This window comes from Osmia lignaria, chromosome 2 (assembly GCF_051020975.1).
Source record: "Osmia lignaria lignaria isolate PbOS001 chromosome 2, iyOsmLign1, whole genome shotgun sequence".
NCBI lineage: Eukaryota > Metazoa > Arthropoda > Insecta > Hymenoptera > Megachilidae > Osmia > Osmia lignaria.
In genome coordinates this window covers 8,094,285-8,146,096 of record NC_135033.1, presented here as the reverse complement: position 1 = coordinate 8,146,096, position 51,812 = coordinate 8,094,285, and the positions used below count along the sequence as shown (strand labels likewise).

At 50.1% G+C, this 51,812-nt stretch overlaps 1 protein-coding gene across 4 annotated transcripts; it reads right to left on the bottom strand.

The window, feature by feature from the left end:
• Window positions 1–4,303: 4,303 nt before the first annotated feature.
• Window positions 4,304–38,802, bottom strand: LOC117607062 (POU domain protein CF1A). Of its 4 annotated transcripts, none has more exons than XR_013063512.1 (3): window positions 35,035–38,802; window positions 16,141–16,332; window positions 4,304–4,777 (listed from the first exon to the last, which is right to left on the bottom strand). XR_013063512.1 is itself a non-coding variant. In XM_034330417.2 (1 exon), the coding sequence occupies exon 1, from the start codon at window positions 37,656–37,658 to the stop codon at window positions 36,294–36,296; it is 1,365 nt and encodes a 454-aa protein (XP_034186308.1). In that variant the 5' UTR covers window positions 37,659–38,802; the 3' UTR covers window positions 32,422–36,293. The 4 variants fall into 4 exon arrangements, 1 of the variants encoding a protein (XP_034186308.1); XR_013063511.1 differs by lacking the exon at window positions 4,304–4,777 and adding an exon at window positions 13,939–14,112; XR_013063514.1 differs by lacking the exon at window positions 16,141–16,332 and having other exon boundaries at window positions 4,305–4,777.
• Between the last annotated feature and the right edge of the window lie 13,010 nt (window positions 38,803–51,812).

Sequence of the window (51,812 nt, the reverse complement as noted above, 5' to 3'; positions counted from 1 at the left end):
TCGGCGGCTCGCGGAAGGGTGTGTCGAAAGTAGTAACGGTGAAAACGACTTTGGAGAAAGTCCGTTGGAAAGTGTTCGGTGGATCGGATCGCGCGGTAACGGTTTTCCGTGAGAGTCGTCGACCGATCGAACCCTTCGAACGACTTTGGTATCCTTCGGAAAGATGCATACGTCTCGATCCTCGTCGAATCGACCGATTGCACGAAGGTGATACGCAAAACATGCACGGGTGTTTGCAGAAGCGGAAGCGAGAAAGAGGAGACACGTAGCTTGCTCGGCGACGGGAGACACCGTGAGAATCTTTCTCACAGTCTTCGCTGGTGGCAGGCCGCGTTGCTTTTATTATAAATCTCCGATGATCGGGAGGAGGAGGGGGTTTACGAGGTAGCTAGGCTGTTTGAATAGGAAGAGCCCAGGTAATATGCCCATTTGAATATACCTGGTTGAGCCAGCTCGGAAGTCTAGCTTCCTTCTCTCTCGCGCTCACCGTAGACGCTGACAGTGGCAGTGGCCGGGTCGTTGCATAATTTAAAATTCAAGGGTGGCTCGGCCGGGAAAGAGAAACAGCTAGGAAGAAGGCAACAGGCCCGTGGAAAAAAAAGGGGTGTAGGGGCGGAGAGGGTAGACGGGCCAGCGCGCAACCCTTCTTCTGCCCGATCTGGAACAATAAACACGATGGAAAGGGTGACCCCGTGGTATCGGACGGATATATCCTCTGGGCTCAGGTACGCGCGATTTTGCATAGATCTCCATACGTTACGTATCCCTTTTCTTTTCCTCTCTTCCGCTGCCGTTTAAAGGTCCAGGTATACATCCGAACGGTGTCATCCCTATGGGAAAGTGTATGCAAACCATTGTGACCCCCGCGTCCGTCCTCTGCGGCTCTGCTCCGCGTCAACGTGGAGGGGGTAGAAAGATCACACCCCTGAGATAGATGCTCGTCTCCGAGGCCATCGCCGTCGAACCGTGATCATGCAAAAACCCCTTTGCTTCCTTCCTTCCTCCTTTCCTTTTCTTCGCACCCTTTCCCACCCCCTTTCTCGCTCTTCCGCTCATTCTCTTCCCGAGCTCCGCTCTTGCAGGGGAGACGAAATCGTGCATACGTAAGGAGAGGCTTGTCTATCTTCGACCGTTTCGATACCGGCCTCCTCGGATCGGCAGCAATCGGCGCGAAAACGTAACGGGGTAGCTTGCCTATTGTTACGCAAAAATATCTAACCGCCGAGACACGGCTACGAGAGATTTTCCATCCAGGAATACGTTACAGGAAGAAGATTTCTGGTGATCTATGACGATCGAAGAATAGGAAAGGAGAATGAAGCGTGCAACGAAGCAACCCTCTTCTGCATAAACTGTCTTATTTCAGGACGAAAGGGTTGTCCTAGGTGATCCGAAGGCAAACGATCACTGGAAAGACGTTTGATATGAAAAATTTGAATCGTTCGTAAATCTTATTCTAAATTCCTGAATCGAATATTTTCATATTGTTTTTCCTTTTTCGTATAGAATCGAGTTCGCGGTCCATCGGAGTCGAATCGACGAGGCAGGGGGACAGGTGCAAGAACGTAGCCGTACGGCCGACGTCCTTTGCACCTGATGAAATTAAAATAAACGCAGTCATCTCATTTTCATCCTCATTAGTATACGACGAACAAGTGGGTTAACGGCTTCCTACGAGCCTGGAGAGACTCGGGCCCAAGTCCCCCCCTTCCCGTCTCCTCAGGATTTCTCTCTCTTTCTCAATGACGCGATGGTTCTCTTTCACTCTGGTGGTTCATTCACGGGGTAAGGGAATGCCGCATAACATTAAAAAGCTGTAAGGCCGTGATCTGCTCCCGGTTGAACTTTCGGTCGCGGTCCTAGACCGTTCGCTTCGGAGTACGCGACACGCGTCCCGGTTGCCTCGGCTAATAATCGGCCGGGTTTGCTTTTGTTTCCGAAGCCGGCAAAAACGATTGCGTGCTCGTAATCCCTTCTCTCGTTACCTCTCACGGTCGCGTGCCAACTAACCACCTATGAAACAGCAGCAGCCCGTGCCGGAGTAAACCTATGCTAATGTATGCCGCGTATGCATCGTTCCACCATCCTTCCTTCCTTCCTTCTTCCATCTCTTCTCTTTTTCCCTCGCACCCTCGCCTCTCGTTTCGCGCGACCTGTAAACCGCGAGCCACAGTCGATTTGTAGTAAAATGAATTTCTAAGATATCGTAATTTTCCGCAATATTTCTGTTTCGATCCGTTTCAGTTTTCGAATCGATCAGGTTCGGATGTAGGTCACCGGTTGTCAGGATCCCCGCACCGTCCCTCGCGTATTCTATTAAAACGATAGGAAAATGATAAAGCACCGTTGATTAATGGTGCCGTGTGGAAGGTGAAGGATTAATGGGAAAGGGGTAGGGGTAGGGGTAGGGGAGAGAGAGAGGTATGGTCGCGCGCTGCTACCAGATCGCCGGACGTATATAATGCTAATGCGAATTGACCGGTGAATACGAAAGCCCGTTACACGCTGTTGCTCGAACGGAGCTGGTAACTTCATTAACCGTGACAAAACGAGACGCGCGGTTTCATAGAAGAATGCGAGTTGACGTCTTACTGAACCAGCGCGAGTAAGCGAGCGAGGCGAAACCCGAGGCACGCGGCCATCCGTCGCTGCAGCGTAATGTATGCGCGCGTATGTAGTTGGGATCGCTTAATAAATTTTATACCGCCAGCGATGCGATTTATATGTCTTCGAACGAAAATTAATTCGCGCTCCAAACGCGATACCTCATTCCGCGTGATTCGACTCGACACGCGGAGAATTCTCCTTCTCGCCAATTAATCTCGGCCTCCTTCTTTTCTCATTTTCCATTCAATTTACGCTACGTGCAATACTCTCATTGCCGTCGTGTTTGAGTTAAGCCCGTGGAAGTATGAGAAATTCTTCTCGCGGGCCGTTATGTACGCGAAAAGCAGAAAAGTTGAGGAGACGAAGAGCGGTGTCGCGTAGGCGCGGCGAACGCACGTGCGTTTCGTGGAAGATGAAGCGAGTTGGACGTGTGGGTGCGAGGCTGAGCAGAAAGTTGGGTCAGCTAGGTGGAATCGTCGGTGTCGGTGTGGGTCAGAAGGCGATCGGTGTCTGTAGCCCGAGGCCCGAAACTCTTGAAAGCCGCTCGTTCCAGGGCCAGGCGGGCTAAGCTAGCCCTGCCACACCGCTCCTTTCGAAATAACGGCTCCTCCGATTGCCGTGGTCTTTCAAATTTCTGTCCTCCCTATCTCCACCAGCTCTTCGTATACCAAGGAACATTTTCATCGAAACTGGTTACACTGTTACGTAATAATAACAAGTATCGAATGTTTGTTTCACTCGTTCAGTTCCTTCCTTGAACTCATCATGCTCTACTTACCTCGGTTCCTTATAAATTTTAACGACTGCGCGTTATTGTTTCCCAATGTCGGCGCGAAAGTCGCGCGGGCCGGTTTGTTATTAAAATGAAAACAATCACTTTGTACGCGGGAAATTGAATTCATTTCCTGCGAGGACAAATGAAAAAGAGAGGAGGGAAGAGAATCAAGTTCGCAGACCGCAGACCTTTACCGAGTTTAATAAAGTTATTGAAACTCCAACTGGTTTCCGTTCTCTCGCTGTTTACGCCGTTCCCGCGGACATAATCGTTCGCACCGATTGCCGCTTAACCGACGAAATTAATTGAAACGTCCCGATTTTAATGGACGAATCTCGTACCCGCGACAAAACATCCTCGGCTAACGGGCTTTCCGTTTTCGACGGCTAAATTCGTACGTGTAGAAAAAGAAGAGATGAGAAAAAAACGATACGAAAGAATAATCGATGTTATTGACGAAATTTCTGTCAATCGAGAAATTGTTTACGAGCTCGCGCTGCGACATCGTCGGGGTTTTCGACGACCTCGAGGCGATGTCGCGCGGACTTGGCTCTTTGAATCTTGAAGGTGGACTCGATTTTCACGCGGCTGACGGACCAAGGCGTGACGTCGTTCTCATGTTCGACGGGGCATGAAACGCTTTCGGATAACGAGACTGGAAAGGACAGGCTCCGGTAGGCTTTTTCGGATCGCCCGCCAGGGATTTACGATACGAGGTTACCTCTTTCAGCATCGACGATGAATCGATCTTCGATCGAACTGAAGCAACATTGCGTCGCTGGATGTGCGTTGGAACGTTTGAATCGAAACTTGGATGTAACTTTACCTGTATATTTGAAATAATCAATTTTACACAGAGACGCTTTACAATACAAGTGATTTTGGATTTTGTAAAACGATACTTGGTAAATCTTAAGATCTTTGAAATCGATTGGAAAATCGCGCGAGAATTGTAATTAATTCTACGCTTCTAAACGATTGCAAATGAAAATAGCGAATTACTCGTTGGTACACTCGATGCTACGACGATTTAACGCGACTGTTCGAAGTGTCGCTGAGGAGTCCGGTACTTTGCTATTGCGCGAGGTTTGCCGTAAAAATTATATAAAATTAACACTCGACAAACTAAACAAAATTTCACCGGCGCGCGTAAGCTTTTTGCCGTGGCGGACGGGCGAGTAAATATTACGTGGATAAACATTGCCGCTTCTGAAAGGATCCGCTGTGTCTCGTCTGGTCGTCTTACAGCTTCGCTCTTCATCTTCGACCTCTCCTTATCCTTCTTCCTTCTTCTCGTCCCGCGAATTCATGCTGACCGTCACCTATTCGACGCTCGAGCGTGTCCGGATCGTTCCAAAGTTCCCCGACAGACGGTTTTACAGAACCGTGCGAGTCCTGCGAACAGAAGATTACCGGTTTTACAACGTTATCCAGTCTGGTTCGGGGACGCGAGCAAGGACTTTTCGTAACTCGCGAGAAAGATTTAAATGCCTGATCGAGTTTACGAGACCGGGTACCGCTTCGAAACCGCGCGCGTTGCGCAATCTCGCCGAGTGTAACACGGGTGTAACGTGTACCGATAACGCGAGGAAGAACGGGCGAAGCAGCTGGGAAAAGGAGAATCGCGAGAGGACGATGACGATCCTGCGATTGCAGGAAGTGGTCGCGCAACAGAACCGGTGTCTGGGTTAAGTGTTACGAGTCACTTACGAGGTTGCACGCGTGGAACGTCGCGTAGACGTCGAGCGGATCTCCGTGGATACCTGTCGACGCGACGTGAGTCGGTCTCTAAAAATAGCCAGACCGTGGTACTGCGAAAAATCACTGTTTTTATGATAATTACCGTCACTTAGGAGCCCTCCTTCTTTCGTCGCGTCTCGCGAGCTCCGTGCACGCGTGCAACCGCGTCAAACCTTAACCCTACCGCGCTCTTCTCTTTTCTTTAAAAAAAAAAAAAAAAGAACCATGTAACGAGTGATTTTTTACTCGAAGAACTTGAACAGGTAGCTGAACCGAGGACCACAGTAGAGTTAACTCGAACAAAGAGGATTTGCATGATGAACAGTTAGCATCTACTAAGAAGTTGTATCTCGACCCGAGCAGGACTAGGTGTGACGACGCTTATTATGGAACCGAGCGTTCGTTCACGATTCGATTTATCTTTCAATTATCTCCCGGTCCGGTAGTTTTCTTCGTCGACAATAGAGAATCCGAAGCCCGAAGGTCTAAAAACGTTGGAACGTTGGTCGCGACCCACTTCTCCGCCAGCATCCGTCCTATGAACTGGCTCCCGAAACGATTCCGTTCCGCGAAACGTCTGCCACGATTCTTCTAACCAGATAAACGCGATAATGAATAATTTTAGAAATCCCAAGCCTCGAAGGTCTTAGCTGACGATCGTTAAACGTGGAACGTCTTTTTGTCCGAGCAATCGTTGGAAAGACGAGGGAGGGAAAGACACGGTTTTAAACGATCGAAGGATAGTTTCGCGGTCCGGCTGTACGCGAACCGACGTGTGTGGGCACGCGTGCTCGGATCGCAAAGGTCGGGCAATATAGCAGCATTCGGCCACCGCTTCTGCAGCTATCCGAGGCTGTTGGACGCGAGGGCCCTGGCGGCCGGTTAGCCCAGCACCCAACTCGATCCTTTTCCGTCTCTTTCATCGTGTCTCCTTCCTCGTCTCCCTTTATCCTGCCTCTATCCCCTGTCTCCGTTTCTTTCTCCTTCTGTCCTGCTGGTGGTTGAAATAAGTCAAGCCGCTTTTATTCTCTCGGATATTCTTTATAGCATCGCTGGCGTCCGTAGGCCCTGCCGAGGTCCCGTACGTGTGCCGTACGTTATGAAACGCTGCACCAGCGGACGCGAAGTACAAGAAGCAAACGGGTACGAGCCGTGCCCCGTGTTCGCCCCCTTACTTATTGGACAGTTTACACGCGGCGCGGTTTCCTGGACCCAGTCTCGCTCCGGATTACACCTGTGGGAATCTTTTCGATGGACGATACTCGTCGCGATAAGCGAGTTACTTTGGACCAAGTGTTTGTCGATTGATTTTACTTAGCGGCGGGAAGGAAATCGCGACTCGAAAAGGGGTTCGATCGAGCCCCTATGAACGTATCCGATCCGTAGGCTGAACGGGTCTCAGGTAAGATGGGGGGAGACTCTGGCGCATAAGTCTTGCGGAATAGCGGCTAATAATATGCGCGCGAAGTTTATGTCGCCGGTAGATTCATACGTCACGGCTTTATTGTGAGGCCTCGGCGAGGTTCCGGGGGATCCTCGTGAGACGGCGTTTGCATAAAAATACGCTGGGTGATTGAGTACTTTAGAAAATTTAAGGGCTATAGATTACGGAGCCGCGAGAAGAAGCGAGGGAAACAATGCTTTGTCACGAACGCGTCCAAGCGGCTGGTTCCATCGAGATCCAGGTAGGACCGTTGCGAGATATTTTCCACACGATTTCCGGGTCAACCAGACGCGATTTCACAGTCCATTTCCGGTCGGGGATTTAATTTATCGGGATCGAGCGCGAAAACCAGTCTGATATTCTCGTTCGAGCTATCGGGATGCCTTAATCTCGATACTTCCAATTATGTCCGGCTAAGAGATGTCCTCGATACCCTCGGGAGGAAAGCGAGGATAGGCTCCGAGAAACGAAGCTCGAGCAATCGTAAGGAAAGGTAGAAAGAAAGAAAGAAAGAGGAGAGGCGGTTCCATCCCGCGGTGAGAGATCCGGTCGGGCAGATGATTATCGGGCATATAGGAAATTGAAAGGGTGTCTAAGGAGGTGTCTAGCGAGCAGTTCGCGGGGGCGGTTTTCTCGGCAGGGTGGCACTCGACTTATGGGGTCTTAAGGGTATTCGGACACCCACACGGAAAGATGCTGCTGTCCGATAGCCGTTGCCCACCTCGGATAATAGGTTCTACGGGTTTTCGAGGCCCGCAGAAGCCATCTTCTTACCTTTTCCTGCCTCGTCTCTCTTTCGACTGTGTCTTAAGGTACGTTTTCATGTGACGGTAAATCGTCGGTTTTATCGCCACTGCAGCGAGTTTCAAAAGAATAGAAATAAAATACAGCTGCGACAATACGGTAATATTCATCACAAAATGATTTGATCTATTGAAATTAATGTCGCGACACGAAATTTAGTATTCTGACAATTTCAATTTTTATGACGACAAAAGTTGTGACATTTCATACGGTGACACCGCAAGTGGAGCGATTTAACGTCGCGTGAAAACGTACCTTTAGGCCTTTCGCTCCATCCCTTCTCTATTCCGGTTCGAACGAACCGATCCGACCATCCTTCTCTCAGTCGGTCTCGCGCGCGCACCGTCAGGTGCACACCTCTTCGCGTTCTCCGATCGCTATCTGCCAAATCACTATCAATCACTCCGCTGATCCAGACGCCGGACGCTCAATGAACCAACCTTTCGAACCGATCCCCGCTAAGCCTCCTTTCCTCTCGCGATAAATAAATCGGACTAGCGACTTTAACGAGCCGTACCTGCCTCTGCGTCCGTCCTCCTTTCGCTCTCCTTCTCGCGCTCCGCCTCGAGGACGAAGAGCCGATTCGAGAAGCGGAATGCCGCGTGCTCGGCCGAAGAATTCCAGCTTCTTCGCTATCGAACGAATTCGGCGTTGCTCCGTTCACGACAAAAACGATAACGACTTCTTTCCGATAATCGTCGTTCCGTGATAGAGAAAGAAAAGACCACCCGCAATTAGCGCTATTGCTCGGAGACACACGGTCCGATAAATAAAAATAATAGAAACATATATAATAGATATACATCGTTCGAAACATTGTTTGCTCGATGGTTGTTCCGCGAATTCTCGTGAGGATACACCGTGAAATTTTAGCGAGCCCCGTGGTGCCTGCCGGATCATTGATCATGCCCGTTGATGGGCCCTGAAACAACGGATCACTGGCACGGAAGCCTGCGGCTACGGAGCTCGTCAAATCGCAATTAGACGGACGATTTAAAAGATATTTTTCATCTTTCGCCGTGTGAACGCCCGCGTTTGTCTCTCGTTCTCTTTCTTTTTTTTCCTCGACGTTTAGAGCGTGCACAGGAAGTGCGATAGGTAGTGAGAGAAATGCGGGTCGATCAAAGGGTAACGTATGATTTAGAGAAGACTGACGTTTGCGTGAACGGTAATGATGATATTAATGAGAACGATGATTGGAATGATAGGAATAACAGTGATGTTATTGCATGAGGGCAGACGATAGAGTAATGTTACTCAATTGCGAACTTTAGAAACGATCGTTTAGCGGCTGAACGGCGCGCAACGGGCCGAGACTGCACCTTTATTATTGTCACGCCGATACCATCGAACCGCGATTTATAAACGATCTAAATATAATGGCGCGCGACAGAAGCACAAGCTTTGCCGATACAACGTGGTTATCGTTAACAGTCGAACGAACAGCTGCAGCGTCGATACCCTGGACAAATGCGGGCACGCTGCTTGCTTTCTCGATTAAATCGTTCGCTCGTTTGACATCTAGCTGAAAAAGTATGCTCTATTCTTGGGCATTGCATCGAGCCGCGTGTAACGCGGGCATCGAGCTAAACGCACCCGTGCACTTTCCTTGGGCGTGTTGCGGTAGAAAAGTTACCATTCGACGACAGACTATGATTATTTCATCTTAATTAAACGAAATTCAATAACTCGTCTATTCAATCTGTTATTCTACACCGTTGGCCGATAGGTTCGAAGGTTACACCGTGTCCGGGCGAAAAATAATTTTGGGAATAAAAAGAGAAAAGAGAGAGGAAACTCGTTATTCCCTAAAACCGATGTCCCTGATCGAAGACGAGCTTCGATGATACCTGTACGCATCTCGATCGACCTTACTCTTTTCCTCCTGCGTCTTCTCTGCTGACACGGACGGCCGTATCGGCTCTTATGTTCAGTTACCAAACTGAACATAAATTAATCCCGTCAAATGTCCTCGTTCGTTAACCGGCCCAGCCCGGCTCCCAACAGTCGTCCCGTCCTTCTCTCCACGCTCCGCACCGCTAAGCAAGGTTAATCTTAACTTATAGGTATGGGCCTTGCGTAAGTATGTCCTGTCTCTTCGATCTTTCTCGCTTCTTCTTTCGCTGTTAGCCCTCGAGATCGATCGCCGTTCGAAAATTCGAACAAGTGTAGCTTCGATCGTTCCAGCTCGAAAACGATGAACGTGGGAAAGATAGCCGATATTTCGTATAAACAAGTCTGCTCGAGGAAGCAAGGACGTCGCGTGAAAGATTTCTAAAGCCAAGGCGGAGGAAAGCGAACTTTCGGCTCGAATTAAACGAACTTTCTCGTCAAACGGATCGACGTATCGACGCTAAGCCAAGGTTCCAGTAGGCTCAAATCCGATGCGAAAGTGACGCAACCGGGCCGCAGCTGGTCGTTTACGTCGTTTTACCGAAAGTACGTCTAAGGATACCGCGCGTTACCGGTTCCAGAGGACGAGCCTTATCCGGCGCTCAATCGCGATCGATCGGCCCGATCGATCGGTCGTCAATCGCCTCGCTCTACCACTGTCCTCGCTAATGGCCGCGTGGATCGTTTCGGGGGATAAAAAAAAAAAAAAACGTACCTCCCGGTGCGGAGGATTTATGACGGAGAAACGGGAGACGCTGGAACGCGACTCGACCAAAAACGTCGGTCCACCGCTGAACGTTTCTTTTTTCCTTTCGTTCATTTTGGATCCGGCCCATGATCCGACGCTCGAGTCGAACGCGAAAAGGTCGATCTTTCGAGAGAGAAACTTAAGAAACTTAACCGTCGGACGTATTTATATCGATAGAAAATTGATCGGGTGCCTGGAAAATGAGCTCCGGTGCATAGATCAAGACGCGATGGGACGAACCGCGTAACCGGGAACATTAACTACACCCCGAGCTATCGTTTCGTTTCATTTCGGTCGCGCAACGCGATTCATCCCCTCGTCGAGGACATAGGGGGGGCCTCGCATCCCCGGTGCGGCAGTCCTCTGAAACTTACCGCGCCGGCTATAAAACGATACTGCTCGGCAACCGCGAGAGAAAGCATATTGCGGTTATTGTTGAATTAATCCGAGTCGCGAAACGAGGGTGACTCGAAGGATACGTGTCCGGCGGTGGTACGCGGGAGCAGAGTTGAAATTCCACGATCATCGTTCCTGGAAGAGATTCCAGAATACTCGGTCTCGAGTCGTTCGCGGAGCATGAAGGGAGAGAAAATATCGAGACTGCTCTCTCGAAGCGGCATCGACGTTTTCGTCCCTCCGTGTGATCGCAACGCAGCGAGTGTTCGTAGATATTCGAGAATCTCCCCGAGGTTCCGCTACGACGGGGTGTCTCGCGATTTATGCAAAATGGTACGTAGCTCCCTCGGGAGCTTCGCGGCTCGGTTCGACCCTCTATCTAACACGTGCGAGGTTCGTGGTGCGCCAAACCCCTCGGCGAGCACACCCTACCACCCTCCCGCCCCTTTAGCTCTCTTCTTTCCTCGGCGTCGACACTCGAGGAAGGCTCTATCGGCCCCAAAAGGGGCCTCCTACCTTTACTCGCGAACACGTATCCTCGAACAATCTCGATCCAGCTGCTCCGGTACCCTTCTTCTTCCTCCTCGCTCCTCAAGAAAGTGATTTCCTTCTTCGCCCGCACGGACTGCCGGATTTCTCCTTTTCTTTCGTCGCCAGCGAGACGTCCAGCGATTAGATTCGACTGTTTTTTTTTTTTTTCTTTTGTCGATCGAGAGGAAGGGAGAGGATTCGGAATTCGCATCGCGTACACGGCGAACGGAGGATTCGGCGGCGCGTTCGAAGGGTGTCGGAATAAATAGGCACTTACGAGCCGGATGATCGAGGGACCGTGGATCATTTAATTTAATTACTTTCGCGGGGGTTAATAGTAGAGATAAAGGTGGCCGGGCTCGTGCTGGATATTATAGAGCGTGGCCGAGAGCGACGCTCTACAGGCGCCCCCCCCTTAAAAGAATAAATCGTCCGTTTGCCGCGGCAACTCCCGACAAATACGACAAGGACCACCCTACGGCAATCGGCCGCTTGAAAAACTGCCCTTCTACTTAATTTCCAGCGACTCTTCGAGGGCGGTTATGACAACGTCGAAATCGCTTCGTCTCTCTAAAGTAATTCTATCGAGATCCAGCAATTATTGTACCCGCGGTGAGAGTTTTGTTCTCGTAAGAAAGCGATCCACGCGTGCCCCGAACCGTCCGGGGTGGATTTAATTTCATAAACCGCAACTGTTGCCAGTATTCGGTTGGAAAGGGAGGTACGGGCAACGGTTACGAGCTCGACCTCCTGCTCTTAATCGACCACTTCTTCTTTCCCCTTGTTTCGTGATTGAACTTTCCCGATTGCCCGATGTGACCGAGTCTCCGTTCCACGGCACAGCCGTTCGCGGTTTTTGCATCGACCAGGAACGAGTAAAAGGATCGGTGCTACTCGATCGGTTTCCCGTTCCAGACGTTGCTGCGGCAGACAGACGGACAGAGCGGAGCAAAAACTTTGCTCGAAAGAATTCGAGAGGCGAAGTAGAAGGTACGACGCGTGCTGCGCGCGTTCCCCGTCCCTCCACGGCTGGTAATTTCGATGGGCTGGCCGTATTAACGATATTCCGATGATACGTCGTCGTCGACTGGCAAGGATGTCGGAGGCGAGGCAGAGGTAAAGGGGGATAGAGAGAGCGAGGGCAGCAGAGGGATGCGCGGTTCGAGCCGCGGATGTCTCCTGCATTGTATGCAGATGAAGAAGGCAGGGCGACAATGACTCGGAGACGTCGGGGCCGAGGACCCATTCGTTCGTTTTCAACCGAAAGAAACCCATCCGACAGGAAAGGGGGCCCTCCTTTGGCTCGTGCTTGCCACCACCGTGCCCTTCTCGCCTTCCTTTACCATTCCTACCCCTCCTCTTGCCCTCCTTTCGTCCAAACACGCTCTTACGTAGGTACTACGCGTCCATACATTAACATGTCATCATCGCCGCGCGGAAAACGAACCGATCCTCCTCCTCTTCTTCTTCTCCGAGCCTTCTTCGTCCGGGCAAACGCCCCCTGCGAGGAATCGTTCCTCGAAATTCTGATCCATCCTTCCCGCGTGGGTGTCACCTTTCCGATACGCTTGAAAATCCCCGCGAACGAGTCGCGAGGGTGCTCAAAGATATATATTCGTCGGTTTGAAACGAGCCTTCGGAAAATCGTTGACGAGAGAATTTCGTGATCGCGAGGGGAGCACGGTAAAGCCGGTCGATACGAGTTTGGGGGTTGTTTGGCGGATACGCGTACAGAGGCGGTGGATAGCGGGCGAAAGGTAGAGACATGAGAGAGAGAGAGAGAGAGAGAGGCAGGCAGGACAGAGGGGCGTCGGTGTTGGTGTAGGAAGAGCTGGATTGGTAAACCGGTCACGTAGTGCTCGGCGATGAATGGACCCGGCGAGTCGAGGCCAGAGCCGGGAATTGGCTACCGGGCATACCTCGACCACCTACCCCACTGCGTCAGCTTTAGCCACCCCACGGCAACGTAAAATTACAAAGAGGTGCTCAAACTCGGCCTTTCTACCGGGGCGAACCGATCGTCGTCGCGAAATTGCCTTCGTTCGAACGGTTCGAACGAGACCCATCGACTGCCCGTTCTAGATGCTCCTTTAACCGCCCTCCCCGAAACCCACTGAGCTTGCACTTTCCACCTTACCTTCTCTTCCTATCATTCCTTTTCCCAACAACGTTTACACTCCTCGAGGATTCCTCTTTCTTTCTTTTAATTATATCGTGTCTGGTGATCTTGTACCAGATACTGTTGAAAATTCAACGACAAACACCACGTTACGCGCAATCAGGATTCCATTTGCGGAATCCTCGAGGGTCCGGCTGCTCGTTGTCGCAGGATGGAAACGATCCTTGGACGCGTCGCGAACGCGTCGCAGGGACCCCCTTATGCAATCTAAAGCGAGCCTCTGATCCGCCATAAAGTCATTTCGTAACCCATCCCGAGGGTTAAGTACCCCTGGTGTCCCGAATCCCTGGTTAAGCGCGAAACCCGTACAGCTTGAAACTTCTCCTGGACGTTTGTCGCTGACTTCTCTCTCTCTCTCTCTCTGTTTCGTCGGACAGCTAATTTTCAAGCGGCCGCGTTTCGAACGAGCGATAAATTCGCCGTAGGCGAGAAGCTTGCGAGAACGCGGCAAAGGATCGCGGCTTTTAGGGTGGCGATCGCGAGTGGGATTAAAAAAATAAAAGCTTGCTGTAAATCAAACGACTTGTCAACGAGCTAGGCGGCGGCTGCTGCCGGAGCTGTCGCGAGCGAAATGGGGTGGCCGGACCAGGCGAAAACCCTTTCGTTAATTGCGCATCGCAGATGCCGACCGTTGCAGCCGCTCTTTACGAGCCACTCTTTCCCTCCGTGCGCGTCAAACGACCTGAAGAATGAAAAAAATAAGAAAAGAAAAGAGCCGAGCTTCTTTATCCCCGGCCGAAGTTTGCTCCGTAAGCCTCGCGATGGACACCGAAACGACGATTCCGAGGTAGAATACCAGAACAGAAAGACACTTTACATAAAATAATGTATTTATTGTAATACCCCACTTCGCTACAGCGATTAACATTGATATTTAACACAACTTATACCGTAATTCTATGTAATCATGCATTTCCACACTGACACGACGCCTGGCTGCGACAGGACTCTGGAACGATCGCTTGCAGCAGGACGATACGAGACAAATCTGTAAGCTGTAACATTACAAAGAAAATATCCCTCTTAATTGTCAGACACCGGTTAAATCTATAAAATCTGCTCGTTCGAACCGCGGTATTCGAAACTCTTTCTTATTCGCAAGCGATACAAGCGCGATTCGAGTTACTTCGAATTTCATTCGAATCCTAAAAGTCTTTGAAATTCTTGAAACTCTTCGATAGATTATCGATGCTTACGCGTTTATAGTTTATCAGAGCAAGCAAAAAATATGTAAATTATATGATACGTGTAAAAAAAAAGGAGCGAAATAAATTATTCAAAAGTGCAAAATATGCAAACTGTGCGTGGATTAAGACGCATCGAATCATTCGAAGAGTGAAAACATTTTATAAAAACTTAGGTATATTTGCATAAACACCCACAGTTTACCGTCGTTAATTGCGCATAGAGTAATTTTTTAATTCATACCTATCATTTGCATGCTGTTACATGTTCTTGACTTTCAAGAATCAGCGACGTTTCAAGTGTTTCAAGAGTTTCAAGACATTCAAGGCTTTCGACACTAAAGAATCGAATTAAACTCGAAACGATTCGAAACTTTCTCCGTGTTGAATTTATATTCGAAGCCGATCGCTAGCTACGGGTCTGATATCGCCTACCTTCCGGAGCTACCAAACAGTCCGGAGATATCTTTAAGGAGAGATCTCTTGTTGGCGACAAAAGCGAAGAGACAGGAAAAAAGAGTCGGAGGCGAGCAAGGAAACGTTATTAATTGGCTACACGATAAAACGGCGTTAGTCCTCGTTCCCTGTCCTTCGCCGGACCCCCCCTGGCTTCGTCCTAAGATATGGAGCCACGCGACTTGGAAGCGCGCCTGTACCTCTCCATGTTGGAGGTCTCGCGACAAAACCAGCGCGAAAAAGGAAACCCTCGAGCGAAGCTCGTTTCCTAAACTACGCGAATCAAGGTTCGCCGTCGTCTTCGAACGAAATCGCGTCCGGTGAGTAAAAGAATCCCGAGAATTCGAGGAAACGAACTTTAGCAATCGGTTCGCGAGTAGTCGCGGTCAAGCGTTGTTTCGTGGAAGGCGCGTGTGTAGCGCACCCTCTTCTGGCCACGGTGATATTCTAATTTATAGGGCGCTAATTAAGTGGTAGAGGCGGCTGGCGCGAGGTAATTAAATTTCGCGTGGCACAGAGAACGAAAGAAACGGGAAAATACAAAAGGGATCCCCTCGGTTCGCTTGCACCCCCTCGATGTTTCCATCTTCCTCTCTTTGCTTCTGTCTCTCTGTCGGTTGGTCGCTGGCGCGCACGCGTTCGCTTTTTGCTCGTTTCTCGGTTACAACGCAAATGCCTCTTCGAAGTTGCTCCCTCTGCTTCTCCCGCGTTCACGGTCGCTCCTTCTCGATTTCTACCTCTACCTGGGGATCGGCGGCGTCGGGTCCTCTTGCTCGCTCGTTACACAGACTTCGGTGTCGATGGGGTATACGTATATACATATATCGCCGTGTGTTTCGCGTTTCGTACCCCTATCGTATCCTTCTCTCTCTTTCAGCCTCTGCTTCTCTCGGTATCCTCCTTTTTTTGCAATCGCTGTGCGTGCATGTCGGCCGTTGTTGTTGTTGTTGCCGTTGCTGTTGTCCCTCCCATGGACATGGGAGCGATCGTATGAGCGCTATAGGCCATAAGGGCTAACAAGGCGATTACTCATGCCTCCCATAAGAAGAAGTTACAAGCGGGTTCGAAGGTTTATTGCGGCAAATGGCGAAATTTGTACCTTGCTAACGATCCGCTGTCTTTTTTCCTCTTTCGATTCGCGTCCGACCTGTCCTCTCCTCGCCCTCTCCCCCTTCGCTTTCCCCCCCGGTGCCGATCGCGGACACCGATACACGGCCTTCTAGCCGATTCCACCGGTAATAATTAACAAATCGTAACCCGGTTGATCGACGAGCTCGCAGCTGCAGTCGTCTCTTCGTTCGATTAATGCAAAGATTCAACGTTCAACCCTTTCGCGAGACGCAAAGATTTAAGTTTCTTTGCGATGTAGCGAATGATTCTTACCTCGAATCCAAGGACGATTAGGGCCGCCCGAGTGTCCAGAAGGCGCGCAGTCGGGCGCATCGCTGGTCCCGGACGTCCAAAGTGACCCGAAGGGCGTCGGATCCCAATGACGTGGAGGACGTCGATGCGGGTCCAAGTGCACAGCCGGTTGAGTCCGTGGTGGGATCCGCGGGACGATCCGAGGGCAGGAAACTGCAATTTCGTAAAGTACTGGCTTAGCTTTCGTATCCCTGGGTCGTTGGTCCCGAGGTCAAACGCATCGACCATCCCCTTTCTCGACTGGGCCCACGGCAGCCCCGAACCCCGGCCAGCTCTAATTAGATTTTAAGTGAGAAATTGAGCCTGCCGGCAATTTTAAGGAAGCCGAACGCGCCGCCCTGATTAATATCATTATGCGTGTTCGCTCGTTACATCGTCCAGACGAGGGGATGGAATTCGCGATTATACAGCCGGTTACAAAAGCTCAGAGAAATTTTATATAATAGTTAATTTCTTAAATTTAAGACGAACAGATATTCCACGCTAGTTGTTTGCGGTTTCGTTCGACGTTCCCTGGTCGGCAAGCGTTACAGTCGACCGGAAACGAGCCGATTCGCGCGATTAATAACAGATCAACGCGTGTTCCACCGTTTTCTCGTCCGATCTATTCGTATCCGAAGAGAATCAGGGCCGAGCGCGATTGTATTTTTCTCAAGATACGCGTCTCGATAGCCGTTTAATACCTCGCTAATGACGGTTTTTGTCGAGACTAATGATTCGAATCGTGCCGCGTTAACGACAAGCGGCGTTTACGTGGAATGGTAACTGGTAGGAGCGCGCGAGAACCACGCGCCTGTCCACTCGAGCAGATTTATGGAAAAAAAAAAGAAGCAATTCCGCTCTGAATCGTTTTGATTACTGGTTCTCCTCAGCTCGACCTATTCGCAGGGACGCCCCCTTTCCATCGCTGTAATTAACGTAATCTGATCGATTACACGGTACGTCTCGCGTCGCTAGATAATACCTAGAATATTGGAATCATTATGATATTAACGACTCTAATGTAAGTAATATCTGTTTGGTAACGCGACTGCTTCCCTCCGTTAATTCTTTCTCGCTATAATAGCAATGCCTTTCCATCTTTTTTTTTCTCTCCTTTCTTTTATTCGGCGTTAAATTAAACGAATTTAACGCGTTAACTGGCAAAATGAAAACGAGCCTCCGTAGCACGGTACGTTATAGCCTCAATTATTCCGAATACGATCGTTTTATTTTTCATTCAAATTTTCTACTCTCTACCTCGTATCGTCAATTTAATATTAACCCGTCGGCTACTGTGAACGACCACCGCCAGAAATTGAATTAAATAATCGTCCATCCGTAAATCTTGACACGGTCGAGAATAACGCGATTCTTAGGCGAAACATTGGCATCGGTTCGAGCAAGCATCGCCCGTTTTTCCATTACCTCGCTCGGCTGCTATTAATCTCCGCGGGCCGAGGGAAACGCGATGTTATTAATTTAAATAGCCGCGACGAAGAGCCCGTCGTAAATAAAGCAGCCATCCAACGAAGATAAAAAATTCCCCACGAGACGCTCGCAGAGGACGAATCTTCGAAGAAAAATGATTGGAGCTGGGATCGGTAGCCGGCTCGATCGACGAGCAAAATCGTCGCCTAGCTGTTTACGCAACGATCCCCTCGAATACTTTGCAGCAACCCTTGCTCTCGAGCGACACCTTTCTTCGTGCAAGCTGTCGCGAAGACAAAACCGTGGGACGGTTAGGAATAGGCTTCCTCCTCTCCGGCAACGGTCATCCTGGACCGTTTCAGGAGGATGAACTCGATTCGAAAAACTGGATTCCGATGCGGACTGAAAGAGGCCGAGGGTTAAAACCGGAGAATCCGCGCTCCGTCGGTCAGGGACGCATAATAGCTAGGCTCGATGGCTAGAAGGTACAGAAGATTTTCAATGGGCGAGACGATCGTGCGACCAGGACGACGTTTCACGTACGACGAAACGAGCCCGGTGGAGGATACGCCGCGATAAAGCGGGACTGGAGAACTCGGAGTCAGGGACCAGAGAGAAGCGAGTCGGAAATCTCGAATCGATAATAAGACAAATTGCGTGGGCAGTGCTATAATTAAAGTTCCGGTAGGCAGCGAACTGGCAATATCTCGGATCGCGGAGAAACCGAGAGCCGTGTGTACTCGCTACCGTGCTGGCAAGAAAAGCAACAGGAGAAGGCCTCTCTTTCTCGGTTTCCTCGGCAACGAATCAGATAGCGGCCGGTCGTATCGGTGTCGCGAGGCTAGTATCAAGTCATCAGACAGCCAGCCGGAGGGTTGAGAAACAGAGAGGAAAGATCGGGAGGAGGAGAGCGTTCCGATGATAAACGATACGTTGAAACTTGGTTGGTACCTGGAGGAACGGGTCCGCGGATCCGTCGCGTAACTTCCTCAGTTTCTAGATTTATTTTATACAGACTGTAGCCGGGAGAATGAGAACTGACCAAAGAAGAGCGATCGAAAGTTGTGTGCGTCGTAGCAGCGACCGGTGAGAATCCTCCCGTGTCCCGAAGGCTAGAACTCCTAGGGAATTCAGGCAAAACCGGTCCAGTCGGATCCGGAGCACCCGCTGGTCAGTCCAGGCTGCCAACTATCCGCTACCTGGTCTCTTTCCCTCTTCGTTCGTCCTTTCTCCGTCTTCGAACCTTTCCCGTTTTCTTCTACTAGCAGTTTGCTCTAGAGTCTAGACTTTGCCCACTCGAAATCGGCCGCGCGCAACGCGACGATTTTGCGGAAGGAAAATCGAAGACGAACGGTCGGGCAGCACCTGCGCCGATGGAAGGCCTCCACGCGCGAGTATCGAGCGGTATGCGGTAACAACGTCGCGAGATAGTATCAGGAGGAGAGAAAAAGTCGGGCGTCGTGGACGTCGATGACGCGATTAGGAAGGAACGTCGCCGTCGTCGTGGTTGTTGGGTCACGCCTATGACGAATCACCGGGAGAACCACCTAAGGACACCTGCCTTTTTTCTCACTCGTTCCCCGCTCTCTTTCTCTCTCGGTCTTCGTCAAAGCCGCAAGAGAACCGGTGGCTGTCGAAGCGACGCCGATGACAAATGTCGACCGACCACCGGCTTTCACGCTGACCCATGACCCCGAAAGATCGATTTCCCCGATCCTCGATCCGTCACCATTAAATTCCAGATTGAAAACGGTAAACGTAAATCCCAAGCGGTGTACGATCGTCGCACCGGTCAGGTGACGATCGGTGCTCGTTCGCGACGATCGCGAGACGAGAAATTGGAAACCTTACACCGAGGCTGATTGTTTCCCGAGCGTAAACGAGGCGGAAATCGGGTCGTATAGGCTCGGTTTTACGATAACCGCGAGCGTGTAACAACGTTGTAAAAACTTTTGCCGATCACCTGGACTGTTACGCTTGGAACTTTACAACGACGATCTCTCGGTACGTGCCGATCTTGAAACGATCCTTCCGCGACTTTCCCTCGGACCGCACTGACGTTTATCGGAACGTCTTAATAAGTTCGCGGAGTTTACGGCGGCGATCTCGAGCGAATCGATAGCCTGTAACGATACCGAGGAGGTTTCGTAACGTCCAGGTAATTTGCGAACGCCCGATACGGACGATGGAGATACCGATTTCGTTGAAACAACGTTACAAGCTGGAAGGAAGGATCGTTGGAAGGCAGACCGGGTGACACCGGGATCTCTTCGACAGGGGGAGGACGATCCGGGATGGATCGTGACGAACAAACGCGTTCGAAGGATTACCGGACGTAGGTTTCGTCGCGGAGGAACGCGCGTGCCTCGTGAAAGTACACGCTGCGAAAGCTACGTCGAGGTTTTCGACGCGAAACCGATTCCTCCTCGCCTCGAGCCTTTCTTGGGAAACTCGCGGGCAAGGTAAACGGCGAAACGCGTGGGAGGATGGTAGAAGGGCACCAGAACGAGACGGTAAAAGGAAATGGAGAAGGAAAATGAAGGACACCGCGTGCGTGAATGTACATGCTGATCTATAACACGTGGACGTTACTTAAGAAAATTCATACAAATCTTTATCCCCCGATACTTTAACCCTTCTATGAACTTTCTTATTGTTTTTCTGCACTGCATAAACTACCGATGTTAGGCTCGCGTATTTTGCAGCGGCCTGTAGATCGGATTGTTCGATAGGCAGTCGTCGAACGCCGGTTTTCCAGTTTCGTCCGCGAGCCGGATTACATTCCCGAGCTCTTAACGAGACGTAATTACACGGCGAAAGGTACGAAGCGACGGATGCCTTTGGAATATAGCTACTAACACGATAATTGCCGCTATTACGCTCTGAAACGTCGTATTTAACGGTTAAACGCCGTTCGCCTACTAATCGTACGGGGAAGCCCCATTGATCGATCGGAATTGATACCCCGCGTTACGCGTATTCATCGGAGTTTCCTCCTTTCTTCTTTCCATGATTTCCTCTATCACCCTTTGCTCTTTCTCCGGGTCGAACAAACTTTCGACACGGACGTCTGTCAATCAATTTTCAGCGGAAGAAATTAAACACGGTTGGAAATTGCAAATTTCTATATCTCCTGCGAAAATATCGTTTCTCCTTCGTCCGAAATAACGACGGATCCTGTTCCCGTTAAAAAGGTGCTGCCTGAACCGGAACAGGAGGTAAATGCGTTTACCTGGTCGTCGCGTAATCCTGTAAGCGCCCCCTTATTACGCTCCGTGTCATCTATTGTCGTTCGATCTTAACTTCTACGGATTAGAAACTGTTTTTCGTTCGGCATTAACGTTTTTTTTTTTTGATATTTTCTGCTTCAACATCCAGCTTCTGTCGGCTTCTCTCGCGCTAGCAGGACCTCCCGCTGCGTAGCCTCGCTCTCGTTTCGCAGATCGCATCGAAACCCCGCTGTTGCTGAAAACCAGGCTTGTTTGCGCGCCAACGTCCTCTTAGACGAACGATTTCCAGGCTCGGATTAAAAATCGGATACGCGTTAGACTAGCGATTGAAACTGTTAAAAATTTTAAAGGCAGTTTTCTATAATCTAAGTAGTTTTCAAACGGATAAGATTGAAACATCAACGCTGGATTGAAATTGATTTCATCCCCGAATAGGATCCGTCCGTTAAAACCGGCGACAGTGTTTTCTATCGACGTTCCTGTACCTTACGGTGGCAATTTATCCAGAAGGGATTTCAGGAATAATAAATGATGGCGGTTAAGGCTTATCGCGGCGGACACCGCGAGAAAAAGTACCGCGAACGGCCACGTCCTTCGCTTTCGAGTTTAAACCGTGGATGCGGCCGATGCGTGGATAAAGGCGGATCCATAATTTCTCCTTCCCTTTCTCTTTTCCCTGTTGCTCGTAGCGTACGTAATTAATGAACAGCTCGCAGAATGGGGAGAATTATTGCGCGCTTACCGGCTCGCGCGACTTCTTTTATGAAAGGGCTCGAGATTGAAATCGTGCCCACGGATACGTTCCCATGGAATTTATGCTCATTTCATGAAACGGAGAATGAAACGCGTGATTGGAACTCTCGGTATCGCGGGGCTGCTTCTTTCGTTCGATTCACCGATGTCTGGGACAATTAAAAATTCATCCTAAGCTCTGTGTATTCTTTTATTCTCGTGTCTTTCCGCGACAAAAACATAGAATCCCGATCGAAAGGATCATCGTCGGACAGCTGCAACGCGCGTCGTACCCCCGGTAAACGATCCCTGTCGCAAGCGGAACGCGACGCGGCGACGATACACGCTCGAACAAAAACGGAGCACAATGCGCGGACGTATCGCGACGGACGTTCACAAAAGGCGAGACAGAGCACGGAGATCCATCATCGTACACTCGACAGCCGATTTTCCCGGCAACGAGGGTCTTTGCAATCGCCGATTTATCGAAGACACATAGGCTTACACGCGCGATCATCTCGCACGAGAGTCGTGTAACGATGATAAAGTTCAAGGCGGACCAGCGTTAACTGGAACAATCGTGTGTTGAGAAAGAAAAACCGCGTGACGTGGAAAATTGAGCGGAAAAAAAGGGTGGAAAAACGCGATGAACGTTAGACGCGCAACGCCATATCGAATCGAAAGTATCCAAAGATCGAATCTCTCGCTGTTACACAGTTAAACGAATACTCGGTATTTTGTCTGGGAATTTGATCGAATTATTACAGAAATAAAATGCGCAAGATTTATTTGTAACGCTCATGCGACTAAGTGAAACTATTTTCTCTTACTAATGCGGCTAAGTGCAATAATTAGGGTGAGTCACGCAAACAGGCCAGTTTAGATAAAAATAAAGAACCTCACGTGAATGTATGTTCTTTTTTTAAGTAGATCGATTATTCAGAAGGTTCCGTGGAAATAAAGTAACAGCAAGGGTGTAAGGTTGTTTAGCGAAATAGCTGAAGGGTTAACAGCGAGGAGGGAAGGCGAGACGAGCCACGTCAACGAAAGGAAAACGGACAAGAAGGAACGCGAAAAAGTCGAAGATCGCGAGCAGCCCGTCCCCTGTTACGAGCCGCGAACAAAAGCGGAAACTCGAGGGGTGGCTGCTCCCGTTTCTCACCCTCTTCGCGCCTTCCACCAAACACCAGTCTCGTCTCTTTTCACGCCTACCGTTGCCGCCGCTAATACGACCGGACAACAATGCCGACCCGTCCGCATTGCACGCGTCCGACCGCTAATTCCTCACGTTTTTCTTTTTTCTTTCTTTTTTCATCTTCCGCTCGGTCGTGCTGCCCTTACCAGCCTCGAACTACCCTCCGCCTCTTTCGATTCGAGACGCGTCGCTTTTCCTCCCTTCTTCGCAACCCTCGGACCAGATCTCACTCCAGCATGGAATTGGATTTCAGCGAGAAGTTTTTTCCGAGATCCTGGCCATCTGCTTCTGGTTTCCCGCTCGACGCTCATGCAAATCGAGGTAAACGGTGCTTCTAGCCTCGCGGCTGTGCATGAGCGCGCGAAAACAAACAAATTACGGATAGTTGAAGGCGATGACAAAAAGTGCGATACCGGTTTCGAGAATCGAGGGCGACCGCTCGCATCGCGGTTTTTCACCACGAATTCCCTCGGCCGAGGAACGAGGATCGTACGCGATAACGATCTAATCGTTCGCGTTCGCGTACCGAGTCTCGAGTTTTCGATCGCGACAATAGCGATCGCGGAGGGAAAAACGCGGTCCTGCGGAATCGGTCGCAACCAGCTTGGAGTATCGCGGAACGAGGCGAGGTTACCGCGAGGAAACTGTTCCTTAATCGGGCAATTAAAGAGACAAGGACACGGATAGGATCGGTAGAGGGAGGTAGAAGCTCGACAACGTCCTCTGCATACGTAACGCTAGCAAGCGTATCGTCGCGTCGAGCGCGTCGGTGCACTAAATGCAGGCGATCGGGCTCGAGTTTCCCCGCAGGTAAATATTTCGTCGGCCACGCGGACGGTCGTTAAATTTGTCAGCGGGCCCGTGGCCGGAATTCGTGCTCCGCAATCCCGCAAGGACCGGCATCGAGCCAGGTTCCGTTCCCGTTCGCTTTATCTCGCCACCCGTTACATTCGGTAGCCCGATACCGTCCCTCTATATCCCTCGCTCCCTCTCTGCAAATTTGCATCGCATTTACATCCGATTGCGACTCGATCGTACTCGCCCCGAAGGGCACCTGCCCTTCGACCATCAGCTTTCGCCACGCCGGAGGTCAACCACGAAACGTTACTCCATTGATCGAGGAATCGTCGCGTGCATCAAGCTAGAGATTCGAATGGAAAATTTCGATCGATTCAATTCCATTCGCCAAGGGTGATTACACAATTGTTTTGTCTTTTCTGTGAAAGTTTAACCACCGGGGATATCGACGCGCCCGTTGGGCGTCGACCGAAAGCACGCGGACTTTTTTCCGGACGAAAGCGTGCCGGCTTCGTTCGGTACGTGGGCTTCATTGTGTCGAAACCTACGAAGAGGAGAAAGCAAGCGAATTCGAGAGGGTCGAGGAGCTGAAGAGTGCGACGCACCCGCCCACTCGCGCGATCGTTCCTCGGCATTTCCGAACGAGCGCTCAAGGTAAACCGAGAGGAGTCAGGGTCATAGGTGCAGTTACGTCGGAATTGAACGTTATTTTCAGCGAGTGCCGGCCACTTAAGTCGCTCGACCGCGTGTGCGCGTGTACGTGTGCGTACGTGCGTGTCATAGGTCCTATTATCGCGGCCACTCGCTGGCGGACCGACCGAGACCGTACGATTCTGCCCGTCAAACTTCGCGCCTATTCGAGCTATTCCGCGCGTACTTTCCTTCGCGTACGCGATCGCGATTCCCGTTCGATTAAGGTTTCCGATTTCCAGTTAGCAAGCCTGTTAAATTCTCTACTGTCCTTCGACCTTTGATCTCGACGAGCGCCATTCGATTCCCTTCCGCGTTTCCTCTTCGTTTCGGAGCCGTTCTCACTGGCTCCGAGGTAATTCGCTCGAGACCAACGGCAGGGCGATAAAACGTTCTCGAGGAACGTCGTAAACGCGAAGGAACAAGTCGGTTAACTCGCGACCGATCTTTCGATTTCAAAGAAGATCCTACACAGAGTCTGCGTGTCAAACCTGTTAGCTATTCCGAGGATCATCAATCATAGGCGCCATGAATTTCATATTTAAATTATAAAAATGACCGTTAATTACTAAGTAAGGAATGCTTGAAATTTCTATTCCTCGATTTCAGAGTCGAAAAGTTGCAGAGTGTAAGAGCATAGGGCGGGCGCGTGTCTCGTGTTCTGTTGGCATCGCGTTCCGCATGGCCGCGGGAGGCCGATAAAACGTATGCAGATTAAAACATTTTATTTGAATGATAATATAACACTTGTTGATGCAAGCTCGTTGGCCTAGGTTAGCATAATAAACATTATGTAGATCTGTACGGCCACGGCGAGCTATCCGTTCCGGCTACGTCCCGCCGTAACACAAACGCTATTAACTGTCGTATAGGTGTGCGCACCGCGTACCAACAACCGTGCCCCCCCTTATTCACCGGCCCGTTCTTCTCGTCCGCACCCCTCCCAACTTTCACAGCCTGCCTCCTTACCGCATCCACCAGACGTTCATTCATTAAAACCAGGGAGACCGCGTGCATTCTCAATTTTATCGATGCTCTCCGATCGAATACGCGGCCAACTCGACCGTGCGTTCACCGCTTATCCGCGATTCCTATCGCGCGGATCAACCGACCACCCTCCTGCGCTCCATTTCTCTCCGAGTAAATTAGTCGTGACTAAACGACGCGGCGTAAAGAGGCGCGGTCGTATCGCTAAGATATTGTAGAATCTTTTAAGGTGAATCAGACGATATCCCTGTTTCTGTAAAAAATGATTCCTCTGTCGCGGTGAGTCGAATCGCATCGAAGCCGACGATGGAATTCCGCGTAGCGAGCTAGGCCGTAGGTGTCGAGGGAAAATGTCAAGGAGAAGGTGTCGGCTCAGCGATCGGAGGCGAGTCGCGCCGCGTCGACAGACGATTTTCGCGTGCAGACGAAATTCCAGAGATTATTCGAAGAGAATACGATATCGTCTTACGACGGTCTTACCACCTACCGAATGGCCCATAAAATCAACCCTTTTAATATACCTTTCCCGACCGTGTTGCGGTTTACGCCGATCGGCGCAGGGAGGAACGCGATTCACCGCGGGTTTCTAATCTCGAACGAGCGACGATTCAATTAGTCGCGCGGATCCGTTCTCTCTTCGACTCCTTATTTCGAGATTCGGGTGCATCGTAAAAACACCGTGCCATTTTCGGTCGCGCGAATAAGCCAGCTCTCGGTATCATTAACTCGTTATGGGAGGAGGATTTGTAGGTGGACGCGAATTCGCAAAGCCGGAAAGGGAGTCGGTGGCTGTCGGCGCGGGGCTAAAAGGTCGATAAAATTACTCCGGCAACGAACACGCTGCGGATTGGATAGCCTACAAATGCAACGGGCGTGCGGCAACGTTGTCGATAAATATACTTGCCAATCCAATTACGATCGGCCGCCGTTCGTCCATCCTTTTAACCGAAAAATACGCCGCCACGTCGCGTATCGATGAATCTTTGAACGCGTTGCACTGAAAGCGATCGCGATGGAAATATTACTATCTATAGAAGAAAGGAAACGTCCGTTGGCAGTTTCTCTTTTATCTCGAAGCACCCCTTATCGTCACCCCGTGCGTCGAGCGAGAACTCTGGAAAGAAAACGCTTTAATGGGTCTCTCGATAGAGAGCCAAGGGCACGAAATGATGTTTTATCAAAAATCTGAAAAGTTTTCAAAACATCCAAGATTTGCAGATTGCGAATAAAATTTGAATTGGTTGAAAAGTCGCTGGAAGGAGTTTGGAATATCTATCGATGGCTGGAAGTCGACCGGCTGTCGTTCCCTCTCGCTCCGCTCTCTCTTTCTCGCGTTGCTTTCTCTGTCTGTGGGTCACTCGCACGGGGATCCTGGGTGGGATCTTTCCGTGCCACCTGTGTGTCTTCATTATTCAGCAATGCAAATAGATTACCGTCGCATTACCATAATTAGATTCAATATTTGTAACTTGTCACGCCATTAGTATAATTCATCCGGCACCGCTCGTACAGCCTGTTCGACGATCTGCCGACTAGCTGGACAGAATTGCCAAGGGGATTCGTCTCTATTGTATAGCTTTCCTTCGCCACCCTGCCGTGATAAACAACGCATCGAACAGCTTTCTTCGCGTGGAAAAAAACCTGACGCGTCCTTCGAGGAATAATTGATCGATCTCGACGCGTCAGAGATCGTAGCGAACCGTCGACCGGGCTTTTCTTCTCCAACGAATCTCGAAGCGCGTAGGAAAAGAAGAAAAACGACGCTGGATCTTCGAAGAGACGAGATGAAATTGCAAAGAGAAATATGGAAACGCTTCTACCCTACGGCATCGAAGGACGATCGAGCGTAATAACACGTAGTGAACATTTTCCCTCGCGAAGGTCGACCAGAAGACGAAGCGGAGGCGCGCCGGTTTTTCCGAGGTTCGTTAAAATTTCGAGCGTAAAGCACTCGCGTGAAAACTAGGCAGCTCGGTTGCAAATGTTTTCGGGTTAGTCAGTAGATCGGTGGTGGACGTTTGCCCTCAATTAACTTCATAAGCGAGTAAGGAGGCGTGCGGTCGACGAGGCCGTCCGTCGTCAGTTCGTTCCTATCTTGCGCGTACACGCGGCAAACCGTTGCCGATCGCGACTTTTTAACCCTTAAGGTATCGAACGAAAGAGATAGTGTCCCGGTATATCGCGACAGAGCCGAGATTTTCCTCGATCGAGAGCAATCGTGGCCGTAAATGTCGAGCCGAACCGCGGCGAGGCTTTCCGGTCTGATTGCGCGAGCCGCGAACGCAAGCAGGCCGAAGGACGAGGAATCTAATAAGCGAGATATCGTCGAGGAGTATCGAGGAGTCGTAAACCGAAGCGGACGGGTTCTCGGCTACCTAAACCGAGGGACCTAAGCTCGATCTTTCTTCTGGTTACGTCCTCTCGATGCTATCTGCCGCGGTTACACGCGCACACTGTCGCAAGCCCTGAGCGTTCTTTGGACGCATAGAAAAACCGCGTCGTTCGTAAGATCAGCGAGACACTCTCGCGAGTCACGCCTACGCGCGAGTTTGCCGCTTCGTCGTTCGAGCGCGACAAAGATCGAGCCGATTCGAAGGAGGCGAGTTAGAAAAAGAGATGGCTACGATAGACGACGAAGGTGCGCGCAACGAGAAACGAAGCTGTACGCGTGCGACTCGTACAGGTGTACGTTTCACGAATGCGCGCGTAGGCTCGTTTACTTAGCCAATGCCATAGCTGAGTTATTTATCTGTCTTTTGCCCGGCAGCGCGAACCGAGAATGCCTCTATATACGAGCCAACAACGCTCCTAGAGAGTCGTACGTACGCGTGGGTCCGGAGCTGTTCAAGGCCTACCTGCTTTGCGTTCGTTCCTTCTCTTCCAACTCCTCGCCCTACCTGTACCTCTCTCTTTCTTTTTCTACCTCGCGATTGCTACGCAATATCAAGCACTCCTCGCGAGAACGACAGACGAAAAAAAAAAAAAAAAAAAGAAAAAAGAAAAGGGTAGAACCGGGTGTCAGCTGGTCTGATGATTAATTTTCCCGAAGAAAAGCGGGAAAGAAATTCGAGTAGCATTGCACCCTTCGACTGGGACCTGGCGTTTTCTCACGATGGAATGCCGATCGAAGGTGCGCTCGATCGAATCGGGTCGTCCTCGATCGAGGAGACGCTGGGCGTCCGACGGAGGTCGCGAGAGGAAATCGCAGAACGGTTGATGGTGTTGGGTCGACGGAGGTGTGGGTATACCTAAACGATGGACGAGCCTCGGTACGTGGCTCGACGAGCTCTCCGTAGCCGGATTGTCAAGTGACGTCAGCGCACCGGAAATGGAATGTAGGTAGCTGTGCTTATTAAGCTTCGCTGCTGAGCCGTAGAGGAAGAGACAGGCCCCGGTGTCGGCGACGAAAGGGACGGGCAGAGAGGAAGAGAAAGAGAAAGAGAAGGAGAGGAAGAGCCTGGACAGGCGACGAAGAGACAAAGAGACAATGAAGAGGAGAAGAAGAGACCAACGGTGAAAGAAGAGCGAGAGAGATGGACGGTGTTCAATTGTTTCCTCCGCACACGCGTGCCGCGAGTGCCGCGTATCGTCCGTCCACGTCGTTGCGAGCGCGGACGGACGTAGGTATACGTACTTACGTCCGTTCGCGAACAAACTCGGACGAGAGAAACGACGGCGACGGCGACGACGACGACTATCCTCGAGCGTGGGCATCGGTTATTAAATCAATGCGCCGCTGTCAGGATCTGTTCACGCCTCGCTAATGCGTCTGTGGAATGTCAACGAGCCGAGGAAACTGATCGCTTTCTCCCTCTCCAACAACCCTTTATATCAAAAAAATCAAAGTACCATCAAGACTTTCGGAGTTCGAATGAAATTCTAAATGATTCACCAGCCGCTACCAACAGTATCTAATGGTAAATCGTCGAGGCATGAACTTGAAGTCCCCTGAATCACGTCTGCGAGCGCTCGAAAGTCTAAGTAGATGATGCACGCACGCGTCTGACCGATCGGTCAGCCTAATCCACTGCGACGGAAAGCTGCTCGAACATCGGGAAAGCCATCGATCTTGAAAATAGAATCAGTGATTCGGTAAAACAGCAACGAGAAAGGACAATTCCGATCGAATAACCCACGAGACGATACTGCTGTTATCGACAAACTCTTATCGAGGGATTGGGGGGATAAGCCGCGACACGAATTGCGAGCGTGCACGAACTCGATCGCGAAACCGGTGTACGCAGACGTCACGGTACGCCTATAACGATAATTTTGGTAGGTGTGAACGAAACGTCGGCGTCGGTGGCGAGGGTAGCCGAGTAGAAGGTCGCGGAGGGTGGCGGAGAGGAAACGGGGTGGTTATCCGAGAGCGCATGTCTTCGCGATTCGAAGGGGGGTTGCTGGCGCCTGCGCTTCGATCCGTTTCCCTTCAATTTCCTGCCCCTATCTTTCACAGAGACTCCTCTCCCTCCTCATCCTCAGTTTTTCCTACCCCTTCTACCAATCTCTTACACTTTCGCTCGAAACCCCTGAGATATCTACTATAATTTTTATAAAAGCCTTTGAAATTTTATAATTCCCACATTTTAGTAACTAGTATTTTATATAATTTACGTATTAATCAAAAGGGGTAAGTTCTCTATGACCTGTCGCCATTATATATCTCGAGTTCCTCCGCATTTTCCTCTGTTTTTCTTTTCTATTTCTAGCGTCCCCCTCCGCGTCCCTTACCCTCGCGAACCTGCCCCCTCCACCTGACACTTTCTCATCCCCTTTCGAAGCGGCGCTCATTGTTCGCGCGTGTCACGCACCGGCTAGGTGAAACCGGCAAAGATTTTCTCGTTGACACCTGGTTCTTTCGCGCCTTTTTCTATCCCTGCAGCGACTTCCTTTGATATATCCTCAGAATTCGTTCGTTTTCTCGTCACGCGTATTAATTTTGCTCGACAATCACCGCAGAGGCATTTCGATCGGTAGCAGTATAATTTTAGCGTGATCCTTACGTCACCCGGTTAGGTGTGGTAAAAATGAAAATTTCGCTTCGCACCAAGGTTCACAGGATTTCGTAGAATCGATAGGGAAACAAGCACGTCTGACTAAAACCTGTTCCTCAAATTGATTTAACGGTCACCCGTTGGCGAGGCTGGCTCGCGTTGATTTTCCTCGAAACGCGAAGCGGACAAAGAATTCTCTGACGAGAAAAGCAAGAATAATCAACGCCTTGTCCCAGTGCAATTAAAGCCATTGAAACTTCCGGGTGACGAGCGTTTTTCGCGTTTAAACCGTCACGTTTCCATAATATCGCGACGACTTTGAACCCGCCTCGAGAATTCAAGTTTCCACCAAGGATATCGGGATTCAACGAGGAGTCGATAAATCCTTTCTATCATAGTTACGAAGCGTTGAATCCGGTGTAACTCGCGAAGCAAAAGCGGCGGTAAATCAGCGAAACGATGGACTGGTCTGTCCATGAGCGTGAACGTTGGATTACCAGTTGTCAGGGAGTATCGGCGATCAAGCAACCGGCCCGCCTGATTATTAATATTATCGTTCCCTCAAGTAGCTGAAAGATCGTAACGCGACACCTTTCAGCAACACCTTCTTCGAGGGATCGAGCGCGACGATCCGATGAAATTTATTCGATCGTCCTACAACCCTTCCTCGAGGATCTTAACGCGACGTCGATTAACAGACCGTTTGGAATCGATGCCTGACGAAGCTCGTTTCGATTTACGTTTTATTACCTGTTTCTCCATTAAAACACCATTAAATTTACGAGCGAGAAACGTCTAAGAAAATCCTATCCTGTCTAACAGTGTACGAAAGAGCAACCTTGTTTCTAAATCAAACGATTATTATTTTAGAAGCTGAGAACAACATCCCCTAAATAGGAAATATTTTAAAAGCGAAAGAATTTTAGGAAGATAAAATAAAAGTTTCGGTATGGTTGATCGTCAATTGGGTTGAAAAGCAACGAAAGAAAATTGTAAATGAACAGAATTGAAAAAAGATTAAAGATAATTTCATTTAACCCTGAAAACACGACTAGTTCTGCGTTTTAATCAAGTGTATCGGTTCTTATCGATATCTTCTGACGCGTTCGACGTAATTTCCAGTGGATCCAGACACCGAAAATCCCAGCTGTGCAAAGTAGTTCAACGTCTCGGATCTCGATTACGTAACGATAGGAGAATTTTCTGCTTCTTCCAGCAGACAGCTCACCGTCAGAGTAAAAATCACACGATTCCAACCGAACACGATTCGCTTCCGCGAGCAAAAATTGGACCAACCAGAATTCTACCTCCAATTATTTCGCGGCCGATTGGAACCGTGGATATCTACGAGGGGATTGGAAACGATTCGAGCAGATCGTTGAAAACTCGCCGAGACTCGCAATTATGAAATCTCGTTTGGTAGCTACAAGCAATCGAAATCTTTGCGATACAGAGAACGAAGCAGAGGGGAAACGAAAACGTTCACCGAACCGATGGAACGCGCTTCTACGTGAACAGAAGCATCGCATCGCATCGAATCGTATCGCGATGGAAATAATTATCGAGCTGAATTCTACTCGATGAAACGTCGGTTTTGCCATTCGCTGTTGTTTACGCGTTGTTGGATTAAGTAACGAGGGAACTGTTTAAGAAAACGTTGCGATCGCGTGTTGGAAATTCATTTCTTCGTCTGGTTTGGTCTTCTGGAGAATGTTTCGAAAGTGAAAGAATCGAGTAACGCGAATTGTTCGAAAAGGGCTCGAAAAAGTACCGGATAGTTTTCAATCTATGCTTGAAAATATAATTCGTCCGAAAAACACTAATGGATCCTATAAATAAGAATCCACATACCGAAGTTATGAATACGCGACACCGTCCATCAAAGTGTTAATTAAAGCGACGTTTCTCGAAAACGAAAACGAAAACGAAAACGATGAATCAGAGGATCAGCCTGTTTTCGTGTTCTCTTCTTTCCTGTTCCCTAATCTCGTCAGGTGCGATATCTTGGCAAATGAATCAGAAGAAAAAAGAAAAGAAACGGCAAATACGTTGTATTACTTTCATGTCGTTTATTAATTAAAATTCAGTAGTAATTTAGTTTCTGCCATTCTAACAAAACGTGTCACCACCATTCGCCAGATCTTTATTTTACGTTAATAATAATTAATGTTTAATTATAATAATATACAGGGAGAAGGAGGAGATGTTTACAGTTATTTTTTTTTTTTTTCGCGTTTCTTTTCGTTTCGGTCCTGTTCTGCTCGCGTGTAACGCCTGATTTGCGTACGGCTAAAGTAATCTTTACAACACACCTTTTTTTTCTTTCTTCTCTTTCTTTCAACTACACCGGCACACACGCACTCGCACAGATTCACAGTCGCTCATGTTCTCACTGCTTGATCCGCCAATGAAAAATTTCGTGGCTGCGTCGAGCAGAAATCGAAGAGTTCGATCAAGAGGCGACGAGCGGAATTTCGAACGCTACCTTTCTCGTTAAATCGGCATACCGAATCGACCGAACTCTTCCATTTCCGTCCCGTTTCATCCGATCATTTCACGCATCGTTTCTCCGTATATTTACAAAACGCCTGCGCGTATCCTGTCGCGATTTCTCGATAAAAAAAAAAAAAATCATCACGGTGAAAGAGTCGTCTCTCGTCGCGAGAAGCCGCGAGAGGATACGCGTCCCCGAACGGACGATGATCAACAAAACAACGTGGTATACGCAAGATGATTTCGTTTGCTCGACGAATCGCGCTCGCTCGTTCTCCACTCTCCTCGTTCTCATCTTTCGTTAAAACAGAAAACGAAAAAAAGAAACAACAAAAAAAAAAAAAAAAAAAATAAAGAAAAAAAGAAACTGAGCCGATAAGCTGGGGATCGATTAATTGATAAGCCGCGTGTCGAACGCGTCCTCGTTATCGTTCGCCGGGCATCGAACGGCTACCTTCGCAGAAACGGCGCGAAAATTAATTACCCTGCTACGTCGACCTTCTTCCTCGCTGTCAAACTCTCAATCGCGCCTCTTTCCTTTCTCTTCTCGCCTCTCCCTTTCGTTCGCGCGGCGCCAAACGCGAATAATAGACACCTTTGCTAGCAAAGATTCACGCGTTCTCTTCTATTCTTTCCTTCTTCGTTTCTACGTTCCGATCGAGACCACCGGGCTCGAATAGAGCACCGACGGTCGGACCAGTTGAGCAAATAATCGCGGAAACCGTGTCACCGATAACGCGCGTAATCCCTGCAGGAAACGTCGACACCGCGAGCCAAAGAAAGCGTAACGATCGATCAGCCTTGAGAAATTAAAGAAACGAAACAAGACTATAGGATGTCTGCAATTTTTTCGAAAGAAATATTCTAGAGAGCCTAACGAGGGTGCTGTCGTTAAACGCGAACGTATCATTAAAGAGGGAAAACTAGCGGTCTTTGGAACATTGTTGAGGAACGTTTTACCCTTACGACGATTTCCAAAATTTTCCTCCACCGTCGGCCCAACGTCTCGTCTCTTAATTTTCTCTTCGAATAGAGTCGTCGAAAGGACAACGTCGCACTCGGAACTATCCAACCATCCTAATAGCGAGGGAGGTTTATGCTTTTTTAAACGTGGCTCGTTTACAACGGACGACAACGCGATGGGAGATGGAACATCGAGATGGAACAACGACTCACCGGTTGTCCAGAGGATGAATTCCAGACCCCAGGAAATATCGAGAGGGTGGCCGCGACCCTTTGTCGCGACAAGTTGGACATTCCTGACACGAATTCTACCCTGTAACCGTGCTCGTTCAATCCGCGATCGAGTCTCGTCCTTTAACACGACCATAAAATACACGGGACAAATTTAAAACGCGAGTATACAGATAAGTATAATTCGTTCTGTTGAAATTTTGATGGGAAACGCAAAGATCGAACGAGGTTCCTCGCGTTCGCAAACCGTATCCCTTTCGACGAATTCTTTTCCGAACAATTCCGATTCGCACGCGTCGCGACGACGTCTTAATCCTTAGCGTATGTACAGTAGATCGAAGAAACGGAGGGAAATAGTGACGAGTCAGCCATCGCGACGCCGAGAGCTGACCAACTCGCGGAAAAACAACGCAAATATTTTCCATCGCGGATGAAATTTAATGCCGATACGAATCCCGTTGCCAATCGCGGAGCGAGAACGTCCATTTCTACGCGGATGTTTCCCGGTAAAATACCGTTACGCTGGAAAATCAAAATCAAATTTCGTGTCGCGGAACCGATCGAAAGAAGCTGAGAGAAGAGAAACGGATCAGGAAAACGTTTAACCCGGCTAATAATTGAATAAACGAAAATAATAAAAGTGGAGAAAGAGAAAAAGAGAAAGAGGAGCGCGTTCGATGCCCGGTGGCGACGGAAAACGCAAGATTCTCGCTCCACGATTAGCCTCCGGGCAACAGAATGGTAATAACATTAATAATAGCAATGTTAATAATAATCGCAATAATAAAGAATAATAATAATAAATGACAATAAAGGATGACGAATAATATAATTAGCAATAATAATAAAAATCATCGTAGCAATGACAAATTATAAATGACGGATCTATTGTCGTTTACAACAGTTTACTCGCGAAACGGTGCCTCGACGATGATAAACAATCGCAGTATGTAATTATAATATTAGCTACAACCTTTTTCGACGTCGCTATAAATTTCTCTCTCATATACATAGACTTTTTTATATTTATATTCATATATATATAATATTTATATTCATTTGTATGTATATATAATATATATCTTTGTTTATATATATATATATATATATATTTATATGTTTACATACTTACTCTTTTTACAGAAGGGGTTTTTCATTGCGAGGGGTTTCTGCTGTCGCTAGGATTCGGCACACATTTTCCGACACGCGCGAGTTCCCCGTTTAAACGCGTGTCTTGTCCCTCATTGCGAATTTCTTTGTCTTTTTTTAGTCGTTTACTTCGTCGCGCCACACCGTTCTCTCCAGTTTTCATTCCGATCCCGTTGCCTCCAAGATGTCCAATCCGTTTCGTCCGGTCCAGCAAAGAGGGTGAAGACGACGACGACGACGACAGCGGCGGCGACGATGATTGCGATGGCGACGGCTAAGGCGACGACGAAGAAAACGACCACGATGCGCGCTCTCTCACTTAACTTACTAGCTTTATCTAGTACATTATTTACAGTCCATATTTACTTATGTTACATCATCCGGCGGGTTTGCTTCGGACAAATCCCGCTCGAACACACCGCTCTTCGCCTTTAGCTGCGTTCCATTCGCTTTGCTCCGTACGGCCACCCCGTCCGTCCGTCGGGCTCTGTCCGCGACGCGACGCGACGCACCAAAACGTCCTCTCGCACTCGTTTTTTCATTATCTCATCTCATTTTCTTCTTCACTCGCACCGCGATCATAGCGATGCACAACGAACGAATGGATGGACGGACGGATTCGGTTGGCCGTACACGAATTACGCACTCTCGGGCACCGGAATATCGGGCGGTTTAGATCGCCGGAAGCGGGCGAAACACCGCGTCACTGGCGACTCGCGAACTTAAATATCGCTGAGACACGAGGTAACAGAGTTCGATCGCGATGTGTCTCTTCTGGGTAGACGATCTTCCGGATGCGTTTTAAGGATGTTCGGCGAAGCGGATGGTGTGTCGGCGGGCGCGATTAGGATCGCGCGAAGCAAGCCTCCCCGTTGGACCGGATTTATTTTTCGGCTACGTAGAACCCCGTTGAACCTCGTCGTAGAGACGGACGGAAGCCTGTCGTGGGGGTGGCGCGGCTGGCATAGGACGTGTTGAAGCGTGCCACCGGTCGACGACAGGCTCGTCGGTCGAGCGTGCAGCCTGCAGCTCGGACTAGGAGCGCGAACAGGCGAAGCGGCATTGTACGGCTGGTTCGTAGACACTAGAAAGTGGCTACGAAGTGGTGGAGTAGCTGCCGGTGCGCGCTTGCAGGTAATGATGATAGAACGGAGGGAGCGTCTCCGGCGGCGAGGAAGTAGGGTTGTTCACCGAGTTTTGAGAAGTTATCGACAGGCCCAACGGGGGAGGCCCGGGCGAACGCTAGTGAGCCGCCAACGAGTGAGCCGTAAGGCCCTGAGGGCTGAGCATGGGTGGACTGTGGCTGTGGCCCATCGGCGAGCCGTGCAGGTGATCCTGCGGATGGTAACCCTGGTGGAGGCCCCCTTGTCCCTGATGTCCGGGCGGCATGCCCTCCATGATACCCTCGCCGAGCGTGTTCGGCGGCGTCATCCTCTTCTCCTTTTGCCGCCGGTTGCAGAACCACACCCTGACCACCTCTTTCTCCAACTGCAAACTGTCCGCCAGAGTGGTGATCTCCTGGGCGGAGGGTTTCGGCTGTTTGTGAAAGTGTTGCTCGAGGGCGCCCTTGACCGACACCTCGATCGACGTTCGCTTCTTTCGTTTCCTTCCCTGTGCCGCGATCTTGTCGATGCTGGTCGGCGAGCCGGTCGTCGAGTCCGCCTCCTCGAGCCACTTCTGCAGCAGCGGCTTCAGCTTGCACATGTTCTTGAAGCTCAGCTGGAGAGCCTCGAACCTGCATATCGTCGTCTGCGAGAAGACGTTGCCGTAGAGAGTACCGAGCGCGAGACCGACGTCCGCCTGGGTGAAACCCAACTTGATGCGCCGTTGCTTGAATTGTTTCGCGAACGCCTCGAGATCGTCGGATGTCGGCGTGTCCTCTTCGCCGGCGCTGTGATCCCTGTCGTGCGCGTGGCCTGGGTGAAGCGAGTGACCGACCGGCGAGCCGGGATCCCTCAAGTTCGGGTGAAGCCCGGTCTGGTGATTCTGCAGCTGCGGATGATGTTGATGGGGATGCGAGTGGAGCATACCGTTCATCGCGGCATGGTACTGTTGAAGGGTGGTGGGCGAGGCCGCGCCACCGCTCGGATTATAATGGGCCGACGGGACAACCGGCGCGTGCCAAGAATGCGGCGAGGCCATTCCGGGCGATTGATGAGGACCGCCACGGTGAGGATGCATCGACTGGTCGTTGGCCGCGGCGGCTGCCGCTGCAGCCGCAGCCGCCAGCGGTTTCACGTCTAACCCGGGATTCGTTTGGTGCGGATGATGGTGCGGATGATGGCCCGTATGGTGCATGCCCATCGAGGCCGCCCAATGGTCGCTGCTTGGTTGCAGGCTCACCCATGGGTTCGCCGACGATAGGTTCGCCGACGGGTGCGACAAGCCGTTCGGCGACGGCGACGACGTCACCTGGTGATGGTGATGATGGTGGTGATGATGCTGAGGCGTCGTTATGTACTTCATCTCCCCGGCGTCGGCGGCGCTGCGAGGCGAGCCCGAGGAGTAGCCACCCACGGCGATGTTCATCCCGATCGCGGTACCCGAACCACCATCCAGGTCGGACGACACTGCGCTACTAATCGGCATGTACGTGGTAGCGGCCATCTACTTCCCCTCGTACAGAGGTTCCGCCGAACCCTGTTATCTTTTTCTTTTCCTTCCTCTCTTTCGTTTTCCTGTTCCTTTTCTTTCTCCCTTTCTTTTCGGCTTTACCCTGTTATCTCTTCTTATTCCCTAGTTTATCGGTTGCGCAAATTTCCACAATGTTTGCCGGCCCAACGGGCCTTCGGGCTGCCCCCAATAGGGCACCCTACTCCTTTTCGCTCCCTTTCTTACTTCGCCTCCCTGTCTTCGAATCTTTCGTTTATTCTTCTTGCTGTCTGGCTCGTTGTATCCGTGACAGACGTTGAAATTCCGTAAGTTCTTATCGTTTCCGATCGACGATCACCGATCACACGTTATACACTACAACAGTCCATCTCTCGCGGCGACACACGAAATTCCTATCAAGAGACATCGTCGCTCTTGCAAACGACCCGTCCATAGTTTTATTTCCTGCGATGCTGTGTGTCCTCTCCTTTCTGTCCGTTTCTCTCGGTGCAAAACACTCGAAGCGCGAATTTCTCCTTCGCGACAGCCTCCGTTCTCCTCCTCCGTGGAGGATCTCCTACGTTGAACTGGCACACGAGAACGGCACACCTTAGCTGCTCGACGACTAGTAGTACTCCAAAAGAGCGAATCACTCGCGTGTCGGACGATCACTCATCGCTGTGGCGCGATCGCGAACGACTCGACGAAGACTCGTGCCGAGAAGGGTTGCGCGTTGCGGCTCGCGCTACACTCGCGGTCCGTCAGCCGAGAGGGTGTCTCGGCAGGACGCGAAGGGACTCGGACACTGGACGCCGATGGTCTCGCGAAGGAACGTAACCGATTCGCGACAACTTGGATACGAGTGCGGAACGGCACGAGCACGGGACGTTGTCTACTTTTGCGCGCGCGTGTATGTTTTCCTCGCGGTGTCTCCCGTGCGAGTGTGCGTACGCGGGAGCGAGAGGAGAGACGTCGACGACGACGATGACGACGACGACAACGACGACGACGACGACGACGGCGACGACGACGACGACGACAACAACGAACGGGTGGAAAAGATCTCGCTCGGCTCTCTCATGCGTTATGCATGTCGTAGCTGAGAGCGACTGACTGCCTCGCCTCGCAGCTCGCTCGAGGTTCCCGAGGCTCCCGGAGCGCTCAGTGGAACCGAGTCATGCGCGCCACCGTCCTGCACATCCCCACCGAACCCTGCCGTACGCTTTCCCATTGGCCCTACTCGCAAGGTGGCCGTCGACGTACGTCACCGTCGGGCGGAACCTGGACCGACCGCGCCTCCGAGGCAGCCTACGCACCCCAGGCGCCACTACTCTCACCCCTGCTCGCTCCTCGCCCGCCTCGCGGCTCCTAGACTCACCTGAACCGCACCGTTCGACTAGCGAGTGTTCGCTGTTCACTCGCTTCACGCTCGCTCCACTCGCTGACATTCGCGCCACCGCGTGCCCCAAACACCTACGAGTCGAAAATCGAGCCGCCAGAACCGTATCGTCCTCCGTTCGATCCCGATCCGCTCCTCGCTTAGCCTTGCCATCTTTTCCTTCTTCCGTCTTCTCTCCAGCCGGAAGTCCGATCGCACCACGCAACAGGTTCTAATTTTCACAAGCTGTTTACGTAGCGAGACGTACGATTTTGGCGATTCGCATAACTCGCGGTGCAACAGGTGCAACAGCCTATTCAGAAGAGGGTGCTTTCTTCCAGGACTTCTCGAACGGAAGTTGCGAAATCATCGGCAAAGATAGAAAAACGTAATTGAAAATTGGTAGTATCGCGTGTAGCGTACGCAACAGGTACTCGCACCTCTCCCGAGAGGCGATTAATTAGCGAGTAAAGCGGACCGTCGGGACCCCCGAGGGGGTGGTGTATCAATAGGAACGGGCAAATAAAAAAGGCTGTTTCGTGGAGCGCGAAGCAACGGGTGCGCGGCAAGCAAGCGTACACGAGGGAGGAACGGAGAGGGGCCGAGCGAGCGAGCAAGCGAGGTTTAGTACATTTAAATGAGAGCCACAGGTAGCAGCATTATGCAGTACGTGCCAGCCACCCCTCGGGAGGGGCGAGTTAGATCATCGTGTGCCGGGGATCCCCCTGTGTCGTACCGTTTCAACTACCCAGCTGGCTTTACGCCTTCGCACCTGTGGGCACCGTCGACTTTTCTCGATGGGACCTACCGATTCCTCCTCTCCTCGACGTTTCGCGGGGGTGGTTGATAAACGCGAACCCACTGTCTCGTATCTCACCATCTCTCGCGGGAAGAAATCGTGAACACAGAAAACTATGTTTGCCAACTTCAAAATCGTTTAGTCGACTATGTTAAAACAGCATGCGTCGTGGGCAGAAAAGGAGCGGGAAAGCAGGAGGATACCGTTCGCAAAGTATAGCCGAGTATCAAGCGAGGCTAGGAATTTCGAACGCACCACCGACTGCCAATTATGCCCGATCGGCTCTGTCATTTACACGGCCCGTCATTATATGCCCGCCGCGGACCGTTTCGCTGGAATTACGAGCGTTTTAACGCAACCCCGCTATTATCGCTTCTTTGCCAACTTTATTGCACACGGCCGACCGTCGATCGCTCGCGACCAACCCTCTCGGAGGATCCTCGAAAGAAGTCTTCGTCGCAATCTTGATTCGATTTCGCGTTACGTCGAATAGGATCGAACGCGAGCACGTACCGAAATATTTGCTTAGGACCCGACAGGTAGCGAGGCAGTTGCTCGAAGGGTTGAAGCGACCCGAAGGCCGCGGGAAACGAGCAGACCGACGCCGGAGGAACAGAGAGGAGAGGAGAGGAGACGAATCGAACGAAAGCAAGCAACGGCCTGCTACGTGCTACGTGAAAACGCTTTACTACCTGAACGTTTGCTTGCATAATTTAGTCGCCTCTTTTCTGACCGTGCACCCCTAGGGGGCGCGCCCTGGCTGCACCTTGTCCCCGTGCTCGAGCAGCTACGCGGGGTGCGAAAACATTTGTGAACAACACCGGGACACGAAACCGTCCGTGCCGTCGCCGTCGCGAAGAAATTGCACGGAAACCCGTCGCTTCGTTCACCACTTCCGTTCCTCGTACATTTTCCCTCTTCGGAAAATGAAGCGGGCCGCAAGTTTTCCCGATCGAAATTATTTGGAACGTGGCGTAGGTCGCGGCCAGCGTAAATATAACAGGATAGTCGCGAACGGTACGACACGTGAATGGAGGACGGTAACCGACGTAATTTGGTCGACTTTATGCTTCGAATGAATATTTTAATATTTTAATACGAAATACGCAGAACGATTTTTACGACGGGCCACAGCTTTTTCTCGCCGCGTGCACACGCGTCGTCGAGCTTTCCCTCGAGGAAGGACGTACGGAAGGAAGAAGGAATAAAGAAGGGAGGGAGTGAAATAGGGGATTGGGTGCGCGACGGAAAAGGGAGAAAAACGCGAGCAAAACTGCGAGAGGAGAAGGAGCCAGCTACGTTTCGTCCGAGTGGGGATGAAAGGAGAGGGGGACGGTGAGATCGAAAGGGAGGGATGGAAGAGAAGGCTACGTTTAGACGGAGAAAGGTATAGCGTTTGGTTAGAAAATTACTCGCGAGGTGGCAGCAGTGCGCGGCGCGTTCACCCTTACTGGAGAGGAAAAAATCCTCCGCAACCCCTATGCGAACATTTCCCCCAGCGATTCGAGCGAGTTTGTCGGTGAACGTGCTGCCATCCCCTGGGAATAAATGGAACTCTCGATGAGGGAAGAAATTCTTCCTAGAGAAATGATCGACCGTCGAGCAAGGGGGATGTTTCGATTTCAAAAAAAGAATCCACGTTTCCTCCATGCATTTCGAACGAGATTCTGCAAAAATTTTAGGAAAATTTTCGAAACGATCATCTCTGTTCGAGTTATAGGGAGAAGAAATCGATAGCTCGCGCGTGGAGCGATTCGAGGAGCGCGAAAAAATATGTCAACGATGGTGGGGAGAAGAAGACAATGGTTTTATTTACTGCCAAAGGTTCGTGACTGGAATTTCAATTCGCATCCCGTTTTGGAGGATCGCGATTTTCGATGTAGCTGTTTCTCTTTCCTCGAGAATTAACGACGAGCGAGATCGAGGAGACTTAATGGAAGCAACTAGGTTCGCCGGAAACGGACAGACGGAAACAAGGTGTTAGTTGACCCTCTCGAGTTCTCGATCGTTCGCTGAGACGTCATAAGCGTCGCCGGCAGGAATGGATTAAGCTTGTCCGGGATGGGATTCGATTATAGCCGGCGGCGGAGGATCGAATGGTCCCGCGTTAACTTCCTCGACCACGATCCTTGGCGGGCACCAACGAAACTCGCACGGGACTCGCGGCCGACGCGAATTTGCGTTTGAAATCGAGCAGCCGGCTTTCCCCGCTCGACGGACACCTTCGAACCAGCTGCAAACTATTCGAACCCGTGCTTCCAAGAACTTTCCACCGTGACAAACTTCGTCCGCGTTGCTACGCGATGCAATTACCAGGCTACTCTTCCTCTTCCCCGTACGATACGTCCCCTCCCTCTGTTCCCGAGCACGCGAATTTTCGAGGGAAGAAAATGATAAAAACGAGATGTCAGTTGACAAAAGTGTAGCATTAACGGAGGACCGTCGCGTCGGTCCTCTTCTTCTGATGCCACCCTGGCCATCCGTCGCAAGAACGGAACCGCAGGAAGGGCCGAAAGTTTCGCGAGATAACGATCGAAGAGCCGAAATATGCACCACGCCAATTTGCCGATCAAAATTATTATTAAGAGGTACCCCTGGCGAAAGGGCCGGCGAGAGGTCCGCCAGGGAGTCGGAACGCCCTACCACCGTCGCCGTCGTACCGAACCGAACGAAACCGCCGCACCGCGCCGGCTTCTTCTCGTTTTGCACCGTCAGACCGTAATATTCGATGTGCGAAAATCGGAAAGATCGAACAGCCGAGCAGAGAGAGAGAGAGAAGAAACGATTCCAGGGAGCAGCTTGGACAGGGAAAAAGAAGGATGCCCGGTTTCTCGTGGGTAGACCATCTATATCGTTTGTAAAATATATCGTAAAGCTTCGGAGAAAGTCGGCCGAAGAGTTACCGCGAAGAAAGAAGAAGAGGTAAGGCGAAAGAGAAGCGTGCGCGCGCGCGCGCGCGACCGACCGACCGATGCAAGGTGAAAGAGAGACCGAGAGACTGGAGGCTAAGCCTGTAATCACGAGATTGCCAGGAGCTACTGCAGCTGATTGTTATCTTGTATCTACACCCACCACTTTATCGCCGGCCATCTTATTATCCTGGACATATTGACGTCACGCACGTACACGAAGGAGGATAGCCACGTACGTTGTTCTCGCGAGGCTCGTTCGTCGTCGCTCCTCTATCGGGGGTGAAACACCTAGCGGAAACACCCCTTTCGCGAACCATTGTCCTTATTCCACGATTATTAAATTGTAAAATGAAATGTTCCTAAATTTGTGCTTTTTATTATTGCACATCCTCTCGGTTTAAAGTCCTTAGCAATATGAAAGAAGAACGGCGAACGATCACGATAACTAATCGTGAATACACCGACGATAAATTAGACGATCGTTAGTCGTTATTACGATAACAGCCGCTTGCTCCATGTTTATTACCCTCGAACGTCTCGATAGGAAGCTCGGAACGGTGGAAACTCGGTGGAGGACGAGTCTCGAGGGGGCAGGGAGATACTCGTCGAACATTCCGCCTCTCTCATCGAAGAAATTTCGATCCGACCGTTGCGCTGGTAGGATCTCGATCTCGGTACACCGATTCGTCCGACAGGAATTAATCCTCCTGTTTTGTCGCAACATTGTACGAGCGAGCACGGTGGAAGAGGAAAAGGAAGAGGGACATGCGAGTTGCGCCCTCGACGTCGTCCGGCTATTTACGACGTACCGATCCTGGCTACAACTCGGCGACAAGCGTCCAAGTATCGGCAAAGACCGCGTCGATAACGCGTAAACTTCCGCGATTCAAGCGATCCGATCGTTTCGCGAATCGGGTTGCGCGAGTTCGAACCAAGCTCGCGACTCGAACGGATCGTAGAAATCGATTAGATTCTAATCTACGGTTATCCGTCCAGCCCTGCTCGCCTCGCGATCGATGCACCGACGATTGTACTTGCTTCTTCCAACCGGACGACGATGATTTAGATCCTATCTCCTCGGATACAAGACATTGCAGCATTCGATACTCGTGCGCGCTACTTTCATCACGGTCTTGTAGCTACGAAAACGTTGATTGAGCCGATACTCTAGGACAGAATTTTTCTATTTCAATTTGAAAAATCGCCAGTACGACAGGTATTCGAGATGGCGACGCAAAGTGAAGTAGACGGTAGCGAAAGAAGGGCTAGAAAGGAAGAGTTGTCCGGAGAGGAAACGATTACGGCACGGGCGAGGATGGAAAGAAAGAATTCACGAACTGCAAAATGCAATTATCGGCATTTGACCGCGGGGTATCACGATCCGTCGGGGCTGCTCCTGCCTTCGAGTGGGTGGTGAAGCTTCTGTACCGGGTGTGTAATCTATCGTCGATGAAACCTGCGATTTCCTGCCCCGACTGGCTGCCTTCCATCCACGCGAACATTCTTCGACGCGTCTTAGATCGAAAAATCATCGCGTCAATACATGAGATACGCGAGGTGGCGTTCAATGCCACTGTACAAATAGACGAGTTTCTCTGAAATTCATCCATCAGCGACGACCAAATTGAGCCTGATTTTGGTTCGCGAAAAACGGAAGAAGAATCGCCGGTAATAGGCAATGTTTCGCTCGATTAGCTCACGAGAACGAGCCACATCGTTGCAAAACGTTTCTAATAACCGTTTCGGTTGTTCACGATCCGCGATCGTGCCACGGGAACCTCCAACGACGACAAGTCGATTTTAAATTGCGAGTACGCCGGCCACGTAGCCCGACCGGGAATTAACCCGACTACCACCTAACAGGAACTAATTCGAGACGAATCACCTGGGCGAGAATTATGGCGGCGAAAGAATTTAGGATTAATAATTTAACGCGTCGCGGGCTGCATGCCGAGCGGCCCGCTTCTTTTCTATACACGGCGATCGAAATTCACGCGTTCAACCCTTTCGTCTTCCGTCTTTTTCAGAGGAAAAAACACTGATGGAAACGCAGCTGGCGAGATGTCATAAGATTTAAAACTTTGAGAATTTTTGTAACGTATATCAGAGAATTAATCAAACTGTTAATTATTCTCCTCTGAATGCCTTTAAACGAAATCACAAAATGATCGAAAATAAGATTAATCGATGGAGCGTCGAATAAAATGATTTGCGAAATTGGTAAACGTTATTTTAACAAGAATTTTTCGTCAAGAGACACCCCGTATAGGAAGAGCAACTTAGGTACGAAGCCCGGTAGCCCAGGGCCATAAGGTCGGCCCCCTTCTACACCCTCACCTACACGTATCCGAGGAGAGGAGAAAGAAGAAGAAGACGAAGAAGCACAAGGTGGAAAAGGGAAAAACAAAGAGTAGAGGAGGAATCGATGGTGTAAGGAGAAAGACGAATGTATAGAGTATCACGGTTGAAAGAGCGAAACGAAAGGCTGAAAGATCGAGCACATGCGACTCTGAGCTTACACGGTCTATACTTTGGGTCTACGTGGTATCTGTATCTCAATTCTGACGCCACACGAAGGAGAGAAAAAGGGACGGATGAAAAGGGGAAAAAGGAGAAGAAGAAATCAGTCGTTTGGTAGAAAGAGAGAGACGAAAACCGAACGGGTCCCTGCACGTTGTGTCGGAGCTGACTCCGTAATTTTCTAATTATATACTCGAAAATAATTGGTTATTATCCCCCTCGCTTGTATGTGTGCCGGTGCTCGCACGCGTGTGATGCTGAGCTCGATCGCGGATTCACCGTATAGCTCGAGCCTAAAGGGAATCACGAGCGCGTCATGGACCTTCTTCTTCTTTTTCATCTTCTTCCTCTTCGGGGTTGCTGTTTTCTTTCTCTTCCGTTCCTCGTTACTCTTTACTACTTCTTCTTTGCCTCTCGACGGGTCTTTTTTGTTTATCTATTCCGTATCGTAACGACGTGTCTTCGCCATTCGTTTCCACGAAATTCCGTTTCCATCGAATCTCGCGAACTTTGAACGTTATCTTCCGCGGATGATAAGAACCGCGGACAGAAGCGAGCTGATTTCGTACGCGAGATCGGTTCCCCGGAGGCAGAACGCGATTAATCTCGATGAGAACTGGAAGAGAATTCGAAGCCGGTCTAGGAGGTGGTTCGAGGCGTCATCCCGGATGCAAGGGACGAAGGGTAGCGCGGTCGTCGACGATAAATTAGCGTCGAATTCATGAGTTTTCGTCGGTAGCAACGGTAGTCCTTTCGAGGACAAAACGATAGTCATCTCCTTTCACGAAGGGTCGAAAAGATTCACGGAGTAAGCGGCGTCTTCACCCTAATTTGCCGAGGCCACGGTGTCTCTCGGTGGAAACCCCTTGGCCGAGGGTATTAATAAAAACGCTGAGAAATAGCTCGCGCAATATCTGGAATCGGCTTTTTTTCTCCCCGTCATCGATATTTCCCAGTCGCGATACGTCGCGCCGAGACATTCCGCCCCGGGATCTTGCGATCGCTCGGTCGAGACTCGCTTGAATATGCGTCGACGAGACCGTGTCGAATCCCGATAGATCTGACGTTTTACAAGCCGATCAAACGCGTTGTTTATCGTGCAACCGATGCCACGGCCGTGTTCCTTCGAGCTTGTACAAATTTGAATTTGTCCCGACTCTGATTCGCCCTCGGTCAACATTTGAGAGGAATAAAAAACAACGTTCGATCTACGAGCTTGTTCGTTCGACGCGAAAATCAAACGTTCCCTTCGAACTGAATGCGTTTAACCCTTTGATGATCGCAGCTTTCAATATTTCAAAGTATCTCCAAGGAAAAAACTTACACTGCCCGGAGGAAAATGTAAAAATGTCAAATTTGTACACGTGCAATTCTATCGATATTCGAACGTGATTAATCGGTGAAAAGGTTTTTCCCGACGGTGAACGATCGTCGAAAGGAGGGAAACATCGAGTTTCGAGCGTGTCGAACGATATCGTGGTTATCTGAGGCAGTAAGAAGTTCAGACGGACAGATCGGGCCGGCAGGATCTTCATGAAGAATGCAAAAGGTGGCCGGGACCTTCCGATGGAAACCTTCGACCCCTCCCCTACACTGACCTGTCCAGAAGGTTTTTACCTTTGACGAGACACGGGGATCGGTAAAAACGACAGCCACCGAACGACGGGTCGTTAGTTTCGAACCGATGGCATTAGCGTTCTCGCATTAGACCGCGTTTGTTTACGCGTATCCGTCCGATCGCACGATAGATCGAACGTTCCAACGCCAGCAGATTCGACGGGTCAGTCGGATAAATGGAAAAATTATGCCCGTCCATGGCGGGCACGTTGAAATTCATGAACATCTGGAGAGATTCCGATCGTTCGAACTGATCTTGGCACGTACGCCTTCTTTTTAACTCGACGAATTCGCGTATACGACCCAATTTCTTTCCCCGTACACTTCGTTCTCAAAGGAGCAACCGAAAAATGAATTCCAGCTGAATTCATCGGCTCAAAGTTACCAATTTCAAATCGACGATCGAAACGACGGAGTTCCGAACGGTAAAAATTCAATGTCGAATTCCGCGAGGAGCGTAATTTCGATGGAAAAAAGTAGACGTAGGAAAGTACGGGAAGCGTGGCCGATGATGGGCTGGTCGAAAATCAAAAGGACCGTCTGCAGGCGTCGACGGGGTCGATGCATATGGAAAGAGGAAGGCTCTCGTCAAAAGGTCGCCGAGTGTCGTCGGTCGTTCGAGTGTCGAAAGGTTATCTCCGTGGCGGACGCGGACGCGGGTGTGTCGGACATCCAGGTCGTCCCCTTTCCTAGACGCACCAAATGAAATTCAATCTTTGACTACACCGGATTTGCATACTTTCCCCGGTTCGGAAGCGCCGGCGACTGTCAACGCATAAACACGGCATTACCATAAAGGGGATCCATATCCTGGCTCTGAGAGCGGCGATTTTTCGGAATGAACCGGCATGCCACGGTCAAGCGAGCGGGGAATCTATTTCTCGGATAGACGGATCGATAAACTTCCTATTCTTCCTGCTTTCGATCGGGCAACGACCACTCGAAACTGATTCCCCATGCTTTCGACCCTCGAAAGTTTCCTCGAAACGAGGAGAATTTTATCGAAGCCTAAACGGAATGCGTTCGATCCGATGCGACGATGCATAGTCTGAAAAAGAGGAAGGAATACTCGAGAGAAACAATAGGAGGAACGTAGAGGGTGGACGATGGAGACGAGGGAAGCCCGCGGATAGAAGGAGGACGAAGAGGAAGAGGAGAATAGAATGGAAGGAAACAACGATAAAAGAAAGAGGGAGGATAAAGAAGAAGAAAAGTATCGTGGGGTCGTCGTTCCTGCGGATGATGAAGTGGCCCTCTTGTTATCCCTAAATACCACGCGCGGCTCATGAGCAAACACCGACCGCGGTGAGACTGCCCGCCGGTTAACACCGCCGGTCCCTATGGGGCCCCATAAGACCCGCGCCTTAGGGGGGCCAGAGCCCCCACTGGCTTCTAGCACCCTTGTTCAACCCATTATAAACAAGGCCTGTCTGGACCCCAATGCATTATCCCGATATTCCTGCTTCAGCGCCGGATTCGGGACTCGCGCCTCGCCGCTCCTATCTCCTCCACCTCTCGCCTAACCATTACTCCATTTCATCTATTCCCCGCGGACGCTGATATTTCTTCTTGCGTAATCATCGGAAATTGTCTTGGTTCGACCGTCAGCCTCGGACGATTCATCGACCAGAGTCGTGTTTCACGTTAACGTTATGGCTGTTGCGTTGAGAAAGGGACTGAGAAAAAGGAGAAAGGAAAGAGTAGAATCTACCAGAGGTCTCGTCCTCCTAAGATACTTTGTAAAATTAAAAAATGAATCCATTTATCGCTGATGAATCAGAGTAGTTTCAATTCTTACAAGGTCTATCTAAAGAAATCAAGTTGCGAGAGATTCGAAGAGAATCGTTGACCTCCCGACAGGAACGTTGATTAAATATCGTACTAATTAAATAATTTATTACGGACGGCTGCGCACCCACGCCCAGCTGATAAACGACTGCCCATTCCTCGTGACGGGCCCGGAATGCTGACGAATCCGTAGAAGAGTATCTTCTTGGGCGTCGCGATCGGACGGTCCCATTACCGTTCGGGCAAGAAAAAAATCATCGACCGTGAAATTAATCCTCAGACAACGGTCCACGTCAAAAGTTCCCGTGGCGCAGTCTCTGTCTTCCAGAGGAGATCCTGCCAAACGGATTCCGATACGATTCGACTAAAACCAACGACCTACCACGCGATATCGCGTGTTCAATTGTGAAACCTCGGTCTTCGCTTTTCTGACGGTCTTATCGAGCAGATGCTTCGAGGATGTCACCGCGATTCTATTGTTCCGACGGCGAATTCAATTCGATTGAAATGCTCGAAGCGATACGTCGAAAAAATGGCCTGTATAAAAGAGTATCACGGACAGATGTCTCCCGTTAAATGTCTTTCTAAAATAGAGGACGATCTCCTTTTTTTTCGATGGACGAGCGGTTTATTGAGCTGAGAATGGAATCCGAACAAAAGTTCTATAGCGAGCAGTTAGACCTTGTCGAACAACGAGCGATAACTATAAATAGTGTCACTCCCGGAACTTTATCGTAATACCGTGTATGCTCGGCGATTGCAATAAGCCGCGTCACTTGCCGAACGATAAATTAACAGCCGGGGTGGAAGAACGAAAAGAGACGTCTCCGAATTGAATCGTTTCCGGTCGCCGCGTGTTTCACCCCCCGTCATATTACCGAGCCATTACTCGTCCGTCGCCGATCCGGTACCATCCAGTCATCCCCTTGCCAAACATCCACCCCAATCGTCGAAAGAAACACCCTGTAAGATCATAACGGGGGGGAGGGGTTGACACTGGTGTTTTCGTGTTTCTCCCTGTTCATCGTACAATTTTAAGGGATGGTATTCGGGCAAAAATCAGCGCACTTAATATAACTCGATGCTAGTCAGAGTCATTGAAATTTTTGTTTCTATTTTAATTATCATAACGAACGCGTTAATCATCGAAACGGAACGAGTACTCGTAAATTACGCTTGCGCATCGTCGCGGTTCCTCTTTCGTTCCGGAGTCATCTTTGGATTTGGTCGCGTCGCGTGTCCCCGCGTTGCGTCGCTGGAAGGAAGAGCAAAAAAAAAAAGAAAGGACGAATAAGGGTCGGGGATGCTGTTCCACGCTAAACTTCCTGGGGATCCACGTGGCCGTTCCATTGTGTCGAAACGTTCCTAATGATTCGTTTTGATCCGGCCTAGCCCCCTTTCAAGGGGTTGCTTTCATGACAGAATTCCGCGACGCATCGTGGGCGATCGTCGACCCTAATAGAGGGTCGAAAAAAACCCGGACGCATTTGTACGTAAGTCAATCGAAAAGGATAGCGAGTTTGTAAAAGTATTCTTCTTTATTTTCATGAGTGTTAAGGAGTAGATAATAAAAGAGGTAGGAAAATGGAGCGTCTCTGTTGGGCGCGGAGAAAATTTCAAGGGGAACGAGGAAGTTTGAAAAATATTTTGGTATTCCCTTTTGAAGAGGTTTCGCAGCCGAGCATCTTCACTGGCCGAGGTTCGTTGGATGTCGGACAAAAACGCGGCACGACGAGGTTTCCACGACAATGGTCGACGGAAAGCGATCCTCGGCGTTTCATTGTGGCCCGAGGAACCCCCAGCTCGAGGGACAAATTTCACCCCTAAACGCGCAAATAAAGGATAAAGGGCAGCAAATTAGCCGAGTGAAAGCGGCATAAATCAAAATATTAGAAAACAGCCGCGTGGATGGCAGAGTGGAGTCGGATTGAAGGATTTATGGGGTTGGTCCAGTATATGCTGCGGTTCCCGTAAAACTCGGCCCCGTTCCCACCCTGTCTTTCTCGCTCTTTCTTTCTCTGGCTACGTCGCGTGTCCTCTTCGTACGCGCGAGGATCAACGACGCTTTTGTTTAAAACATGATCTATCGCTTAAATAGCTAAAATGGACAATTTATGGGCTTGTCCCGTGTCCGTGAAACTCGGCTAACGCGAGAAGAATCTTTTTCTTCCTGGCGTTGGATACCTCCTCGTCTCGCAGGTGAAACTCCCACGGCTTTGAAATTCAACCCTCTGCCACCCCCTATTTTCATCCGTGAACAGTCTACCAGCGAAACCCGACGCGTTCCTTTTCACCTACTTTTCGACACACTTTCTAAGATTCCTGTGTCACACTCGTTGGCTATCCTTGCGACAGAAGAACGGATACACCTAATACTCCGCGCATTTTTCCATCGACTTTCCTTCAAACGAAGGCACTTTAGATGGACGTTTCGATAGATCAACGGGCGTACCTCTTTTTGAGTACGGTTTTCATGGCCGAGAAACAAAACGTCGAAGAGATCATGCAAAAGATTCGACAGTGATTCTTTCTCACCCTTTCTTCAAGCATCGCGCGACGTTTAAAGAGTATTCAACCGATAGAAAAAAGAGACGGATCGAAATATAAGGCCCGCGACGCGATCGTTTAACGTCCTTCGGGTGCATACGTAAACTCGTATCCTTACGTAAAAGTGGCAACGGTGATACGGTGTCCGTGATAAGGCGGACGTCGATAGGTACGTAATATGCGAACGAATTACTGAATAATGGATTTCGGCGTTATCTACCACGGTGTACCCATCGGCGTAGGATATATAACGCGATAAGGAACGGGCAGAATCGGACAGTGACTCGATATCCCTGGGACATCGGGCCGGGATAGCAGGGAAAAAATAAATGTCTGTCGGTGAGACGTAGAAGAAAACTGGTGGCTAATGTTTAAAGTTAATGCATTTATGTATCTGTCGCGATCAAGACGGTGTCTCCTCTGTTTCGTCTTGGTCGATTTTGCCTCTGTTCGTCATCGACGTCGTCGTCTCGCCTCGTGATCTATTCATGGACGAACCGAGAGCCGTACGAAATCACTCGAATATTCGACGAATTTGCATTGCGTATCACCGTCGTGGTCACGATTCCTTAATTCCGAGAGATCGATCGATAGGTTCGGTCGCTTGT

Bases quoted from the DNA above. Each gene is read 5' to 3' on its own strand.
- LOC117607062 (XM_034330417.2), bottom strand. From the start codon at position 37,658: ATGGCCGCTACCACGTACATGCCGATTAGTAGCGCAGTGTCGTCCGAC.